This window comes from Triturus cristatus, chromosome 5_1, assembly GCF_964204655.1.
Source record: "Triturus cristatus chromosome 5_1, aTriCri1.1, whole genome shotgun sequence".
Classification (NCBI taxonomy): domain Eukaryota; kingdom Metazoa; phylum Chordata; class Amphibia; order Caudata; family Salamandridae; genus Triturus; species Triturus cristatus.
The window spans coordinates 655269069-655341157 of record NC_140587.1 but is presented as its reverse complement, the minus strand read 5'-3'; the positions used below and the strand labels follow the sequence as shown (position 1 = coordinate 655341157).

Genomic DNA, 72089 nt, shown 5'->3' with positions numbered 1-72089 from the left:
ACCTGAATGTGCCGAAGAGTCTGTGTTAATATTCAAATCCTCTAGGATTTGGGTGGTAGTTAGACTAACCTCAGTGGGTATGGAGTCATGTAGGTGTTGTTGATTGGTATTGGTATCAACATTAGTGTCGCTTACTTGACCAAGTTCCAACATAGTAATCAGAGTATCAATATCTCCAACATCCATGTTATTGCTACTTATGGGAGTCTCCCTGATGCATTTACTAGGGTGGTCTAATCTCTTGAGTTTATGCCATTTTTTCAATTTTAGCTTCCTAGAGAATTTGAATAAATCAATCCTAGTGCCTGTATAATCAAATTGCTTAGAAGGGCAAAAAGAGAGTCCCAAACTTAAAGTGAGTTTTTCAGTCTCAGATAGAGGTCTCTTGGAGAGATTTATAATAGTTTTATTCACCATCTCTAGATCCATTAGTACTTCTTCTTTGGGCGTGATCTTCTGCTTCCCATTGCGCCCCTTGCCCTGCCTCTTCCTCCATCGTTGGAATATCCTGATTCTTCTATTCCTTCGTTTGCGTTTCCTCTGCCGCGGCCTCGGCCCTGTCCCCGGCCCCTCTGACGTCGTGTTGTCAACATTGGAGTGTTCTGTATAGTCCTCTGGCTTCGCCGGATGTGCTGATACTCCTCTAAAAAATTGATTTGACGAGCGGGTTGATTTGTAGGAATGTTGGTATCCACCGAGACATCAGATTCAGTGTCACTGGTCAGCGAAGTGGTGGGTGCTTGTATTTCACACAGATTATCAGTGGTTGTCAGTTTGGTTGGTTCCGAATTATATAAATGGTCATATTTACGACTGAAAGTTAAGATCCTGCCACACTCGTAGTTGCGGTCGAGTTTCCTCTCCTTTCGAGCTTTAATGTCCTCTTCGTATTTCCTAAGGCGTTCCTTTATAGTGTTCATTGTAGACTCAAGCTTGCCTGCTTCCATTGTTCTATTCAATTCCGCCAGAATATCCTGTATTTCCTTCATGATGTTATCCCTGTCAATCCATGCATATTTAACAAGGATTTCCAACATCCTTTTTGAGCTTAGTGCAGAATTCTTTGACCATTCGGATAACATCTCAGGGTTCGGGGTTTCGTAAGTGGGGGTGGTAAAAATTCGTAGACCTCTCGGTACCATGTCCTGGCCTATATAGTTCTGTAGGGAAATTGCTTCCCACCACTTAGATATTTCGAGTCTTTTAAGCTTTTCTAATTTGCGCAATTTGTCATCCGCTGGCTGCTTGGTTACTGGTATTGTTCCTGTGGCAGCTTTAGGGTGCCTTTTAGCGAACATAGCCTGTGCAGCTGCCCTCCTTTCTTCCTCTTCCTCCATGTCTCTTACACACCCCTATAGTGAATGTCCGTGTTACCAGAACTTGCACTTGCTTGGTTACCCCTGCTGGAATAGCAGGTTCCTCTTGCCCCGTGCGCACTTAACGACTGTCAAAACCATTTCAATAGGGTGGGTTGGCAGACGGATGTATTCAGAGTATCTTTGATGTTGTCCGTTATGCGCACAGCCCAATACTCCCAGACGGCAAATCAGCTCGATGTGCGGTCACCCACACGCCCCCGCTGCTTCCCAGGGAAATGGGAGGGAGCCCCCACACAGGGAAACCCACCCTCGACCCTAAGGGGCAGACAGGATAGGCCACGGGGCTTACCTTCAACCGAAGCTGTTGTCCATGTCTTAGAACAGCGCTGCAACTCGGGCCGGTCACAATTGTAACATGTCCAAAGTCGCTCCTTCTGGACTGCTTAACCCGAGAGAGGTGGCGCAAATGTCGGCGGAGCACGCTGGCTCGTAATGTCCCCACAAACAACCAATGGTGCGCTCTCAGTAACCAAGAAAGCAAAGTCCGGGATAGTGCCAAAGAGAGGTGTTTATTCCTCACAACGCGTTTCAACTCATTGCAGAGTCTTGTTCACGTAAGGAAACAACCATGAGTGAGTAATGGATAAAGTTTTTCCGGGGTAAACAGTAACAAAGGACAACAACATAGGTTACATTGATCAAGTGGTCAAATCGGCAGACATATTGTAATGGCACCAAAATAAAGGATTGTAATGCTGTTACATATGAATAAAGGTGTATATATATATGTGTATATATATGTGTATATATATGTGTATGTATGTATGTATATATATGTGTGTATATATATATATATATGTGTGTATATATATATATATATATATATATATATATATATATATATATATATATATATATATATATATTGAAACAGGCCAGAAAGGTGAAAATAAATATATGTATATAGAAAAATAAGTTTAGTTAAAAAACAAAAACCTCGCAAAAAAGTTGTTAGAACTCATTCGATATAAATATGAGTAGTATGGCAACCCCTATTTACAATTTGTAACAAAAGATGACGAACAAACACGTAATTCGGCAAGAGAGGTCAAAATAGGCGCCGTAATCGTATCTGATCAGACCCTCAAAACGCAGCGCCATCTTTACGTATTGGAAATATATGCAAGGCATTTGTTTTTAAGAAAAAAATTATATATGACAGGACCATCGTCTTAAAAGAAAAACATGAGATCAAAAAGGCCAAAAGTGTATGTGTTAAATAGCAATATATATATTGCCAATACAAGTCGAAAAAGAAGCGGGATATTTGATTATACAAAAAAGAGTATCATATGTCGATCAAAGGACCGAGACCTATAAGAAAGTACTATTTGTTAAAGCAGACATAGGTCCCAATTGAAACTTATAGAAGGAATTATAAATAGCCACACCTAATAATAGTGCCATTTTGAAAAAGCTAATAGACGTTACAAAGACATGTATTCGAATAAAGATATGGCAATAAAACGACCAAAGTCTATATGACATTTTAAACTCATCCATATATATATATGAGTCTTAATGGAACATCACCGCACATACATGGTATTCCTAATTCGATTCAAATAATCACAGGTGTACATAACTCTATAGAACGTGAAACCTCTATAGAAAATAATGCATTTCACTATCAGTGTTATGTCCGGACCGAATAGACTGCAAGCGACATATCCATTTCGCTTCTGCCCTTCTGAGATATAGTTCCCTATTTCCACCCCTTCTGTTAGTCGGGATATGCTCAATAGCATGAAACCAAAATGTGTCATCACCTGGGTGCATGCGTTCATAGTGTTCCGTAATGGGGTATCTTGAATCTCTGCCCCGAATAGCCCTCCGATGCTCCTGAATACGGAGTTTTAGAGGGCGAACAGTACTTCCCACGTAGATTAAATCACATGGGCAACCCAAAATATACACTATGTGCAGTATTGCAATTGCAGAAATGATTGACAAAATACCTGTGGTTGGTATTGTAGGAAAAGGACACGGTTCTATTCCTACCCATGGGGCAGATATTGCACGTCCCACATGTAAAAAAGCCTTTAGGTTTGGAAGGTAACCACGTTTCACCACTAGATGTTGACGTTGTATAGCTGGGGCATAAGTAGTTCCGTATTGACATACCCTTTCTATACGTAATAGAGGGTCAACTGCCCAGATGTTCCTTTTATCCAGGGATGGCTGTAAGTAGGTGCCAATTTTTTCGAAAAACTTTGAAAATCCTATCACTATGCATTGTATATTGTGTGATGAACCTAACACCAGAATTCCGTTTACTTTTACTGGGTCTGACACATAGTGTGGCATTTCTATCAGTTTGGTTAATCCTAGCCTCTGCCTTGTTCAAGTTCTTAATATCATAACCTCGCTTGAGGAACCTCTGTTTATTCTCAATAACGTTAGCATGGAAGATCTCTGTATCACTGCAATTTCTTCTCACGCGAGTCAGTTCCCCAAAGAGTATATTGTTAATAACTGACCTTGCGTGAGCGCTTGTTGCGTGCAGCAAAGAATTGCAGGATGTAGTTTTACGGTACAGTTTACTCTGAATAGTCCCATTTTGGATATAAAATGTTATATCCAAGAAATCAATGGTTTCCCTATGATAAGACATAGTGAGCTTGATAAACATATTCTCATTAAGGTAAAGATGGTATTGTTCAAGTTGCTCAACTGATCCCGACCACAAGCATATCACATCATCGATGTACCTCCCCCAGTACACAATATACTGCGTCCAAGGGGAGGCACATCTGGTCCAGGCATGCTCCCTCTCATACCATCCCATAAAGAGACAGGCATAAGAGGGAGCAAACCTGGAACCCATCGCGGTCCCGTTGATTTGCTGGAACCAATGGTCGTTCGAGAGAAAAAAGTTAATCAATAAAATCAGATCAATCATTTGCAAAATCATCTCGTTCTGTGCATAGAGTTCTGCCCCTTCTCTATCCAAGAAAGACTGTACCGCCATAATGCCATATTTTCTGTCAATGCAGGTGTATAGACTTTCCACATCAAATGTGACGAAAAAGAGATCTTCCGACCATTCAAAATCATGAAGTTTTACCAAAATATCTTTGGTGTCCCTAACATATGAGGGCAAACCAAGAACATATTTCTGCAACTTCAGATCAACGTACTCAGCCAGTTTTTCAGTGGGTGAGCCGACCCTAGATATTATGGGTCTGCCAGGTGGAAACCGCCCCCCCTTATGTATTTTGGGCAGAATATAAATACATAGATAGGCGGGACAGTCAACCCATAAGTACCTATATTCCTCTTCCGTGATTAAACAAGAGTCCTTCCATTCATACAGCATAGCATTGATTTTAAGTGTCACGTCAGGAATTGGATTTCCCCTTGTCTGCTTATAGCTTTTATTATCACTTAATTGTCGATCTATTTCTTTAAGATAATCACAGTGGTTCATGATGACAACGCTACCGCCTTTATCGGCTTCGCGTATAACGATGTCCTGGTCATCCCTGAGCCGCTGTAATGCCTGACGTTCCGAATAAGAGATTCATTTTTGGGCAGACACCATATTTGTTAGGGATTTCCAATTTGTAGAGATCTTCTACCACCTTATTGTGAAATACATCGATATTCTGATGGTACCCGCCCGCAGGGATGAATTTGGATTTAGGATGTACAGAGCTAGTAACTGGAACATCTTGTGTATTATCCAATTCTGTTAGGAGATTGGACATGTCTGAACTCTCCTCAGTAATAGATAACAAACAATGGATATTATGCACATCAGCAACAGAGTGCATGCCCTCACTCTTGGTGTTTGCAGAACTTATCTGCCTAGAGGGCTGATTAGAAAAATCTTTGAGCTTCAAAATTCTTGTAAATTTAAAAAGATCAACATGTACATTAGAAAAATCCCCACCTTGAGTGGGGCAAAAATTAAGGCCTTTACAAAGTAATTTCGTTTCCTCAACATCCAGTATTTTATTCGAAAGGTTGACAATTTTCAAATCAGAGGTATTTGTATTCACAGTACAGGGATTAGTGATAAAACAGATGTCGTCAATTGGATTCTTTGGGGTCTGGGTATCTACAGTCTCTTGGGTCTGGTTGAGACTTCCACTTTTTCTACCGATCCCTTGTTTGCCCCTCTTGCCTTTGCGACCTCCCCTCCTGGTTTTAACTGATCTATTATTTTTTTTGTAAACGACTCGATATCCTTAGTTTTGCAAGTTCCTTTTGGAAAGATGAAGCCCCATCTCCTAAAGGGATTTCCTGATTTAAATTTGAAGATGTTGTACTACTCATAGAAGAGACTGAGAGGTTACTCACAGACCGACCATCATCCGTGTCCTCTTTCTCTTCCCTATTTCTTTTCTTATCTTCTGTCACTGATAAATGATCAAATTTTTGGGCGAACGTAAAAATGTGCCCATCCCTGTAATCACGATCATCCCTTTTTATTTTACTCAACTTCTTATCCTTAATGTATGCTTGGTGACTATCCATTACTTGTTTTAAGATTGCATAATTTTTTTCAATGAGCTCTTTTTCCTCTAATTCACTGATTTCTTTTTCAACTTTCTCAATTTCCTCCTGTAGTTTTTCCCCTTTTTCCATTGAATGCCTCACTAAGATCTCCATCATAACACGTGAGGCTCCTTCTAAATTCCCTTCCCATTCTTTTAGTAAGTTCTCACTAAGATCTTCGAAAGTGGGAAAGATAAGAATCCTCAGGCCCCTGGGAACCTTACCATTCTCCATATATTGTTTGAGGGTGACACCATCCCACCATCTACTCAATTCATGTTTTCTCAGTCTCTCAAATCTTAGAAATAATGTTTTCAGGCTTAAGTATCTGTTCATTTATTAATATTGCCAGTTGTTGCCAACAACATGCTCAATAATATGCTGTAAAATTAGGTACTGACCAGCTGCTTCTATCTTGGAAGGGTCATATATTTCATTGCTCTCCTTGGTTTCTTATAGCCCCAAAGAAAGCTGGTTCCTATTGATTCCAATTTGCCTAACCAGACCTCAGTAAACTCCACAGGGATAGATCAAAATAGTTAAAGAATTTTAGGTAAAATAGGCATTTTTAATACATAACACCTTCCATACAAAGAAAGATGTAAGTGATCAATTCTACAAAGATCCAGTTTAATCTTATGTTAATGTTAACTGGTATTTGTATAGCCCGTAATCACCGGCAGGTCTCTTAGCGCGCTAGCGAGAATGTCCAAAAGCTGCTAGCGGTGCCGGAGCAGTGAAGGAGCAGGGAGCTAAGCTGTGTCCAAGGCTTCTCTGAACAGAACAATTTTTATCTGCTTCCTAAAGCGAATGAGTGTGGATACCTTACGTAGACATTCAGGTAATTGATTCCATAATTGTGGAATCAAGACAGAGAAAGCTCTACCCCCTTTAAATACGGTATTGTAGCGTGGAAGGGCCAGGTGGCAGGCCTTGGAGGACCGAAAGGTACGGCCTGGGACATAGTTCTCAAGGTGTTTTTTAATGTAGGCCGGGGCTTGGCCATAGATTGCTTTGTGAGCAATACAGAGGCCCTTAAAATTTGCTCTCTGCCTGATGGGGAGCCAGTACAACTTACACAGCAGCGGAGTGGCGTGGGACCTTCTTGGAAGCCTGAAAATCAATCTGGCCGCGTCATTTGCTACCATCTGTAATTTATTAATACGTTTCTGGGGGAGGCCAATATATTGCCGTAGTCTAAGCTCCAGACAATAGTAGCTGACACAATCATCTGCAACGAGGTAGTTGAGAGGAGGGGGCAAGTTTCCGTAGCTGCCTCATAAGGCCTGTACATGTGCCGACCACTGTGGTGACATGCCTGGCCATGGTAAGCTCAGAATCCTCTTTTATGCCCAGGCTTTTCACCACCAGCACTGGTAAGGGAGTGGCACCTTGTTCCTGGGGTCAAAAACAGTCACTCCAAGGATATTCAACATGGGGAACATGTTTAGCTCCACCAGTTGATCTAGACTGAGTTATTGTAACGCCCAAATACGACACCTCCAGGGCCACCCTAGAATCTATATTATCGTTTTGGCCAGTAAATGATATCTAAGTTTTCGCCTCATTTAAATTATATCAAGACTATTTTCCTTATTGTTTTTCTAGCCCATGGGTACTCTCAAACTTTCTCTCGGGGGCCAAATTTACAGCGTGGTGTGTGGACGAGGGCTGCACTGGCGGGGGTGGGGCTGGGGCTAGAGAATAAAAAAATAAAATCACTACCTTTTCAAAAAACATTACTAGACAATGCTGTATTTCCAAATATGATGTAACTACAAGGAGCACAGTTTGATAAATGTTTTCATCAGACAATAACAATCTTAAGAGGGATTGCATTAACCCTGGGCATAGTTCGCGTAGTAGCGCTACGCGAACTGCACGTAGCAGTACGCGAACTGCACGTAGCAGTACGCGAACTGCGTAGTACGCTGTTCGCGATATTTGCACAGTGCCGGATGCTTGTCCACACTATGCAATCATTGCAAACGGCATCTTGCACAGTGCTAGCAGTCGTTTTCTGCCGCTCGAGTAGATTTTTACTTGAGAGGCCGCTTTCTCAATGCGGACTGGTAGTTTCTCATCGCGAGCGGTCGTGAGCATACGCGACCACTCGCAATGAGAAACCTGACCTCCCCGCATTGAGAATCTCGTCGGGAGGTTTATTTTCCACGCTCGCGATCGGCAATTTGATGTTGCTGATCGCAACGAGGAAAAAGTCTCGCTGGGATGACATTTTGCTCGCTCGCCGTCGCCAACTTGACTTTGAGGACTGCGAGCAAGCTAAAAATGCCAGCTACGCTACACGATTTTGCACTGTGCTATGTGCAATACGCGTAGCGCAAAGTAGCACAAACTATGCAAACTTCGCAAGCGTAGCGTAGTTGTCTGCCCAGGGTTAGATTGCATGGCCATTTGCAATATCCGGATATTCAGCGTATGCCCATTGCAGCACAGGCTTCAGAGTCCAAAAAATAGACAAACACTACAAACTTATTTTACATTTCATGTCACCAATTCGTTTTCTGTAAACTGGTACCAAGTCTGAAACGGCAAGCCTTAAGAGCTGATTCAGATGTATGTCTGTAAGCTTATTTCTGAATTTGCTCCTAAACAGTCCCATTGTGGAAAATGAACTTTCGCACACATATGTTGACCCAAACATTCAAATTACCTTCTGGGCCACTGTAAAAAGAAGAGGAAACTTGTCAGAAGGCACAATTTTCCAGAATTCTTCTGGTGCTTGCCCCAAAAAAGATGCTTCAAGGGCTGGATTGTGCTGCATGTGAATCAGCTCTTTTTCTGCATGAGTCCTTTCCATGCCAATATGGGTAACGACGTCAAGATTTCGTGCACTCACCATCCAGGGGTTTCAACCAGCCTGAAGAGAGGGGTGAAGGCTCTGAATTGAGAAAATCGGCGTTTGATCTCCCCAGAAATTTCTTCAAGACATGCACCAAGGTCTAGCTTTGGCAGAATTTCTGGTGCTTCTGGAAACCTCTGCATCACAGCCAACAGTTTTAGGAAGTTGGTAAAGTCACTATTGTCCAGTTGTTATTTGAATAGCACAAGCTTACTTTAAAAAGCAAAAATACCATTCATCATGGAGCACACAAGCTGTTGTTTACCTTGCAGAGTCAAATTGAAAGAATTAGAATGTGTGAAAAGATTAGAAACAAAATGGAGCATAATAAGCTATTTCACATCCATTAGTTCTGGGAATGATTGACCTCTACTGTTTACAAAGAGTTCAATTTTAGGAAGGAATGCGATGAACCGCTCCAGAACCTTCCCTTTGTCTAGCCAACGCATGTCAGTGCGCATCAAGAGGTGTGTATGTTCTGCTTCATATTCCTGAAGCATTGCTTTCAAAAGTCTATGGTTCAGAGCTTTGGCACGGATAAAATTAACAATTTTCACTGCAACTTTTAGGACATCATTCAGTTCTCCATGCTTTAATTTTGCACACAATACTTCTTGATGAATAATGCAGTGGTAGTCTATCACAGTCTGTCCTAGGAGCTTTTGTTAAGCATAGATACAAAGCCTCTGTTATGGTCTTAACATGGCAGGAGCCCCATCTGTTGTGATGCTGACCAGAGTGTTCAGTGGTATGGGATTTGTTTCAAAGTAGTTGCACATGCTGTCCAGTATATCTTCTGCTCTTGTGTGCCCTTGTAGTGGTACAAGGCACAGGAGCTCTTCCTTGGAATGAAGAGATTGGTCAAAATACCTCACCCAAACTAATAACTGGGCCACATCACCTATGTCTGTAAACTCATCCATGGCAATGCTGAAGAACGGTGACTGGCTGCTTTGATCACCTGCTCCTGGACTTTTTGACCCTTTGCCTATATTCTGCGTGCACACGTGGAATCTGATAGCTATAATGCACCGATTTCCTTTAAAATGCTGGCTTTAATAATGTAGTTATCAAATAACATTTTGGCTGCTGAAAGGAAACATTTCTTAACCAGCTCTGCATCTGTGAATAGTTTCTTATGTTAGGCAGGCAAGTAGCATATTTTGAAAGACGCCTCTGTAACAGCCTCAGATTCCTTCATCTGGCAAAGGAAGATCTTCGGTTGGGAAGCTGGGAAAGAGCTTGCTTCAACAATGCCACTTTTGCAGAATGCAGTTTTGAGTTCAGCGGGAAGTTCTCAGTGTATCCAGTGTGTCACGTTTTGTAGTGCTGTTCCAGGTTATACCTCTTAAGAACATTTACTTTTTCTTTGCAAAGCAAACGAGTGGCTTTTTCTTTTGGGCATTCGACAAACAAGTACTCCTTCTTCCCATGCTGCCTGGAATGTCCTGTGTTCTCTCTGTGTTGATCTGGGATTTTTGCAAGGCTTGGAAACTGGACTGTAGGCCATTGTGGAGCTGTCCAGCTCATTTGTTACTGTGCACTAAGTAACAAGGACCAGGAATCTGATTTTCCACCTGACGACCGATGGACCGATGGACCGACACCGCGTCGCGACCGATGGACCGATGGACCGACACCGCGTCGCGACCGATGGACCGACACCGCGTCGCGACCGATGGACCGACACCGCGTCGCGACCGATGGACCGACACCGCGTCGCGACCGATGGACCGACACCGCGTCGCGACCGATGGACCGACACCGCGTCGCGACCGATGGACCGACACCGCGTCGCGACCGATGGACCGACACCGCGTCGCGACCGATGGACCGACACCGCGTCGCGACCGATGGACCGACACCGCGTCTCGCGACCGATGGACCGACACCGCGTCTCGCGACCGATGGACCGACACCGCGTCTCGCGACCGATGGACCGACACCGCGTCTCGCGACCGATGGACCGACACCGCGTCTCGCGACCGATGGACCGACACCGCGTCTCGCGACCGATGGACCGACACCGCGTCTCGCGACCGATGGACCGACACCAAAGTAATGTTTTGTTTAAACATACAAAGTAATGGGTAAAACTGCAAATGAGAAACAGGAGGCTTTCCTAAAGCCAGTGGATTATGCAGGAAATGTGTCACTCAATAGGCATGCACACACATACACACATTCACCTGTAGGTTTCTTAGTGCTAAATAACAGATGTTTATTGCTACCCAATTCATTTTATCTACCTCAGATGAATGAAAGGCAGGCCCGCCGGGATTTAAACCTGTGATCGTGAGGTAGAACACAGGCCTCTGCAGTGGAAGCATTAGTTCACTGAGCCACCAGACCCGGCATACACACAGTACAAGGGTACCGAGTTTGAGTAAGTAAATCAAATTAAACCAAATCAAATCTAGCCGCTTTCTCCGTATTGGAAATACAGCAATTGCAGAACATATTAGAATTAGAACAACTGTGACAGTTGAGTCTTCAAAATTGGGCAGTGAGGTATAAGCTGTGCATGGTTGTGTGATAATGTAATTATAGCTACAAATTCTTCAGACAGTGCTCAAAGGAAAATGAATACGACTACCTTGCGTTGTCACTCAATGTGAAAATACATCGACATTTATATAATTAAATACAAAATCAATTTCCTGAGCCACAATCATGTTGTGCATGACAGTAATTAATTCACACAGTAGTTATCTTTAAGTGTTCCTCCTTGGTTTTTATTCCATATCTTAAATATTTGATTGCGCTTCAGTTCTTAATCAATGCTACCGGCAGTCACAGTTTTTGCCGACACGTGTTTTGTCTATTGGTAATAACTACAGACTTAGTCAGGGCTACAACAAACAAATGTATATCCTGATTACATTATATTACATCTACTATAAACCACCTAGATTGTGGGTGAGACTACCAAACACTCAGTGCACTGTTTAAACCATGCAAGGCAAAACCATCTTAGTGCACTGTGCAGTGTAGCAGGCTATTAAGAAAAGACAGAGTAATTGTATTCAAGAAAAATATAAAGGAAAAGAAAACAAAGGAAAAACGCAGGAAAGATAAAGACACATGAAATGTTAAAGTGAGCGTTAAAGCAGAAAAAAGAGGGAGAAGAGACCTTTGTAAAAGCCCCTAATGAAATCACCCATGCTGACTTCAAGGTACACAGGAAAAATAAATCAATGCAACTCGTGCACATCTCCATTGTGCATATCACACCGTTGTTAGACTCACCATGGACTAAGAATCTACAAGTGGTATAATCAGTATCCACTATGAACAACCGTCTTAGTGCATCTAAATAACAAGAATATCCATGTATAGAAGGACTCCAATCTAAATATAATTGTTCCAAAACCCATCACCTAAATCATTGCAAACATGAATAACAGGCACTCACCAGTTATGGCACTTCCTGCATGAGGTAAGTGAGAGTTCAACTTGGATCAATCTTCACAACAGCAATAAATATTCTAAAACTACATGTAGGACAACATCACCATGGTATATCACCCCCGATCTATTCATAAGCCAATGTGATCTCCTCCTACTAACCGGTAAAACATCAAGGGAGTATATATCCCATATACTGGCAATAATAATATTAATTCCATCTTTCCCAGTGAGTCTCCAAATAACCTATTTACATGGCAAAAGTATATGCGCAACACACTATCAAAAGTAGAAATCATCAGTTAAATTAAAAAGCGTTAAACTACTAACGGATTGAGTAGGTAGATAATTGCCATGCATGTTACACTTAGGATTACTCGCCCCTATACATATGTCACAAATACCTTTTACAAACAAATATTTGCACATTTACTTTTATCCCAAGTAAAATAAAAAAAAAGAAAAATCAAAGTAACAATATGAGACCTTGATATAACTCTTTACTTCAATTTCGAACAGCGCGACGGAGAGTACTTCTGATCCTATTTTGCCGTCTAGCATCAGCGCCATCTTAAAGTTGCTATTTATACAATTTCCATATGAACAACATAGAAGACGTCCTTCTTTCAGCCAAAATAACCATTGTTGCAGGGATTCTGCTTATGCACAGAACTATGCACAGAAAACCAGGACCTCAGTGAATTGTGGTGTACCAAAAACTCACCTCAGAACCCAGAACCCCTTATCCGACCAGCATCAGTGTCCCATTCGTTATCCAAGTTTTATCTCGGCGGTCCCAATGTATAGACAACCCAGAACAAGCGACTTAGTGTATTCTCAGGAATGGTGGGAATCAGAAATACCTGTTCGTAATTATTCTCATATCAGACCACAACAGAATAAACAGAGACACAGTAACGTTTAAAGAGTTTATTTTATAAACCTCGTGTCCTAAGATGCAGTACTTTGGCTAACATAAGCAGACAAATGATTAAAATCAAACCCATCAGCATAGTTACAATACCATAGAAAATGAAAGGAGAAATCATAATAAAATGACAGTGGATAACAGCCACCTTCCTTTCGCTAGTAAACTAATATTATTATTATTAGACTAATAGAGGGTCTCTAGGCTTGAATGGGGAACCCCATACCGTAAAGATCAGCTTATTGGAATCACATCACAGGATCAGCTAGACTCTGCTCCTGGGAAAGCTCTTCTTCAGAATGTGTCTAAAACATGCAGCCTGCAATATTAAAAGCACTCGACTTTCAGGTATTTGCAGCTGCGTGCGTGTTATGGCTAAATAGTGGGCAGATCAACTTGAACCCAACAACATGCACCGTCTAGCGACCCAGACTGTTTCTTTACACAATGTTCAGACCAAGGTCGCAGCTCACTGTTAGGGATGTGAACAACAGACAGTTCTCATGTGAAGCAAAGGCGAGCAAGCATTTCTTAATTAATAACATGTAACTACAGTGTCGTGTGCAAAAGCAGCCAGATGGCTTTCTAACATCTAACGAGGTTGTGCTAACTTAGCATTGTACGTATATACACCGTCTCCACCTACGCAGGCGCCATCTTAAGAGAGTGAACACTGCGATAGATTGTAAGCAGTCCGCATATTAATCAGAAATTCATATACACACTGAAAGGCAACAATATTAAATATTTGTTAACACTAATCCTCTTTATTTAGGTGATTCATGCCTCTAATTATTAATTACTAAACTTTTTATAGAGAAATGGGATCTAGGTAAAATACCCCAACAAGGGGAAAAGCGAATATCTTATGAAAGCAAACTGCTCCGTATTTCAGAAAATATAGTAACACACCACACAACCTACTTGTTCTAATACCCAAAATGCTAAAAATAATATTTAGGGCTAGCAAAGAGAGATCACTACCGGTTCCTCCAAAGAATCAAACCCCTGTCTATCGGGCAGCACACCCTGCGTTCAGTCCGTTGAGCTAAACTAACCATGCTGTGCATGGTTGTTTCTAAGGTCTATAACCTGATATTCATAAAAACATTCTGCCCATATCTAATATCCATGCAACAATCCATTTAGATTAGTCAAATTTAACCTAATAAAATTTAAAATTGTATGGCGCCAATCAAGTCAAAGTGCAAGGGGATGACAAGTCATTATATAATCTTATAGCATCACTTATTAAAGGAACGCTCACTCACCGCAAAACTCCTTGTAGACCTGTGACAGCTGTAACAGATCTATTAGCGGACCATTCTGCACAAATTTAGGGAAAGTCAGCTATCATAGTAGAAAAACATATGGAAGGAGCTAATCAGGACAGCGCTGTTTGGTGTGGAGCATCTGTCAAACTATAGGAATCTGAAAGGCTCAGATACAATGATCCAGCCTGTAGGGAGGGGGATAGATGAGGGGTAGAGGAGGGGCCAGGTTTCAGGTGGGGGTTAGTAGAGGAGGTGGGGGGATGGTGCCCTCCCAACCTCGTAGGTCAGTGTTGAGTGTAAGTGGAGCAGTGGTCGAAGTAGAGGGAAAAAAGTAGGTGAACTGTGGACGGAGAATAAACTGAGGATTGAGTCAGGTGTGACCAGAAAGAGCAAAACATCCCAATTTTTTGTATTTGTTTGGCATTTCATTGCCCAGTTACAGCTTATTATGTTATTTAATTCAACCAATGGATACACGTGTTTATTTAAGGTTTAATATTAGTTATTGACATTAAAATACATTCACAAAGTGGAATATGTTTCCAGTCGCAGAACTGTTCCAAATACGCTTAAAATTAGAATCAAAAGCCATTTGTCTCCATGGCATGCAGTTTGTCATCAGCACTTCTCATCGGTTTTTCCACAAGAACAGTTCAAACATGAATGGGAAAATAGCCTACTTTGCAAATGTTTTCCACAGAATTATGGCTCTGCCATATTTGACACAATACATCATCTGCTGCTTAATCTGACAATTTTAACAAAACATTGTTTATAGCTCAACTTAGCCCTCTGTCAGATGACATCTCTGCTTAAAACAGGTGGAAAATATATTGCCAAACTACTGCTTGCTCTGTTAAATTCCCCTTAACAACTGGATGCCAAGATATCCATTCCCTTAACAACTGGACGCCAAGATATCCGGTCATAAGAACTGGACACACTAATTTAGCATTGACACTACTTCAATAATAGTAATAATAATAAACTACATGGTACAACTGAAATGCATTAAAAACTAGGAAATCAGATATCAGTCAAGGTTTCTTAAATTTCAAATATGAAATCATATGGCAGCTATGTGTAGATGTGGGTATATTTCATTTAAAATAACAACCTTCAGCACTGCCTTGCCAACTTGAGACCTACTGGGTTTGTCCTTGCTCATTTACACTTGTAAACCATTTTCAAACATCCAAAATGGTGTTCTCATTTTCTTTCCCAATTTTGTGTTTATCAATAATGTGTACTTTTGGTAATTCTTTTTTCCCCAGTTTCTAACCTGCTGCAAAGCCTAACACCTCTTCACTTCCATACACATAGTTATACAATAATTGAATTAAAGACTTCCAAACCACACCCTGTCTGTGGTTCTGCTAATTCACAAAGCATATATGCATGGCTGAGTATGCGGTCGTAAAATTACAGTTCACTTGAATAAAAGATGTAAAATATGACCTATAAACACAGAATCATTTCCATTGCCTTTGAATAGGATGCATGTGCAAAGGGTTATAATTAAACATTGCAGCTTTTTGTGCCATGCAATTATTATACAGTTAATTAAAAAGCTGCAAATGGATAAACATGGCAGACATACAGAGAGAGGGGGTGGTGGGACATTGTGAGACAGGTGGGGAGAAAGAGGAAGAGAGATGATGAGTCTTGAGCCAGAGAAGGGGCAGGGTGAAAGAGTTACACATGGGGAAAGTAAGAAAGAGACAGATGAATCCTTGCATCCTTGCATTGTTCCGGTGCTTACCTCTGGGTGTGAAGATCAACCTGTGGCAGGGCGATAGAAATCAAGCTGGTCGTGGGGATAGAGGCAGATGTGGTAATGGAGCTGCTGCTGCCAAATCCAAACAGCGAAGAAAGGGATGTGGGCAAAGTTTAAGTGCAAGCTGCGTCCCTGGATGAGGCTGCTGGGTTCCAAGAAGAGGCTTCTGCGTCCCCGCAGAGAGGAGAGTATGTCCTCAGGCAGTGAAGAGGCTCCGGTGGAGAGGAGAGGCCATCCTGAGGCAGTGAAGAGGCTCCCAGGCGAGAAGAGGCTGCCGCGTCCCGGCGGAGCGGATGTCCTCGGGTAGTAAAGAGACTCCGGCGGAGAGGTCATCCTGAGGCAGTGAAGAGGCTCCGGGGCGAGATGAGGCTGCGGGCAGAGAGAGGACGTCATCGGCACCACGGACACAGGAAGCTTCCTAAAAGGCCTTTTAAAAGTCTGCTGTGAAAGCTCTTACAGCTAACTTTTTTAAAGAGCCTGTGCTTCCCGCCGATGCCATGCGTGACGTCACAGAGGCAGGCAAAATCAGAGGCCAACAGTAAACAGAGAAGATGGCCGCAGGAGCATATGTAGGGAATACGTATTCGCTACGTATGATCCTGCGGCCATCTTCTGTGTTTACTCATAGGAAATGCAAGGCAAGGTCCGTGGCCCGCCAATGAAGGCCTGACGGGCCGCTGGCAGCACTGAGTACCCGTGTTCTAGCCCATCAATCGCTGAAACTGCAGTACTGGGTCTGTTGTAACTACAGCTACATCATCTGCATAAGCAAAAAACTTATATTCAATTTGTTTGTGAACTTCAGATTTAATAACGATGTTTCTCTTGAGCATGGCTAAAAATGGATCTAGGAGTCTTATAAAGGGATCGAACTGTCATAACAAAACTTTTCTCAAACCCTTTCCATTCCAACTCAGCCTATAGAAAATCCCATGGCACCCGGTCAAATGCCTTCTTGGCGTCTAATACAATCAATCCTAGAAATGTTTTTTGTACTCGGCTAGATCAAATAATGTTATCATTCTCCTAATATGATCTATTGTTCCTTGGCCATGGATTGAACCCATGCTTTTGATGTGAGACTAGGGGAGAAATTACTTTCCGCAGTCTATTTGTTATGTTAACACTTTTTCACATAAATTTACCCATCGCAGTTAAGCAGCGAAATAGGTCTATAGGACCCTGGTAAAAAAAGACTTGTGTTTTTTTTTTTTTTAAAGACAATGGGCCATATGTAGGAAACACTTTTGCGATCGCAAACACGGCGAATCGCAAGAATCTGGGTGTTTGCGAACGCAAAACTGACTTCCCCTATGCATGAGAGGTGTCCGTAGCATAAAGTAGCGAATCGCTAATTTAGTGATTAGCAATTTAGCGTAAAGCTGATTCTGCGAATATTTTAGCGTAATCGCAGTCTGCGTCACAGTATTTGCGGAAATCGCAATTATCGACATCGCAAATTGCGAATTCGCTAAATCAGATTTTAAAAAAATTTGCAAATAGCGATCCATCAATAATCGCAGTTTAGCACTTCTCAATTACCACCAACTCTGAGCAGGTGGTAACCAAGTGCAACCTATTTAAACAGGCCCACAATGCCACAGGGACTTCCCACCATGGCTGGGCTGTACGTGATAGCCAGGAGGCTGCGAATCAGGGATGCCATGCAGAGGAGGAGACGCCAGGAAAGGATCTACGGAGCACGCATCACCCTCTTCCAACTGACCGATAAGGAGATCCATGTGAGCTACAGGCTGCACCCACACAGCATCCTGGATTTAATAGAGGAGCTGACACCCATACTTCAACACCCCACACGCAGGGCACACTCCATTCCCACCCATGTTCAGGTGCTGTGCTCACTGCACCTCCTGGCATCAGGGAGTTTTCAGGGGGTCATTGCCACAGCAGGAGGTGTCTCGCAAAGTGCACTGTCGCGCATCCTCCACGCTTTCCTGGATGCAATGGTACAGAGGCTGCATCACCACATACAATTTCCAAGCACACCACAGGCACTAGATCAGACCAAGCGGGATTTCTACCAAATTGCCCAATTCCCCCATGTCATTGGCTGCGTAGATGGGACCCATGTCACAATCTCTCCCCCATCACATAATGAGTATGTATTTCGCAACAGAAAGTCATATCATTCCCTGAACATCCAGGTAGTGTGCAATGCCCAACATATAATCACTGATATTGTGGCCAAATACCCTGGAAGCACACACGACTCATTTATGTTTAGCCACTGTGCATTACATCGAAGACTCACAAATGGTGATTTTGGAGAGGGATACCTGCTAGGTAAATGCATGCCAAACACACACAGAGGCAGTAGAGTGATGCAGTGGCAGGACACTATTGAACCTGAATTTGCTTATGCCCCGCAGGTGACAGTGCGTATGCTGTACGAGACTACATCCTCACACCGTACCTGAATCCAGCAACTGCAGGTGAGAGGAGGTACAACAGCGCACACAGAGCCACACGCTGTGCCATTGAGAGGACCTTTGGAATCCTAAAGAGCCGTTTTTGATGCCTCCATGAGAGTGGAGGAGCGCTACAGTACAGCCCTGACACATGTTGCAAAATTGTGGTTGCCTGTGCAATGCTACACAACATCGCTACCAAAAAAGGAACCCCAGTGGACCTGACAGACTCTGAATCCTCAGATGAGGATGGACCAGCACCACATCGCGGTCCGGCAGGTGGCGATGGTGCTGCTGCCGGACGCATGAGACGAGATGAGATCACACAAAACTACTTCTAAGTGAGTAATGAGGACACGATGCGACTGATTGGTTTCTTACAGGGATGTTTATTTCCTTATCTTCAGGAATGAAGGTATCTTACATTGTGACTTTATAGTCCCTGCATGCACATGTTTGTGTCACAGTGCAATAACTACCATCAGCCACTGAGTCATCATGGACTGTGTTGCGTCACACATGTCCATTAGTCCCTTGTGTCCTTTCACATCCTCCGTGCACGGCCTGTTGAGCCTCGCTGTGCCTGCGCAGTGCCCTCCCTGGAGTCATCATCCACTCTGCCCTGGCGTGCACTCCGGCATCTGTCCTGTGGAATTGGGGGAGTGATGCTGCTCCTACTTGATTGTTCATCAGTGTCCATGGCACCAAGTGTGCCAATGCCACCTGTGGCAGTTGCACGCATCTGGTCCACCGCATGTGTAACTTGCACCAGGACACTGCCAATGTCCTGGCAACAGTGGGCCATCTCGCGCTGCATGCTGACACATCTTCAGGCCAGCAGGGATGTGGCGGTTAACTGGCGGTTCACTGCCCTGGTGTATAGGTCTAGCCGTGTGTGGAGGCGATGTCTCTCCCGGCACCGGGCTGCCCTGTCCCTCGCAATCTCCCTGCACAGGCCCTCCAATGCACCAGTCATGGCCATTACACCTGCGCGCAACTCGGTCATGTTGTGGTTATGTGCAGCCAGTTGCCGTTGGATTGACCGTATCCCCTTTACTTGCAGGCGCTGTTGCTTGAGCATGCTGCCCTCGAGGCCCGAGAACACCGTGTCCTCTTCACCAGGAGCAGTGCTGGTGGACGGGCGTGCCCTGCGTCTCATCCGTCTCCCTACTCTGGAGTGTTCAGGGGACTGTGGTTGGTGCTGTTCTGCACGCTACCTGTGCACTGGCTGTTGCTCCTCTGCTGTGTCTGGTGCCTGTGCCTCCAACAGTGGTAGTGGTGGTACAATATTGCGGCGCCTGCATGGTGCTGTGCCTGCAGTTCTGGCTTCGCCCTGCTACTCCTGGCCTGCCTCGTCCTCCATCTCAGCTGTTGCCTCGCATTCAGCCTCACTATCCTGTGTTGGTTGTGGTGCTGTGTATTGAATGGCAAAAATTAGTTCTGTGTCCTGTGTGGCATTTGTAATGCATTAGTTTTACACAATAAATTCACATGGGTACTATCTGCATGATGGAGTCCTCCCTATTCCACCTGGCTGAGTCTCACTGGCAAAGTTATCTGTGCGTGTGACTACGTCTCCCATAATGCATTTTTGGGTGTGCTGTGTGACATGTACTGGAGTTGCAGTCAGGTTGCCTTTTGGGGGTTGTGGGTGGGTTGAGGATGTATCAGGGGGTTTTAGCATGCATCTTACCTTGTCTGGTGTCTGTGTGTTTGGAGCTGTCCAGGTCAGCCACTCCACTCACACTCTCAGGCTGCAGTGTGCCCTCCACCAGCTCCTCCAGGGGCGTTGGTTCTGTTGCAGTGGAAGGCCCCCCACCGTTTTTTTTGGCTTCTGCAAGTCTTGTGGCCACCCTCTCCTTTGACCTCTGCCGCATGTCATACCACCTTTTTCGTAGGTCCACGACACTGCGGTGTGTGACACCAATGGCATTAACTTTCTCTTGGATGTCACTCCATATCTTGCGCTTTCTGGCCTCTGGAACTCGGAGGGAACTTTTCCCAAAAAGGAGATCATGGCTGGTGACAACCTCCTGTGTGAGGACCTCCAGCTCCCTGTCACTGAATTTGTTTCCTCTTCCTTGCTGGTTCATCATGCTGCTTCTCAGGCCCCTGGGACTCCATTTGGCTTGTTTCCAAAAGCTGAGCAAAACTGTTCTCCTCTCCACACAGGCTCTCACACAGCCTCTCACACAGCTACTGGCTCAATCACAGCTGCTGGCAATCTGGTGCAGCATGGGCAGTCACACTTCCTGGGTGTGATGTCATCATTCTGCACCTGAATTGCAGATTCCCGTTTTTGCGATTCCTTATTTGCGATTTTGCAATTAAGGAATCGCTATTTGGGTAATCGCAATATTATTCTGCGAATTTTTGGGCATCGCTAAATAGCGAAAAATACCTACGTCAGAATTTGCGATTCCGAAATTGCGATTCGCGAAAAAACGCAATATGAGAATCGCTAATTCGGTTCTACCTACATATGGCCCAATATTCGCTGCTTCCCAGGATGGGGGAATCTGTCCCCACTGCACCTGTTGAAATGTAAGGAACATTTCTTGGGATAGCTCAGAGAAAAAAATCTTTAAAAACTTCACTGGCAGTGTATCTGGTCCAGCAGCCCTTCCTACAGCCAATGAAGTTAGTTTCTCTAATCTATTCTATCCTGATCAGATAGTCAATAATAAGTTGATCCACTATGCTTATACACGCTAATCCTTGAAGGAAACCCTCCTAGCCATCATTGGGAAGTTCAACCTCCCCCACATACAAATCTTTGTAAAATTCTTCAAAACCTCTAAGGATCGTAGTTGGGGTGTCGACTACTTTCCCCTTTGAATCTTCAATAGCAATTATCCCTCTTTTGGCCTCTTTTTGCTAAATCCGTTTGGCTAAGATTTTCCACGAGGACTCGCCATATTCATAGTATTCCAATTTATATGAGTGGTACTTCATAGTTACCTCTTTAGTGAAATATTGATTTCTTTTAGTTTTCAGAATAATTATCCTATTTAGAGCCCCATGAGTCTACTGGCCTTCAGTCAGTCCCCGAGCTAACTCCTCTCCAATGCCCTAAGCTCCCTATATAGACTCCAAACCTCTGCCAGTTTCAATTTCTGCGAATGTAGACCAAAGCTCAGGGTTTCCCCCCCTCACTCCTGCTTTTAAAGTGTACCAAACCATAGCGGAGGTCTGTTTATTGTTAAGAATTGAGTTAGCTCAAGTTTCATTTGATCCACGACTAATGGCTCTAAAAGGAGCTCTCTGTTGAATGTATACGTCCCATGAGGCCTAAGAAACCCCACTATAGAGATTGCAAGCACCAATAGATTGTGATCTGAAAATATTTGCAGGAAGCATATCTATTTTATCTCCTTGTACATGAGTAGAGGTGATAAAGAAATAATCTAATCTGACTTGTTTACTATGTGGATGCGAATAAAATGTGAAACCATGGTCTGGTGCTTTATATTTATCCCATAGATCTATTAAAGCATGATCTAAGTTCATAAGGCTTTAAAACCATTGGTTTCCTTCCTGAATATCTCTGCTCCCCGGTTAATTCATTATTAATACCCAAATGAACATTTAAATCCCCGCAAAATATCAAAGATGTAGGCCATGAGGCAAGCTCAAGATTCATCAAATCAATGATACTCGTTTAATCGATATTTGCGCCATACACTGTACATAATGTAAAGCGGGCAGAGTCCACACAACATTCCATAACTACCCATCGACCCACTTTATCCACTAAAATGCGCCCAGAAGTACCGATAGACTCCTTAGCAAATACAGCAACCCCTTGAGATGTTACACTCTGTGTGCAAGCTAAGAATGTCAGCCCTAATTGATTAAGAAGTTTCCATCTTCCCCAAGATACATTAGTTTCCTGTATGCACACTGCATCCACTTGCATTGATCTCAGACCCAATTCCACTCTGCTTCTTTTATTTTTGTCATTTAAACCACATATATTTATTGAACAGATTTGTAGATTGTCTTCTCATTTTTATTGTATTGTTGGGTTCATCCCAGGTAAGCTTATATCTTTATATCTTAACATTTGATTCACGCTTGCAGATCCTACTTTATTAACCCATTTTAAAATAATTTTATAATAAAGAACACAAAAACAAAAACCTCATATACCATATAGTCCCATCCCATTACCCTTTGCTTATCAGTTTGTCTTTGAATTATGGAACCAAAATATCACTTGTTGCCTTGCTTGCCTCTTTTACAGTTATGGCTTGTTACCTTTTCACCCACCTCACATGCCTCCTTCCCCCCTCTTCTCCCTCCCTGCCCATCCCTCCACCACCTTCTCATCGCAGACCCCCTCACCCCGCCAACCCAAAAAGGCAATAGTACCAAGGTGGTTCTTTGTGATGGATCATGATCCTTCAAACCAGACCCCCTTCCAACTTATTTCTATTATCATTCCTAGATTAGAAACAATTACTTATTTTTTTCTTTCCTTTCCCAGTGAACCAAAGAGGGGGAAAAAAGAACAACCCAACCCCCTCCCCCTTAGTTAATGTATTTCTGGTCCCCCCATCTCCTTTGCCTGTATTTCAGAAAGAAAGAAATGAGCTCTATCTTTAATAATCACTTTTAGTTTTAAAAAATTTAGTAGTAAAGCCCCTTTATTTTGAAATAGAGGTATCAGTTGCCACAATTGCCATTTTATTTCCACTGTGATATGACAATCTGGTCTAAAAAAAACTCATATTTTATTTCCCAGACCATTTCCGATCCAGGTGTGCCAAAACATAAATTGCTTCTGGGAGAAGATTATTCGGGTTGATAAAAATTACTCAGGGTTTTGCACTTTCCTGATCAGACTGCATACTCTGTTTAAGCAGAATTCGATGCCCTCTTTGCACATCCGCATTCTAATCCCACTGCGACAGTTCTAGAAATGCTTCCTTAAAATGTTCCACAATAAATTTACAAGCACCCCCCACTCTCCCTTCAACCCTTCTGGGATTCCTAATGCTCTTAAATTGTCCCGCCGTAATCTATTTTCCAGATCGGCCAGCTTCCATTGGATGTCATTTCATCCTCCAGTGTAGAAATTCTGTTTGTCTGCTTCAACCATCCTCTCTGTGAGCTCACAGAATGATTCAGCCACCCGCCAAATGGCAGTCTGCATTTTATGAAAAGCAGTTTGTGTCTTCTGACTCTCTGTTCTAGTTTCGTCTCGATGTTCCATAATGCTTTGATATATGGTTATTTTGAGAGGGGCAAGATGGGGGCTGTGTAGAACGTCCCAGTATGGTGGATTTTTCCTCTCGTAAGCAATGATGTCTTTGAAGCAAGTCCCTGGATGTGAAGCTTGAGCTGCACCACCTGAGCAGGTGAGGGTTAGAGCTCTGGGCTTTGGTAATTGCGACAAGTGCAGCCTAGTGACAACTATTTGAAAGGAGTTATAGACAAAAACAGAAACCAGTTAGACAATACTGCATTACAGTATCTGGGACATATAATTGAGATACTTGTTGTAATATTACAAGAAGAGCTGTATGCGGTGAGAACATTTAAGTAGTAATATCATGACACTCACTAATACGTTCGTATGGAATTGTGAATCAATATAGTTGGAAAAAATGGTGTACACAACGAGTCTTTTTAAACGCACTATATATTTTTTTGCAGCCTTGAAAGTCATCATAAAATAGTTTTATTTCAAATCAGCTGGTTCAAGAAAAACAAACCCATTGAAAAATGGGAAACACGTTTACTATTACGAAGAACTTATGACAGGTATTTGAGAATACTACAAATTAAAAGAGCTTAGTTTTCAATAACAGTGTTAGCCATTAATATATATTTATTTAAATCTTACAGAAAATGTATTTAATTTCTGTGGATCGATATTACGTTATCCACAGATCAAAGATCTTTTTGACTGACACATAAATGGATAAAGATTAATAGTGAGTATTTTATACATTCTGTTCTATTAAATAATAGGAACTCATATAAACAGCAAAATTATTTGAACATTTTCCTACTTAAATCTCCCTACAGTATTGGATGTAAATAAGAGATTCCAAAACGCAACTAAAAGAACAGTTATATCAGCATATCCTCTCTTGTTATATTAAGTAAGCAGTGTATATTGAACCTTCATCCTTTACTCGAAAATTGCACTGGGAGTCTGCAGTTCGCACTAATTCTTACTTTCAGTCTATATCACTCTACTTAGGTTCTTGGGAGTCTTTGAACACTTTTCATTCTTATTTTTATTCACTTAATTTGTGGATCAACCATCAAACTCTTACTTTGTCCCTTCTATTCTTAAATTAGTCACCTTTATTATTACTTCTTATTGTCATTGTCACATGGTAAAGGTGATGGTCAATCAAATTTATGTAACATCAAAAAAACTGGAGTGTAACTAATGAAATTACATTTTTAGGTCATCGTGTGGCTTTTTCCTGATGAAGACTCAGTTTACGTCGAAACGCGTGTCGAAGATATTTAAAAAAAAAAAAAAAACATTTTCCTTTCTGCCACAGTTTAGATGTTGTATTAGTAACAGGTTTTAGTCTGTTGATGTATAATTGTTATAATTCACTGAATTAAGGTATAAATATGAGAACATGACATGTAACAGAGTATTCTTGTGTAATGTTTTTTTTTTTTAACATTTTTTATTAAAATTGCAGTTTTTAACTTTTTTCAAATACTGTCTTATTGGGTTTTGTTATATATTGGTTGTTACACTCAGTTTTGCATTTTCTGCATTAGAAAAGCATATAGATCAATAGATCTGTGACAAACATAATAAATTGCCTAGGGATATACAATACACTTGACTAGTGCCCTGTCCTAGAAATTGCCGTATTAATTCGCCAGGGGGTCCTTGTTGTTTCTCACTATACACGCTCCTTCAGACCAGTCCCAGTATGGTGGAATTTTCCTCTCGTAAGCAATGCTGTCCTTGAAGCAAGTCCCTGGATGTGAAGCTTGAGCTGCACCACCTGAGCAGGTGAGGGTTAGAGCTCTGGCTTTGGTAATTGCGACAAGTGCAGCAGCTCTAGTCAACAGCTGTGAAGGGTGTGCCTCGGACCTCCGTGGAAGTGGTCCAGCTAGAGCCGGGTGCGGCTTTCGGCTGTACTGGTGTGTATCTCTTGTCTGCGACTATCGTGCCTTCATTCTTGCTTCATTGGAGTGCCGCCCGGCCTATTTCTCACAACCGATATCTGCCACACTACACTCTAGGGCTGTACGAGCCCCTCAGGCTGGGCTGGATAGGGTTATAGTGCACATTGAGTCGAAGAGTGCTTACTTATAGCACTGTTTGTCAACTAGAATAGAGGATACAGGAAGGTTCGATACTTCTGGGGCTTGCTGCGGGCTTCCTTCTGCTGAGGATACCGTGCTGGGTAGTGTTAAGCGCTGGACACCGCTTGAACCGCTGACATTTTAACATGCCTCCAAAGACTCCGAAAAGCTTCAAATCTCTAGGTGGCACTACAACTCAGATGGTTTCGATGGCAGAAACAGGACTTTGACGCTCAATCCTTATGCATGCAAAATAGGCCGATGATAGCCTAGATACTTCTCTGACCCCCGGCGGGGGTAAAGAATTTGTTGACCGCAGCAATGTTTGTACCTAAGGCTTTGGTAAAACCCTTTCCAAACTGGAGAAAACCAGGCCCAGAATATCGATGCGATTTCAAGAGCGGGGCGCTGAACTACATGTGAATATTTATCAAGTCAATGAGAATGTTTTGAAAGGAAGAAAAGAAGACCTGGTTATCACTGAAAATGTAGCCCCTCGGCACAAACTCGCCTGGTTGACGGAGATGGTGCAGGAGAAGTGGTGCATTGTGTATTGGCGAGTAAGCAGGGGACGTTACTATGCAAGTAGAGCCTCAAGGGGAAAGGGTGGCTCTGAATATCAATGAGAGAGATGCTGGGAGCTCAAAACCGGGTATTATAGATCTATGTCTCAAAGCAAGAGCAGATACGGACTCGGGAGATAATTTTCTTTCTCTATCGGACCACTTGGAATGGTCAAATGAGTAAGACCTTTATGGAATGGGACATGGTTCTAGGCGGAACCCATTGGAGTGGGTGGACTGATTCAGGCAGCCCATTGGGGAAACAAACCTCTAAGGAGCTATCTATACAGAGGATATAGGTACAGGTACTGTCAGGGGAAAAAAAGAAGAAATAATTCAGCCAGAAGGACTTATTCAAGGGCAGGAAGGATTGCTTTGGGATTACTCCTCCACTCCCACTTTTGAAAGGACTGCCCTGGGAGGGCCCAAGATGAGTAACACAGAGCATGCCACCCAAGATGAGATCTTTTATGAACATATAAACATGTATTGCTAAAAACACAAGGCACAAAATAACCACAAACATGAACCTTTTGTCAGAATAACAAAAGCATAATTGGCAGATGTACATTACCTGCATGAATGCAGCAGTAACAAATAACCACTAAACTAAATGTTTTATAATGTTACACTTACTAATGTACAGTTATGCAGAATGTTTCCTGCAGCACTGAAGCTCCCAATTTGAGCAATTACTGCCACTTTAAGAGAGAGATAGTGTCACTTGCTATTTGTTGTCCAAACTAAGCATACAATTTTTTGTTTGGTCAATGAAAGGCTTTTCTCCAAGGCCCTTTATACATTGCTCAAACTTTCAACTCTCTTATGCCAACTCTAAACGATGTATCTGATTTGCAGGAATCTATCAACAAGGCATATAAACAGACATGGATGAACAGAACTATAAAATAGATTCCAACGGAGTGTGGAGAGACAGCACCAAGAGAGTGTTTGGGCCAAAATTCACCCTCCCTAATCTTGATTGATTCTACAAGTTTCACCCACGTGAGCAGAGATGGCATGATTTATGCTGCAAACACCCTTTGGTTGATCCATTTATCCCTACTATTGCCCTTTAGTATGGGCATCTTCCAATTGTGAAGAGAATTCAAATCCTCCTCCATGAGGCCCCTTCATTCACATTCAGAGGGACTTTTACAGAAATGTCCAAATGTAGCTATGCATACTTCTTTCTTTTAGTTTGCCTTTTCTGGCTTGATCAATGCATACACCTGTGCTCATGCTAACACAATTACAATTATCAAAAGGATAATCTGAGATTTTATTCCAAGATTTGGTGTGCTCCTTTGGATATTGAGTGATGAGAGTACCCACTTTGTGTCACCGTATTTCAAGAACTATGCAAAACTTTAGGAATTAAACACTTCCTCTATGCATATCACAAAAGTGTTATGGACAGGCAGAGCTTTCACCTTTCCTCAAAGGTTGAAGCTTCAACTTCCCCCTGAAAATAACAAACAAATAGCTAAGGTTTGTGCTGAGCCAGATCTCAAGTGGCCTGGCACCCTTCCCTTGGCAGCCTGATCAATCAGAGCGATCCTTGGCTAAAAGAGTAAACCAAGCGCCTATGAAGTATTGGAGAGCCAATGCAGCTTCCTTCAAAGCCTCCAGTTTCTCCAACTTTGCTTTCTTGAAACTTAAATGATGATGATCCCCCCTCCAACAACATACTGTCTCTGCAGCGTGCATTCGTGGGTACATACTGCCTTACCTGCCCTTCTCAATGAAACTTACCACGATCTGCAACAAGGAGAGTGGGTTAACCTGTGGGTCCCTGAGCAGGTGTCTTCCCTGTAGCCCATTGGCATGGTCTATTTCAATTTTTACAAACACAGCTGTGAAGTGCTGTGGAGTACCACCGTGGGTGCATGCCAACCTTCGCAAGAGGAACACTGAACCTTGAAGCTCCAACAAAAGCTGCCTCAATGCTTGTGACCAGGTTGCTCCTACACATCTTGTTCCTGCTTCAACACAGTGCTGTCTTTCATCAGCATAAGGAGGAGTTCCCACCGCCACCATCTACCTTTTTTGCAAGATTCAGCCCCTCCCCATGCCCACAAGTACATCCTCTTGCCAAAGTACCTAAAAGTCTCTCAGCTACTTCATTCCAGGATAAGTGTGATTGATTTTCTTTGTTGTGAGTCCTGTTGTCTGGCTTGCGGTGTGGTTCTGCTTGCTGTGTGGTTCTGCTTAGAGGGGCAGGGTGGCGGGTGTGTAGCGATCAATGATACCCTCCTTTGAGATTGACAATCTGGGCATGCCCATGGTCCCAGTTTCTTTTGATAAAGCAATGTCTTTATTTGTACTTGCATGAACTATATTCAAGTCGGTTTATGGTTAATTTGAATGTATTAATCATGATGTCTTACAAAGTAAACAGGACAAGGACCATGATTGCTTTGAGTTTTTTTTTTATTACAATTTTTTATTAAATCATTATCAATTGGTCATGGCAAATAAGACAGCAAAGTAAGCCATTCACATTCTGAGACACCTCAACAAAAGAAGCTAAACACCAGTCCCTCGGGCCACACTACCCTAGCCTAAGGAAAAAGAGGAAGAAAAAGAGAAAAAAGAAGCAAAGCAGTTGGTTTACAGAAGCAGTAATGGAAAAAAGGAGAAAGAAAATCATACGGGAGAAAAAGTCAAATAAGCATTAAGCAGGGAGAGCCGGATAATATGCAAAGATCAGTTACCAGAAGTGTTCACCCTATCCAGCTAGTAATTGGCCCCCACATTTTCCTCCCCATTTCTCATCTCCTACACCCTTTCAGCCTATATACAGCCGATTCCATGTTATATGTAACTAACAGCCTAGCCCGCCAATTTATGAATGTAGGAGGATCAGGGCTAATCCACTGTGAGGTGATACATGTTCTTGCAATGACCATTGCAATGAATACCAATCCGATCTCAGAGCTAGTCCGGGTCTTACTGCCTTGACTCCCTTCTTTCCCCAAAATGATTAAATCAGATGTTATTGATATTGGCGTGGCGAGGATCTGTTTCAGGAAAAATTCAATGTCTTGTAGGTATTTGGCAAGATTGTGACAAGAAAAAAACATGTGGATCGTATTGGCAGCCCATGCCCCACACCTACTGCATGAATTACCCCGTGGGCCAACCCATTTAGAAACCTTCCCTGGGGTATAGTATAAATCAAAAGCCGACATAAAGTGTTGAGTCCTCAGGCTGCGAGTTATTAGAATCTGGTTGGCTAATTCCAAAGACCCCTCTAAGTCAATATCATCCTTACCAAACTTCCTCGCCCATCTGTCATTCTGGATACTCAAATCATCAGGCAGACCAGCCAGCAACGTTTGGTATATTTTCCCAATCCGGGATATATTCCCTATTATGTCGACCAAGGGTATTTTTCCCAAATTTACGCCTGCTTGTAACAAAGTTTTACCCAAGAAACTCCTAATCTGCAAAAACGTAGTGTCTCGTAGAGATCCCAAACTTCTCTTGTAAGTTAGAAAATGAAGCAATTTGACCATTGCAACAGACATCCCCCAGAGCATTGATTCCTAAATCACCCCAGCTGGAAGTAATTTGATCTTGGAAAATTGGCGGTAGAAGCCCATACGCCGAAAAAAGGGTATAAAAATGAATGTTCAAGATACCGAGCCTCCGTCGTATCTTTTTCCAGATAGAATAAGCTGATTGAATAATTTTAAATTTGGTCTTTTTATAATAGGTCGGCTCCAAAATTTTAACTGAGCATTGTCCAACATCCTCGCCAAGTGCTACTTCATAGATAGTTGGTCTAACAGCTTGGGAAACTTCTGCCTTGGCCCCGGCCAGCAATATCCCCATATGTTGTAGTAGTGCTGCCCAATGATATAGGAGAAGGCTGGGTAGTCCCCATCCCCCCCTGAGTCTTGGTAAGATCATCCATTTGAGTGCCCTTCTTGATCTGCGGTACCCCCACAAAAATCTAACACATGCCCTTTCTGCTCTGGTGATGCAAAATGCCAGAAAGGGAATGGTCCGAAACAAATATAAAAATTTAGGAAAGATCATCATTTTGATGACATTGCACCGTCCGTGCATTGATAGATGTAAATGGTCTAATATCTCAAGTGTCTTATTGATATTCCTTATTACTGGCAAGATATTTAGCTCCGGTATGTGCTCCACTGATGCCATAATCTTAACTCCCAGAGAAGTTGCTACAGAAACAGTTGAAATATCTTCAGGGAGCGAGGTATCCGAGTGTAAAATCTGGGTTTTGTCGATATTTAGTTTATATCCCGAGACGGAGACGAATTGCTCCGCTGATTGATTTACTGCCGGAAGAGCCAATCTTATGTCGGTCGTAAAAACAGCAATGTCATCCGCATATGCTAATGATTTATATGCAACACCGTTGACCATGACAGCTTTGATCTGCATATTTGCATCCAATTTGTTGAGAAAAGGATCAATATGTACTGAGAATAATAGCGGGGAGCAGGGGCAACCCTGCCGAGTTCCTCTGCTTATGGCAAATGTTTTAGATTCTTGTCCGGATAGACGGATACGGGCCTCAGGAAGTACGTAAAGTGCCTGTACTGCTTGAATAAAGTCCTTAGATAGACCCTTTGCATGCAACGCCGACCAGAGAAACCCCCAGGAGACCCTGTCGAATGCTTTCTCTACGTCCAACAGGATCATTCTAAGGGGTGTCTTCATGGCCTGAGCCCAATCGAACAAGCTTATGGCGCGCCTAACGTAGTCCGACGTATCTCGACCCGGGATAAACCCATGTTGGTGGATGGTAACCAAAGGGTAATAACCTTGCCCAACCTTAGGGTAATGATTTTAGAATTAATCTTGCTATCAGCACAGATCAAAGATATAGGTCTGTATGATGGACTGAGCTCAGGTTTATCTTTAAAAAAAAAAAAAAAACTACTATGGTGGTTTTCCGCCAAGAATCTGGAATCTGGCCCTTCTCGGCAAGTTGGAATAAAGATTCAAACTCGCTTCGACGAGCTGGACGAAATGTTCGGTAAAATTCTAAAGGTAACGCATCGGGACCAACAGCTTTGCCGGCCGCCAAAGAGGTTATAGCAAGCTCGACCTCTTTCCCCCGTAATCAAGGCAGACAGCATCACACTTTGTTCCGGGGTGACCTTCTGAGTTTCATACTCCCGAAAGAATTCCTCCACAGATGTCGCTGCTACATCCCTATCAGCGGTATAAAGATCCTGATCAAAATCCTGAAAGACCTTCAGAACCTTTAAGGGCGAGTCCTGAATCCGACCCGATTGATCCTTAATCCGGCAAATTCTATTAGAAACTCCCCTTTGTTGTATATGTTTAGCCAGCAATCTACCAGTGTTTTCCCCAAATTCGTATATGTCAGCCCGGTGCTTTGCAAATTTGATAGCCAGTTCATACCCATAATGTTGATGTATTCTGGCTCTTATAACCTCAATTTGCCACTGACACTCATCTATTTTTTGCGGGTCCCCAATTACCCGCAGAAGCTCTTCCTCGGCCTTCCGAAGCTGTTCCACCCAACCATTGATCTTCCTCTCCTTTACCATCCTCTGTCGGTAAAGAGAGAAGCTAAGGGTCTCACCCTGAAATGACGCTTTAAAAGCATCCTAGACTATTGCTTCAGATGCAGAGTCCTTGTTTCTACTGAAACTCTGTAATCCATTTAGCCATATGCAAACAGTATGACTATCTAACCGTAACTTCCTGTAGAACGTCCAAGTCGTGGGAAGTTGTAGGGAGCCACTCAATGGAAATTCGATTACTAATGGTTTGTGATCTATTATCCTCTGAAAAAGCTAGATATTAACCTTTTCAACAGTTTGATTGGATACAAAGAATAGTCCAGACGGACAAATTTGTGATGAGGTGCTGAAAAATAAGTGTACCCCGGCTCCGCCTGCCTATGTCTATACCAAGTATCAACCAGTCCGTGTCCCCTAAGAAGTCTCTGTAGTGCCCTAAAAGTCTTGCTCTTTCTTCCCTGATATGGAGAGTTACTAAGAAGATTAAAGCTGCTGTTCAGATGGATATTAAAATCGCCACAAAGGACTACAGGAGAGGACCATAAAGCCAGTTCTATATTCAGAAAATTCAGGACTTCTGGATCATCCAGATTTAACCCATACAAACAACAAATGGTAATCAAGATGCCCTTCACTACTGCTTCCAGTATTACCCATCGTCCTAGAATGTCCTCCTTGGTTTGTTTATTAATTAATATACCGTGCCTGGCCAAGATAGCTACCCCCGTGTGGTCGTATCTTGGCGAGAGCTTGCAAGGAGATCAAGCCCCAGATCCTTTAACCACCTGTGATTATTCCAGGGGATATGAGTTTCTTGCGGCACAATACATCTATCTGAATATACCTAATAAGCTTGGCAAGCATGCCTCTTTTTTTCCTATCATTATGGCCACAGCTATTTCACGAGCAAATTCAAGTTTTACTTTTCCTATCCATCATCCTTATGAAATGCAAGTATTTTAGAGTATTTCACACAATAATACAAAATAATTTTCCAGAGGGAATTCCTCAACAGTGTGCTTATAAAGCTTTCCTATCTCAATGCTGACAATTGCCATGACTGTGCATATAAGTTAATGAATGTACACCCCCGCCCACACCCCCAAACCCCACTCCACTTCTACCAGCCCTCTCTCTCCCACCCAACCTCCCACCACATAAAGCATGGGGACCAACAGTCCCTGGTGAGCCTGAGCTAAACCTCCCCCCCCCCCCCCCTTCCACTAAGCTAAGCCCCCCTCCTGAGAGTGTGTGCCATGCTATAAATAGAAACAGAAAAAGAAAAAGACCATATCTAAGTAATTAAACAAACAAGGCAAAAGAGGCCGTCCCCAGGGTTAAAACAAAATGGACTGCTTAATCATCCCTAAACAGGTCGAATATAGAGCACATTCAAATCACAGATCCCTAGGATGACTACAGTGAAGACATAACATTTTTTGCTTGAATTTCACACAGAAAATAACGTGTTTGCCCCTGAGAAACCACCCTCAATTTAGTAGTGCAGGCGGCAAAATGTCTGTAAGCAAAATAAAGTCTGCATGCTACTATTCGCAACCCCAATAAAAGGCTACAAAGGATGGTAACCTGTGAGGAAGAGCAGATCCCTTTCCCTGTGTTTGCATTACCCAATGACATTTTTTTTTTCTAAAGTAGCACCAGTACCTTTAAGCAATAAGAAATGCTCAAAAAATAGAATTTCCTTTGAAAAGAGATTGGGGAGAGCAGGCAGTGATCCTCTTGTTGTCGCCTGACATAATTCTCAAGGGGGAAATGGACCCTAGATCATTTAGTACCTTTTTGAGGTGTCAGTAACTGGTCAATGTTTTAAAAATATTTGTGTGTAGGTAAGCTGAAATATGTTAATGTTTTCTCCCTACAATAAGATTAAAACATGAAGTGTTGAGCAACCACCCCTGAGTTTTGTTTCCATCGACCTGTTTCGGTGCTTGCAGATTTACCCTACGGGGTGAGGGGCCTTCCTAAAGACTATAGGTATCCCAAATTAAAATATTGTAAAACATTTTCTGGTTCATGGGGCATTTGATGTAGGTGCAGTCCATATAGACTTTGTGTTTTTTATAAAATGAGGCAGCAGCAACAGAAACACCCCTTCTTCATAGAACAGGTACACCTTAAACAGGAACAGTGCAAGTTTTCCTCTTTGAGAAGACAGATACAGCTAGCATAGCAGCAAAGCAAACTTTATTCATCTCAGGACCGGTACACATCAGGCAGTAGCAAAGCCAACGTCCCTTGTTCACAGCACAGGTGCAGCATGGCAATAAAAAACGTAGCTTCTCTCACTGACCGAATACAGCAAGTGCAAACTTTCATTCCTTACAAAACATACCCACCAGGGGAGACTAGTACACACATGCATTGTTCACAGAACAAGTACGTTTAAGGCATTATCGGTATATAGGTCTCAGGGAGGTCTATGGAACAGGTGCTTAACTTAATGAGAAGAATATATAGGGGAATGACTTTATGAATATGCAAGATCTGACACCATTCTTACTTGGGTATTATTCTGTCACCAACCTGATGGTTCTGAAGCTGTTACTATAATAGCTACAGTTTGAACAGAATGATGAGTCAATACAAATTTATACAGTAATACTTCGGTGATCAATACATTCTTTCACAGGTTTTTTGTTGTGTGTTGAAGATTCTTTATTTTTTTATATTTTCACAATTTGGTACAGCCAACGCTTTTTGCCCTAGAGAGGGCTTCTTCAGGGCAAATTTTATAGTAAGCACTGTTCAAGTATTCTCCATCAGAAACATCAGCAACAAATTGCATCAATATCATCCCTTTTAAATTGTACATCACTTCTTGTACTCTGGTAGCCTTAGTAAAGTTGGGTAAGAAAGTGATCTGTGGTATTTTCCTATTTGCCTCTGGCACTTCAAGTCTGAAATTCATTCCCAGCAAACAACGGCACCATCGGCTGCCAAAAGGACCGCTCTGCGAGACCTGGCAAGATTACAAAAAAAAGCCTGCTAAAGCAGGGTACTAAAAGCAGAAGAGGTACGCCCCACCTGCTAACTGCAGAGTGCTACGGGCATCAAAAGCAGAACCAGTAGACCCCGCCCGCAAACAGCAGACTGCTACGGGCAAAGAATAAGAAAGCCTGTGTGTCCCGGCCCCACCTGCTCAAGCAGAGCACCTACGTCCTGAAGACCCAACAGCCCTGCTAAGCAGGACCCCATGGGGAGTCAAAACACTCCACACCTAACCGCGAGTGTGAAAAGCAAATACAAGCCCAGCTTGCTAAAGCAGAGCAAAGCGAATAAAGACAGAAGGTAAAATATAAACACTTACAGCAGCCAGCAGACTAACATTAGACTAGGGCACCTCTGTTCCAGAAAAAAAAAAACAGGAAGTGATTCATTCGTTCCTCCCTTTTGTGGTGGGTAATAGATGCCATCTTGGGGGAGCTTTTTGAGTTTCAGCTAGGGAATTGGTTCTGCCCGAAGGTAGAAGTATCATGCGTGAGGACTGCATCCAGGAAGACGGACGAGGAGGTAATGTGCTCAGAGCCATTCAAAAAATTGTTTTTGCTTCGATTACAGTGTCTTTACCAGTTCCAGGCTGAACGGCTAATCAATGTAGAGAGCTCAGTAGTTGGCATACTTCTGAAGAGGACGGATGCTTGAAAACAGGGGATCAACCTGTTGGTCATTTGATAGCATTTTGGATATCTGTAGATAAAATTGCCTGGTCCATGCTGTGTTATGGGACACAAAATTCCTTCAGATTGGAGTACATCGATAGGAGGAGAACCTTACAGGAACTGTACATTTTACTGCTTATCAAGACTGCATTCGTCCTGAAGAAGTCCCAAGAGGACAAAATGCATTGGCTTTTCTAGATTGGCTACAACTGAATGTATTTCCTGTGTGAAGCATGAATCAATAAAGTTTGGATTACTTATTCCCTCAAGACTCTCCTTTAATCTTGCATCAAAGATTACTTTGTATCAATATTGTCCCTCATCTTGTGAATATAGTATTAACTGAACATGTTAAGAGTGCTGGGTTATTTTTTTTCCATTATTGTGAATGAGGATTTTTTTTCTTGATAGAGGAATTGAGAAGGTGGCTGATCCCTCCATACTCGTGCAGACGCTATGGCAGTGAATCATTTGATTTAGGGAGTATTACGATTTAGGGGAAATGGGTTGGTGTGATTTGCCCCAGCCATCAGATTTGTAAATAATTTGACCTGCTTATCGAAGCCTCACCTTCAATGAGTGTACTGTTTCTTCGTAGAGTTGTTTCACCATCATGAAATGCCTTCTGAGCTGCAGTTTCAAACCAGAAAAATATATATTAGTAAAGTACTAGCTCTCTGTTCTAGCATACATCTCTGGTATTTCTTTATAACTACAAATACAACATAACTTTAAAACAAAAACAATTTTGTTAATCATTTCGAAATGAGAAATGTCCTGCTTGAGAAGAGGACATGTTATAAATCACTACATTTTAATGCTGTCTTCAGCTTATAAAGTAGTTTGAACATGCAACAACATTCACATGGGAAAAAACAAGATCCTGAAGGCTAACATGGCCAGCACACCCTCAGTCACTTTTTGCTGGTAATGCACTGGAAGAGTTTGAGGCTTTAACCTACCTGGGTACGGTCATAGACAATCAGGGCTGCATAGACACCTCTGTCAAGGCAAGAATCTGCAAAGCAAGTGCTTTCTTCATTCAGCTAAAGAAGATCTGAGCTCCAAATGCCTAACACTGAAAACTGAGATCAGGATTTTTAACACTAATGTAAAATCGGTCTTTATGTATGGAGCAAAAACTTGGAGGACAACAGTGACCACCTGCAACAATGCCCAGACCATCATCAACACCTGCTTGAGGAAAGTCCTCCAAATCCATTGACCAAACACAATCAGAAACAAAGACCTATAGCAGCAGACTTTCCAGCTCCCTGCTCAAGAAGAAATCACGAAAAGATACGAACTGGATAGGTCACTCCCTGTGCACAGGCCCACATCAAACACCACCAGACAAGGCCTGACCTGGAAAAATAATAGAGGAAGGCCAAGAAACACCTGACACGGAGTCCTCGAGGCTGACCGTAAGGAAATGGGTTACATCTGAAGTCCGATTTAAAGAAAAGCCCAGGACAGAGATGGCTGGTGGGTCCTGGTTGATTGCCTATATCATAGGCGGGGTAGTAGGCATAAGTAAGTAATTATATCTCATCTAAGTGTGACCAGCTATGATTTTGAAATATGGTGGTGTATCAGCTTGTGTCCTGATAATCAGCAATGTCTTAGACAAACCCTGCCAAAGCTCATATGTACTGCTTGACTTTGAGTCCTCGATCTGAGAGCATCTTACTTGTAGTATACCTGTGATGTCACTGTCAGCAACCTATTCCTGCAAACTAAAAAAAAAAAGATAAGACTAAAGGAAATTGAGCTTAGATTTCATGTACTCCATTACAACCAATGTAATAACTGAGAACTAAACAATTTCAGGAAGTCGGAAATTAAGTCTCTGAAAGAAAGTATTAGTAATACGACAATTTTTGATTGTTTGTGGAATATCAACAAGAAGACGTTTATATCGACAACAACTAAGGACCTGATTTAGAGTTTGGCAGTTGTTTTTTTGCCATGGTGAGATTGATCGTCCACCAAGTTGGTGGTTAAGAAGCCACTTAATTAAGGCTTTGGCTAATGGACCACCATGGTGGAAAAAGTCCTTCGTCCATCCTTCGGACCTCCTTCAGCGCTGGTATAGCGGCCCTCTATCTACCATAAATAGATGTATCTGCTGTCAGATTGGGACAGAGGGACCCCCACTACAAAGGACAGCAATGGCCCACAGTTTATGATGGGACAACCATTTGTCAGTGTTGAAGGACACGTCCGCCATACAGGTGTCGAAAGTCAGCTAATCATCAACACTTGCAGCTCAAGCTACAGACAAGGCTACTGAAACAACACAGACTGTATGCCACTCACAACACTCAGCTGCTCCCGAGCTCCTGTTTTTAACCTTATCACACTATATCTGGCAGTAGCCAGCCCAGATTCTCAGAAAATAAGCTGTGAAACGGAATGAAATAATTAGGATTGAGCCTGTTCCAGTGTTTGGGCCCTTCATCGATTAATCTGATTCATCAACCACTCTCATGGTCCTCCAATGGACATTGCTCCGTGCCGAGAGGGGTCAGATAAAGGGGGTTTAACCAGCAGTCCAATGAGGACCAGAGCCATCCAGTGAGGACCAGGAATTGGATAGCTGTACTACAAACATATAATCAAATTCATGTATATGACTCTTAAACCTGTACTCTACACATATAATATTAGGACCGGTAGACCAAATCTCCCAAAAAAAAAAAAAATGTATTCCGGCTAATGTCACATAAACCAGTACCTCAATAAAAGCAGAACTATATCAGTACTCAATATCTAGAGTTCTCTGTAATACGATCGCTTTCAGTCATTAATAAATCAATTTAAATGCACAATCACATAGGAATAAACAATGGCAAGACAGTTTGATTTAGTTCATTTCTTTATCAAATTTGAGTAAATAGGTACCTTAATACTAATGTAAATTGCAAAGGTAAATAATAAGAAGATAAAGTAGGATTTGCCTTAAAATACCAAATTTCGAGAGTTCAGGAAGGGGCATGAATTAAGCCATGTCAAAGCAGTCTTGAGTGAAGAGACCTCCAATATACACACAGCGAATGCGTCAGTCCAAAGTCCGCAGGGCATGTCTGGATAGCTCGGCAAGGAAGGTCCGCAAGAACGAGGGTTCTCCCAAGGAAAAATAGAGAGCCCCCCCCTTTTCATCAAATCAATGTATATTATAATAAGGGGTCTCAGTTTTATTGTATTTTTTTTTACTTTTCCTTCTGTATTTAATTCATATTTATTTTTGGGCCATTTCATCTGTATCTATCCATATTTATTTTGTGTTTTGCGCATAAATGAAGTTGGTAAAAGTATACATTTGCTCATTTATTTAACTGATGGACGTGCACTCATACTTTGACTGTCTGTTATATTTTAGATATTTAAACTTCCAAATATTACATAACTTAACTCCTCTTGTAAATATTAGCACTGTACCACAAATGTATGTTGACTTATGCCGTTATTTAAAGAAATTTCATCCTGTTTTTTAAATCCATGCTGTGCATCTTCTAAGCTGTTGGGCTATAATTCATGAAAAACAACACAGAGGTTCACTTAAAGAGGCACGGTTTTCTGTATTTATCCACATTTAAAAATAAATGCAGAAAGAAAACACATTGTTTTCTGTCTGTATTTAACTGTAAAATAGGGAGCCTTCATTATCCGTAAGTTCCAGGGTGACATCTCATTGGTCACTTCATTTGGTCAGACCACTCAATGCATTGGTCAGTTCATATAGGATGATTGTCATGAGGCATAAAGAAAACAAATGTATGAGAATATAAGCATTGCAGAATATATAAGTTGTCATATCATCTGGTAGAGGTGTACTCTTTGTCGAGACAAAAACTTTATGCTGTAAATAAAAACCATTCAAAGTCAACAACCATTAAAAAAGATTCATGAAAAGAATACAGATTTATAAATGAATTAATTCATAAAAATATTAAGACCATATAAAAACATACAGTAAAGGTGGCTAGCAGAAAATAAGATACCCTATTTACTAAAGAGCTTTTTCCTAAGACTAAGGGCACCAAAAAGGAATGCCCCTGGGATCACCTTCACCCACTTCACCCTTTGAGCCTGGTCCTTGGTACTAAGCAAACTATTGGACAGACCCTTTTTTATTTTCCCATCAACATTAGTTAAAGCCCAGACCAGATTCAACTCTATAGGATTATGGTCGCTGAAATTATTCCATGTTATTCTCAGGGATTTAACTATAAATTTACACATTTTGCTCTCCCTCAGCCTTGCAAATGAAATAGGTTTATCTTGAGGATCCGTTTGAAGAAAGCTGTAGGTGGCATTTGATAATGAGGAGCTGACCCTAAGGAGCTACAGCCCAACAGACAATTTATATTTATTTTTATTACACGTGGGTCATTATCCATATCTACCATTAGTAGAAAGGGTGCCCGTTAAAGATTTTTAAGATGAATAATAGAACCCCATTGAAAAGCTCAGCATGTGGAGTTTGTACCATGAGAAATGTATGTGTGGCTGAGGGGGTTTTATACATCACCAAGTTTCCTGTTTACAAAAGTGCATTATGTGAAAGGGTTTTATGTACAATGTAATAACACTGAAATGTGAGCCAACAGTAGTTCTCATTTTTACACTGTTGATTTTAGAATGTAGAGTTTTTAATTAAGGAATCACAAACTTTTGGTTTTTAAGACATGTATGGAATGCATATTTGCTATGGATGCTGGAGATGTTAAGATTGCACTAATTCTAAAAATGGTTTTTTGTGCCTTATAAAATGTTTTTCTGATGGAGTTGAAGGTGTGGGAGAAATCAATTACAGTTCCTGAAGAAGGTGGTTGGACCAGGCATACCCACCGAAATGAGTTGATGCCAAGTTATTAAAGCACTAAATCGACACAGCTTTGGTTGAACAAAGACTTTTTTCACCAGAGTAGTTTGACCAATGATCGTTTTGTTCAAGTAGTGCAGTGAAATGACAACAACTAATGCCTAGGATATTCTCCCCTTTTTTAATATTATGAAAAATAGATATACAAGCTCATGGAATGATAGATTTGTGATTTTGTTCTCAGAACATTCCGGGAGGGATCTTTTGAACTTTATATTGGACTATTTGTTGTCTCTATTTTGATTGTCACATTGAATGCACTATTTGTAATTTTGATATATTTTTTTACTGTTTTTTTATGAAAGAAAAATGTGTATATTGAATATAGTTAGAACTCTCGGTGATATTAGTTGCATGTGGTATGAATGGTGTATGATCAGCCATTGGGCTTTGTTGACAATATCCAAAGGGAATATGTTGAATTTTGACTTGTGGTTTAACTAAGGTGGCCAATGGAGCTGATAAAATAATAAAATTAATAATGAGCAACCCCTGCCAGTAAAGGTAGGAATCACTTTGCCATCCCCTGTTGGTTCCAAGCAATGCAAATTGCTGGCTGCCAAGACTTCCTCCAGCAGAACACCTTGTTCTGAAGTTGTCACTGGGATTATATCTAGAGGCCCTTTCGCCAAGACACATCCTTGCTGATATAGATGACTTTGTGTCAAATAGCCTGGCAAGCGAGTGGGAACTCCTGAAATAAAATATAGCTGCAATTTATTTGTAATACTGGGACATTTTCTCATTTAGACAAAGTCGAGCAAGAATGAAAAATATGCGTGAGTAGGCAGGACTACAATTGAATTTAGGCTAATGTAAGCTAGAATATAAAGTATTTAAATACAGATTTAATTTGAAAAATGACATTAAAGGGTAAATTGCAGCTTATTTACACTTAAAAAGCAGTTTAATTTAATTGTAAATAGCATGTGTAACTATAACGTACTTCTGCATTTTCAAAGTACCAATGTATAAATGTATTTCAAATTCTTAATAAATATTTTAATTTCAGGCAAGTTACATCAGTACATATATGAAGATCATTCTTGGAAAGTCTCAGAACATTAGCTTGTCATGCATAGGTGCAGCACCATTTTATCTTTTCTCACTTGGTGCATATTTTAGCATAAGCAAAAGATGGGATTAGTAATGGAAAGTCTCAATTATCACCTACATATCATCTATATGCTACATTAATTTTTGGGTATTCTATGTACATCCTTATTGAAGAGCATGGTTAAGCAAATCACAGTAACCCAAGAATTATCACTTTCACATTTCTATTACACTTTTAAATAAATAACCTATGTTTCTCAAATTAATATTATCATCTAACCGACTTTCTTCTGCATGCTTTTATGATGCAGTAACTAATATTTCTCAGAGTTTCATGTTTCATCGAACGTGTAACTTTTGCACGTTTATTGTGGTTCCATCAAAAGGTATCAATCTGTTTGTGTCAAGTATAAGTTTAGCAGTCTTTCCACTCCTCAAGCCCCAGTTGTTTAGAGCACTGGTGAGGACAAAAACCATGAGCCAGGAAAGAGAAATGTGAGCTAAAATCATTGCTAAGGTCAATGCTGTCTCCAGTAACAGACTCTCACAGGAGAACATCCTCAAGCAGTGGAATGACTTGTGAAGGGGAGTCTATTCTCTTGCTTCCAGGGCACACAAAGATGCCCTGGCGCCTTGTGGGGTGTCTCCCAGGCCCCTCATCCTTATGACTTAGGACTAAAGGGTATCTATGCTCCACATTAAAAGTATTTTGGGAATTCTAGGTGCAGCGAACCCTAATCAGTACAAATACTATGAGACTTATTTAGAATTTGCCGGATGTGGGAAATCTGCCAGAAAGCAATGCTTGTTCTGTTTGCTGTATTTAGAGTGCATAGACTCTAATTAAGACTGAAGAGATATCCACTCCTTTTTGATGAATGTTCCACATCCACCAAATACAAACTAAGGCCCTAAGTCTCTAACTAATAAATTCACCCTCTCACCACTTGTGACCCATGTTCCCAAACCCAACTGTCGCCACATGTATGCAACCCAATATCAGCTGCAACGTGTGCCTTTCACTTCTGAATCACAATCCTTCCCTCACTTTGTGAAACCATGCTCCTTAACATGACTCCCATTGGGAACCCATTACAAAATATGTGCTCTCAGATTTTGGCCACAAGCAACATACGTCAAATAACTTATCCCACCATAATGGGTCAGCACTCCTGTCGCAATCGGATAACACATACTAACCCTCAGGAGGTACTACAATGCCATCTGAAAAACAGCCACTGGTACACTACTATGGTACATATGCTGCTCATCCATAACAATGACTAGATAGGGGCTGGAAAAGTGCAAGTTGTCCTGTGCATTCAATGGAAACCTCACATCCATCGCCCCCTCTTCAATGAAGGGGAAATATAGGGCAGTAGACATAAGTCCCTCCAGGACACTGCAAAGTTGCCTGCCGCTGTGACTCACCAGCATCCCTACATTCCTCTGGTGAATACTGACTGTAAGTGTAAGGCACACAGTGGGGTGCTGCTGCCCAGAGAATGGATGACCGTGTTTAAAAATATGGTCACTGATACTTTGAATACCTCCATAGTAGTGCCACACCTGTACTGTGTATCTTGTCAATTCCACTTTTATGACAAAGGGGGTGGGTTAGTTAAGTGAAAGGCATCCAGAAAACCTAGATTTCTCACCCTCACACCTGCATAATAACTAGCTGTATTTTTTTAAGTCAGTGTAGGGATGTGTTTTATATTGTCATGAAGTATTTGTCTTAACTGAAAGACCAGCACTGGCCTGAACAATCATTTGATTGGATTCTTGTGTGTGTTGAGATCAGACGTACGCCAACACTAAACTCCCTGAGAAGCCTTTGACTGCACACTAATGCTACCACTTAGTCATGTGCTGGGGGATTGTACTTTGTTCCCATTTGCTTATGCATATTAGGATGGCCCCCATATGACGGAGGCAAACAACCCTAGCTTACATGGTTGAGGCAGAGTAGCACAGGCCTGTCCTGTGGATCACAAAATGGGATTTCACAATGGGTAACACAACAAACTGTGAGGTACATCAGATGTTTTATTTTCAAATTCACCTTTATTGACAGTACAACAAATGTTAACATGCAAACTTACAAGCTGCACACAAAAAATACAAATGTAGGAAATGGTGAAAATGTTTACTTGTCATGGCCAAAATCAGAGTCGTTAAACATAAATACAGGAATTCTTGTGGCTAAGAGATTGGCTGCATAAAGCCATACATGGAAGGTACCTAATGAATAATCCACCATACACGTAACATTACAAAGTGCACACTTACCTCATCAAAGGCAAGAAGCACAATAGGCCACCACCACCATGCTACCATCATTCTGTTCAAGTACAAATCAATCTCATGTGCCAAAGCAATACACCACATCCAAGCCCCCTCAAATGACACATATGATAGAAGAATAAAACACAGTATCAGATGAATAAACCAATTAGAAGTATTACCTCTAGACTCTGGTTGAGTTACTCCAAATTCCCTTTTGAAAGTAGTAAGAAAATGAGCTAGATATCAAGGTCATCATTTAGACTTGCAAGGAACATGTAGCTCTAATAAAAGGTTTCGGAAAGTTAATATATACATCCACCACACTACACAGACTATATGTCCTTTGACAAACAAGTGATGACAAAATGGAGTGCGTTCAGTAACAAGAGGTCACCCTGTTCCAATTGCTCCCTCAAGATATCTTATGTATATTAAGGTCTCTGACCCTACAAACATCAATAAATCATCAATGTCCAATTGCATACAATAGCAACATATTATATAACAAATACTTTGACATAAAATTAAACATTGTCTACTTGTTTCCTTTTCTAAATGACACAGAAAGAATACAATAATCTATATACGTGGTTCTACGCAGATGCCAAGCCTTCAGTAGAAGTAGCCATATTTCTGCCAATGGGGACGACTTTACTAATCCACCTGGCCTATCACATGTGGTTGACCTGTTCCTTAGACCTCTCTCTGAGGGCAATAAATCATGCACATACAGCAGTGTCCAGCCTTGGATATAAAAATCAGTTCCCAGAATAACTTTCGCCGATGGCCCAAGAACTGTTGCCAACCTTCCCCTGTCTCCAGTTACAACAACAACCACAGCCACAACATCTGATGTGTAGCCAGGACTGTCAAATGGTGTGATCACTCAGTCATGGTCATATGGTAGTCTTGAACGGGCTGAGGCAGAACCAGCTGTATGGAGAAAAGTTGAGGGTGCTGGCACAAATGTGACATGCATCACAGGATGGGGGCTGCTATGCGGCAGGAGGATCAGCTGGGCCACATTATTGACCTCCTAAGCATCCATTAGGCATGCCTGAGGACCCACACTGAAGTCCAAAAATAACTGAATCAAATATTTTCAAGTATGTTTAGAGATAAAGGTTATTTGAGGAAATCTAAACCTTGATAAAGTGTATTGGCTCTTTCTGCACTCTGTATTGGAATTCCATAATTTAGGTACCTCTTTTACTAACATGGTCTTGGCGTATGCAAATCCCAAAGCAAACATCAGAATTAATTGTCCTACCTCCTCATTCTTTGATCTCCATCAAGAAATGAGACAAGGGTGTCCCTTGCTTTTCTTACTTATTATTGACCAATTGCTCAGGTTCCTGAATACAGATCCAAGAATCAAAGGCCTTCAATTTGGGCATTATATATTTAAAACTGCTGCAAATGCAGACTATATCTTTATTCTTTCTGAATATGCTGAATCCGCAAATCCGGTTATAATTGGCATCATCCAGGACTTCTCGACTGTCTCTGGTTATATTTGAATAAAGATAAAACCAAAGTCTTCCCCTTAAATACTCTGTCTCTCTCATCAAATCTATGTGATTGTGGCCTTAATCACTTTAAATATTTAGGAATTTGGTTATGTAGGTATCTTGCAGATACAGTACTCTTCAGTGAATCGCATACTATTGCCTAAGTGAAAGATATCATTACTAGCTGGTCTCCCAAGTTTATTTCTTGGTGAGGTAGACTTCAAACACTTAAAATGATGATCACTCTGTCAATTTCTTATCTGCCATGTTTCCTTTAAAGCTCTCTCCCTGTTTCTTCCCAGAACTAGATAAATTTACTTCCAAGTTTCTTTGGAACGATAAAAGAGCAATGATCTCATATAAATCTCTCTGGAAATCTGTGTTATTGGGGAAGGGGTGCAACATCCTGAATTGGAGCCTTTATCAAACTGCTTTCCTAGCATCTCAAGGGGCTGCTTGTTTTCTTCCAGACTCTCTTAATACTCCTGCTTTGGATACATATTGAACATGAATTTTGCTCTCCTTTCAGCTTACCTTCCTTTGTCTCTATGTCAAAGTTAGTTACATTGCATTCCCAACAAATTCTTTCTGATATTGCAGGTGCGCTGAAAATCTTGGATAAATGACTCACAGATTGCTTTATTAATTCTAGGGAAGCGTCATTATGGTTTAATCCAAAGCTCAACACTGATCTTGATCCTAGGATTGAAAGTGTGTGGCCCTCCAAGGGTATTAAGATCATTCATGACCTCTATGACACTAACGGCGATCTGCTCCCTTTTTCAGTCCTTGCGAGGAAACACGGTCTCACTAACCTGGATTTCTATAGTTTCCTGGAGATAAAGGTTAAATTATCTAAGTTTCATTTTTTAATTTTTTTCTCTAATCGCAATTTTAACCTTATGGCATTGGTTGGGACATATGCCTGCCAAAGTTTATAAATTTCTATCTGACCCTCCCTCTCCACAACCATCAATTGTTAATACCAAGTGGGCCAAACACTTTTGATAAGGAAGTTTATGATCATATTTCATCTGATACCAGGCATCTGATTGGTAAACTCTCGCTGTGTAACAAAATTGCTCTGCCTCTTATTCAGCCAAAGTTCATCACTAGGCATTTATTGCATTAGACAATTGTTTGATTGTACAATTGAAAGTTTTGAGATAATGACAGATGCTGAAGCTGTGATTTAGAGCCAGGCACACTTGTTCTTTGGGTGTACCTTGTTAGCTTATTTTGAGCTTCTGTTCAGTCGCTCTTATCAGCTATGTTAAACATTCCCATAGGCCTCGCCTTCTCCATGGTAATGTTGAGTCCTTGGGTCTCCACATCTCCTCTGTCCTTAGACAATACCGATATGTCAATTCTGGATTTACTCTTAACCATTGCCATTAAAGTCATACTTACATAGTGGCAATTGTTCCAATATATATGCAGACAACCCACTATTTATCCTCACCATTCTTCCTCATCCTTTCTCCCCCCCCCCTTCTTTACCTTCCCCTATTCCTTTTGTTTTGGTAACTTTTGTTATGGTAACTTTTGTTATATAGGCAATACAAGGCTACTCTTTTCTTCATGGATATTATTTCTGCCTAACAATCAGTTTAATCTAGGCTATAACTCCTCCCTGTTTTGTTTGATTGTATACCTTATTAGCTATATTACAGTCATGACCATACTTTTATCTTTTTATGCCTATATTTTTCTTGTTGTTCACTGTATATCAACTAATATATGAGATGCATTACTATGTCATTGTAACTCATATTTATTGATGTTGACTGTATTGCTCTTCTAGCTGAGTGTATACCTCCTTCTCTCAAACTAATAAAATACTTTGAACACAAAAAAATTGATTCAGTTATTGTCTTTTGAAAAACAGTTTTTCAATAATTTTTTCAATAATTTTTACATTTGTTCACATTTGTAATATATTTTGTATTGATTTAATATATATTTCAGCTCCAAACACCTTACACTAAGCACTCGTGGGGGTGGGCCCACGCAGTCAATGAAAGCACCCTTCTTCGATGTTGCCCAACCTGCTGGAAGTGGGTATTTTTAAATTAACCATGTGATTTCATTGGCAGTGAAAACAGACAACTGCATAGTTGTAACAGAGGCGCCATCTTGGCATGTTTGCATCGTATTGCTTGTATAGCATTGTCCTACCTTGTATACTCTCTCATGCATAGCCCTACATTAAGATAGCGTGTTTAGGTTATCATTATAAAGCTGTATATCGGCTGTGTCTCTCTAAGTTTTCCAATGCTAATCATAATAGATAAATTCATTATTTACAAAATTAATCAATATCTGACTGTGTATCAGCTTTAGTGTATCAGCTTTAGTCACAGTTTTTCGCATTTCTTTCACATTTAAAATTTCAAAATGTCACAAAGATTCATTACCATTATTCATGTTAATCACACTCGATAAGTTCATTGTAAATGAAATTCAACACAATTCACCAATATCTGGCAGTTTATCGGCTTTGGTCACACTTATACATCTTTATATTACCAAAGTTTCAAAAATTGCCATAAGGATTCATTAACGTTACTCATATTAATCCTAAAGGATTCATTCATTGCTAGAAAAGTTCAACAAAATTCATCGATACCAATGCAGAATCTCCTAAGGATTCTTCCACATTAATCAACCAAATGAACAGCTAGTTCCTCCCCGCTGTTCATACCATTGGGGGCCTTGGTTTGCAAGTCAATAATATACCTTGACTCTAATCTATGAAGTTTGGTAATGCGATCACCTCCCCTAAAGTTAGCTGGAACATGATCATAATATTGTAACAGATCCCTATTGCACTGGTGATTACTTGCGAAATGTCTTGCCACTGGATATGTAATGTCATTTTTAGTTATTGCTTTCATGTGTTTCAAAATGAAGATCTTGGTAGGATGGATCGTACTTCCTATATATTTTAATCCGCACGGACACATTAGGCTGTAGATTGAATAGGCTGGATTGCACATGAGGAATTTGGTAATGGCTTTTTCTTGTTTGCAGCCTGGTATTTCATAAGTTAGTATCTTTTTACTGTTGGCGCATACCTTGCATTTGCCACACGGAAAAAGCCTTTCATTTCTTTGAGGGCCTGTTTTCTGCACTTTTTTCTCCATGTGGCAATGCACTAGTATATCTTTTAATCTTGCTTTCTTGAAAGTGACCAAGGGAATATTTGGTTTATCTGAGCCTATAATTACTTCAGTTATTATGATATGCCAATTTCTGCGTAGTATGTCCCTTAACTTATTGGCTTCATCTGAAAAAGTCGTTACCAATCTAAATTTGCCCTCATCTTTGTTCTTGTCTACCTTTTGATTTCTCCAACAGTAGCTGTTTTCTTGGGATAATTTCAACTCTTTTTAGAGTCACATTTAGCGGTTCTCTATTGTAACCCCGCGCAATAAATCTTTCTGAACTTTCTTTTGCTGCCATTTTAAAATCAGTCTCTGGTACTATTTCGCTTCAACCTTTGAAACTCTTCATAAGGTATACTTTGAATTAGGTTGACAGGATGACTGCTTGTGGTGTGTAGCGTGGAATTGCCAGCTGTTGGTTTTCTGTACAAGGATGTGCTTAATTCGCCTTCTACTACAGTGACCCGAAGATCTAAAAATTTCTCTGATGTGGATCTTACCTCACCTGTGAACTGTAAGTTCACTTTGTTAATATTGAGGTGCTTGATAAAATCTTTTACTGAATCTACTGATCCATCCCAATTTAGAAGTCAGTCATCAATGTACCTATGCCAAGATACCTTTTTCATCCATTCAGCATTGTTGAAGACCATGCCATCTGCTTCTCCCACCAGCTCACGAATAAATTTGCGTAGCTGGGGGTGAAGCAGGTGCCCATAGCTGTGCCAGACATTTGCCTGTAATCTTCCTGAAATAGAAAAATGTTGTTAGTCAAACAGAAATCAATGAAGTTTAAAAGCATGAGATTGTGTTCAGCAAATTTTTAGAGGTCGCTTGTTCAAAAAAGATTTCACTGCATTGAGACCATCCTGGTGGTCTATGCATGCATATAAACTCGCAATGTCTAATGCTATCAGTTTATACCTTGGGTCCCAATTTATTTTTTCTAGATTACTTAAGTCCTATGAGTCTTTGATGTAAGATGTTTAGTCAGTTACAAATTGGAATAAAAAATGATCTATAAATGTCGATGGTCAGTTAGGCTTCCTTGAGAAGACACAATGGATCTTCCCGGTAGATGAACTTGATCCTTATGGATTTTAGGTATATGATATAAAGTGGGAGTTGATGGATTTAAACATCAAAGGAAAAGATATTCTTCTGTTTCCAACTTTGCTTTATCATACTTCTTTCTTATTAGAGAATGATACCTTGTTATACTTTCGTTGTAATTTGCCTTAGTAGTTTTTCATAGCATTTCTTGTCTGCCAATTGTCGTAATGCTTCCGCACAGTACTTCTCCCTTGTTTGCAAAGGAATGTTCCCTCCCGTGTCTGAGGGATTGCAAACTATCGATGAATCGTTTTGTAGAATTCTCAAAGCTTGTTGTTGCTCTTTGAAGATGTTGTAATTTTTTTCGTTTATTTCTTTTGGCTCTTAGATGTAATAGATCTTTATTCACTGTTTCCGGAAAAATGTCTATTGCATCGACATGCATTTGGGGTAGGAATTGTGATGTTGATTTAAATGAACTAACGTCATTAACTTGCTCAATTCATAGACTCGTCGCTCACTGTGCTATATCCCAAATGGTAACTGTCATCCTCTTTTTCTGTGCGTAATGCCTTCATGGATTTCCAGAGCTCCTAGATCCTCTACTGATAAGGCATCTGTTGCTGCAGATGTAGTTTGTGGCCTTTTAGGTTTCATGAATGTTGTTTTGAATTTGAAATATTTGTGTAATTTCAGTTTCCTCGTGAAACTGAATAGATCAATACAAGTTTGGGTGTACTCCAACTTGTTGGATGGGCAAAAAGTTAATCCCAATCTTAACAATGACTCTTCTATAGATAACTTTCTTGGTATAAGATTGATGATTGTTAAATTCTTTGTTTCCATCTGTTCACCCTCTGGCTGCATGTTACACGTGGGGACATATTCCCTCTTCTGGCACCAACCGCCCCATCTGATTTTGCGGTGGTGCTTTCTGGTGGTTTGCTTTTGCCCCCCCTCGGCCAAGTCTGGCAGATTAAGCGGATTTCCTCCTGTAAAGGGGTCTTTTGATATTGTCCTCCTGATGCACTTAGATTTTCCTCTTCTGAAGATTCGTATGGCGTCACCTCTGACTCAGATGTTTCTACTCGCTCAATTGTAGGTGTCGACTTTTTCATTGTTAACTCCTTCTGAGACCATAATTTTTTTAGCAAAGGTTAGCATGATACCTTTAATCGCGTTCAAATTTCTCTCCTTTCCTCTGCTTTATTTTGAGCTTGTATTTCACCAATCTTTTTCTCATTTGTTCCTTCAGCTCTTCCTGTTTTTGTTTTATCCTCTTCTTTGGCTATGTCATTCTCCACCTCTTCTATTTCTTTTAGTGCTTTATCGCGGTCACTCCACGCAGACATGACTAGAATGATTAACATGCCTTTGCTTGATTCGGCTGTATGGGTAGCCCATTCTTCCAATAAGAGCGGGTCTTGATTTTCATATGCTGGTATAGTATATATTCGCAGCCCTCTCGGCACTCAATTGACATCAATGTAGCTTTGAAGGGAGTTTGCTTCCCACCATTTCCTCATTTCACGCTCGTTCAATCTTTCTAACTTTGTGAATCTTGATGTTATGTTTGTGACATTCATGGAATCTTTTACATTTTGTGATTGTCCTGTGACTGATTTCTTTTTAAATGTATCAGATGCAGCTTTGCAGCGTGCCAACTCAATAAACATGATGTTGCCTTTTGAATAGCTTGTATTCGTTGTTGCTGTGTTGCCGCCCCCTCGCCTACCTCTTAATATTACTTTTCTTGCAGTGAATCAATGCACCGCGTACCGACAAGATGCATCGGTGCTCCTGCGCGTCCTCCGACCCGACCTGCTGGTTGTCGACTTTTAATGCCATTGGTCTCTGTGGTGGTGCCTCCGAATTTAGACTTCAGCTCCAAACACCTTTCACCGAGCACTCCTGGACGGGTGCTTGTATCGTGGAGGTGTGCTAATGCAGTCAATGAAAGCACCCTTCTCTTATTTTAAGGGAAACCGCACTCGTGTGGGTAATTTGCAAAACTATCATCCTCACAGCATACCAACAAAGCGTTTCGGCTTACGACTTCTTCGGTGTTGCTGGAAGCGGGTATTTTTAAATTAACCATGTGATTTCATTGACAGTGAAAATAGACAACTGTATAGTTGTAACAGAGGCGCCATCTTGGCTTCTTGTTTACATTGTATAGCATTGTCCTACTTTGTAAACTGTCTCATGCATAGCCCTACATTAAGATAGTTGTTATTATAAAGCCGTATTTCAGCGTGTCTCTAAGTTTTCCAATGTTAATAATAATAGATAAATTAATTATCAACAAAATTTATTGATATAAATCCAAACAGCCCCTACTCCACATGTAAGAGAGCACGCACACAAGGGCTGCTGGATTAAGGCTTTTTTATTTCAAATGGCCTCCTCCGACCCAGCGACTGGAGAGACACGTTTCGGTTGACACAGCAGCCTTTCTCAGTCGGGTGAGCGCCATTTTCATTTAAACATTTATACCATGTCCCACTCATAGACATAGAAAAAATTCATTGTCCCACGTTGTAAAGTAACAAGCAACATATAAAAAACATGGAAATACATTCACGTGCAATACATCAGGTATGGCTAGTGGACCTTACTGTAGCTGAAAAAATGAAAATGTATAGTGCATTAAAATATACCCATTAAATGCATATTGCATCATCAAACCACTAAACCATGCATACAATAGATACAAAATAGACTAATACACAAGGAATATATCTCCTTTGTGTGTTTGAACATGTAATACTGTTATGTCATATTTTTAAAAACAAGGGTTTTGTGTAAACCCTTGATTGGCATGGAAACACCTCAGGGCTAAGCCCATGACACTTGCTTGCAATTATAATGAGAAGCAATACTGTTTGGTGCCGAGTTGAATTTAGACAAACAGACGCTCTTAGCATATTGGATCAATAAAGCATCAGGCTAACTAACAAACTGTAAGGCTGAAAAAACATAGTGTGTGCTATGGAACTCTAATGCCAACCTAAAAGTTGCGTCTTGAAACAAGCGGGGACAACTAGTCCCATAATGCCCCATCAAAACAACATACACATCACTACAAGGCACCCGAAGACCATTGTTGTATTCCGCTTTAGGTGTCCGTATATAGGTTTTCCTGAAACATGTCCTTGTATAGGCATAATTCGCCCTTATACAGGCATAGGATCCCAGTCCTTATTTAGGCATTAGCCATGCTATCCAAGTACAATCATGGTCACCTACATCCGTCCACCCCAACGTCGCAACGAGTTCCTAGAAACCAGACCCTTAAGCTCTGGGAGTTCCCCTAGCACAGGATTATTGATTTCTCCAAGAACTCATTTATTATGCATGAACCACTATTCCTTAAGGGTTCATTCCTGACGTCTTCCTCTGCCCGACTTTGTCAATGCTAACATTCCAAGGCACCTACCAGGTATAAATATACCTTCCCTTGCCCAAGCAAGTAGCAGGAGACCTCGACTTTAGAGGAGCCAGTGTCTCGGCCTGACGCACTGACAAGACTCTTTCATCCCTGCTTGCAGAGAATCCAGCTTCCAGTGTGCTGACTCCCTTCGCGGGGTGTTAGAGTTCGAGACCCGGAAAGAAATTCCCACCTCTCATTCTCAAGGTATGGAGTTGACTAGAACCTAGAGGGACTCTTGGCATACCCGACTATAGCATACAGCACCTACTTCTTACATTGTACTACACTTAGGTTAGGTACACTGGGGTAGGACTAGTTAGAGAAGCATCTCATGAGTACTCGCATTTTTAGCTTATGTTATTTATGTATATGAATATATGTGTCATAGCTAAAAGATAATGCTAGCACAGTATTATTTCTTTCTACTGCTTACGCTGTACATAATATATCTCGCATACTGTCTTGTGATTGTAACAGCTCATATCTCTTACACAAGAATTAAGACTGTTCAATAAATCCTTTTTATTGAAACACCCGTCTATTCATTCTGTGTAACTCTGAAGAAACTAAGCATGCACAATTAGCTGAGTGAAACTGTTATCTGTTGTTTACACGATTCTGAGTGTGTTCCGATTCTAAAGGGAAACAAAGTTGTCATTTTTCTGCGGTTGCCAGAAACTATTCCCTTCTTGTTTACAAGGAGTTTCTAGTGGTCTCTGAGTTAGCTGGTGCAAGTGAATTAAGTTTAATATACTCGATGGGGGCATACTGACCTCAGTCCTACGCCAAATCTATAGGGTATATTATTCCAATGCGCAGAGCCTTTTAGGGAAATAGGAACTACAATACATGGCGCCCAACGTTTGGTAAGGCACTAATTTAACGCTAGATACTGAGTAACTCAGTCGTGCTTTTCTCAGAAATCCTTACATACTCCATAAGACGTCTGCAGTGGGTAGGGTTAAGTATCCACCAAAGCTGAGTAGGGCAGAAATCCTATATATTAGCTGTTTGGTTTGTTCAACATTGAAGGATACAGTGTTCCAAAATATTGTGCACCTTATCTTTGTTTCCTTGAAACTTGTTCTACATTTTTCAAAAACAGTGACCCAAGGGGATAATGCTGAGACTGATCCAGTCTTAACAACTTTTAATTTTACAGGTTTAAATGAAACCGATGAGGGTGTCATAAACATCCCTCCAAACGTAAGAAGAGCCATCACTCTAAAACTTATAAAACATGGCCTAACACCACGTTTTCGTGATAGAGGCACATGAATCCTTTCAGACAGAGGTATTCTATTCATGGATTGTATTCCAGAATCAAATCCAGTAACAAAAGTATTTCACTTCTTTAAAGAAGATGAACCACCTGAGGAATATATTCCTTTCGAGGATATTGAAATTCCACACGCATACCAGGAGCATAATCTCTGGTTTAAAGACACCCTAAAACATCACAAAAATATTACCAGGCTCGGTCCACTAGGTAGACCAGGAGCAACATGACCGATTCTAGCAGGCTACACACCTCATCCTGACATCGAAGAGATGTCAGACGAGGAATTACTTACTCAACTACAAGAGTTAATACAAATTTACAGACAATTAGTCCAATATATCAAGTGGACTTTCACAGTCCAACCACCAATAACCATTCCAAATCTAACCCCTCAACAAGGGTATACACTAAAAATTACTCCACAGACTTTACACGCAGTCATGGCTAAAATGCCCACAAAAGGTGAACAAATTCCATTCTGGATAGCTAAAAAAATTACTCAAATTGAAGCAGTATTTCCTAATACTAGCCCTTATGAGAAACACAATATTCTAACAATCTGTTTACCAATGGGGATCACACCATAACTGGAAGACTGCCCCACTTGGGGCACAGTCTTTGCTGCCATCTATACTAAAACACATGGTGTTCTGTCAATTGCAGTAATACCAGATGTCCTGAAACAAATTCAAAACTAATACGGGGCAGATCCTGCTCTGAATTTAGGTATAAAATTACTGTCAAACTTCAACCAGGTCTCAACCATAATATTATCTAATATTAAAGGGGAGGAGGCATCAGTGGCGATCCGCCAACGCTTAACAGAATTTGATGTAACAGAACATTAACATGAACAACCCAGAATAATAGAAAAATCTTATGCTGAATTAGAGAGTTTGGGTGGAAAACCTTTGAAGCCAAAACTGTCTGAAGGTCCTGAGAAGTACTCGATCAATCAAAATCCTACATCTTCTAAAAAGAAGTGGGACACTAATAAACAAAATTCAAAAGAGAAACGTTCTCAATCCCGAGGTAGGTCTCCTCAAAAGGAGTCTTCAAAGTAGGTATAACCTCAAGAATAGGGATACTTTAAGAAAACCTGACAGGTATCAAGATACTGATACACGTTTCTCTCGTACCTTTCAGATATTGTCACAGACTTCAGAAAGACGAGGATGGTCATATCACAAAGAACGCGTAAAGTCCAAAGACGATCAACACGTTCAGAAAAATAAATCAAAACCTCAATTCACAAAAAAGAAGGTAGCAGCTCTGAAGATCAGACATGCTGAGAATACTGAGAACACAGCTCAAGAACGGAGAATGGGCTCAGACATTGCTGGACAGTGCAGCAGAAGTAACAATAGCTCACCAGAACCTGAAGGAACTTCTGGAGATAGTGGACTTGAATGAGTACATCACATTAGAGACTGTAGACACCAGGGTTAGTACTCCACAAAAGTTATATGAAACACTCCACATGGAGGGAGACAATAACAAGAAAAGTGAAAGCACTCTTTTGGGAGAAACTTTCAAGGGGTTATGATATACTTCTAGCAGAAAAGGACTGGCCACCAACATTTTTCAGGGAGTGCACACATGGCGAGGACATCATTATGCCAACCATATTCCAATTCACCTAAAATATAACTAAGCCATGAAATGGGCAGTAGCTCAGGCCCCAGCATTATACAAAATTATCATGTAGGATGGGATGAGGACTCGCCTCACCACAAGATACAGCTAAAAAAATCAACCTACTGAACAAAGGCAGTACCCAATCCAGCAAGAAGCTAAAAAACAGGTCATGGAGATCTTAGATCAACTTGAATACAAAGGGATGATTGAAACATGCACCTCCTCAATGAACAATCCTTTGTTTCCTGTATCCAAACCAGTCAATACATATCATCTAGTTTTGGATTACAGACACTTGAACAATTGTTACAAAACATTTGCAGTGCAAAATGCACATAGTACAGCATTAATTAATAACATTGTGCGTAAAAAATATAAAGCCACATTGGACATTTCAAATGGTTCATTTTGTCAAAACATAGCACCTGAAAGCAGGTACTTAACAGCTTTCTCAATAATGGGGACCAAACGTCAATTTTGTAGACTCCCTAAGGGTTCAAAAATAGCCCAGGGTTATTCTCAGCAAAGGTAACAGAGTTACTACAAATGTATGATAATGAGGCATTGTCATATGTCGATGACATCTATCTGAAAGACAATGACCTAGATAGGCACTTGAACAGGCTGAATACCATTATACTGGGCTTCGCCTCTGAGGGCTATAAATTCAACTTTAAAAAATCCAGAGTTGCCCATCTCAATGTCCTTTTCCTAGGACATGAGCTTTCAAGTGAAGGCAAGAGCCTGGCAGCTAACTTTTTAGAAAAGTGTGCACTGCTCCAACCTCCAAAAAGGCTGAAAACTTTACAATCCATCTTGGGTTTCTTAAATTTTGGAAGAACTTACATTCTAAATTACGCAGAAAGAGTTAAATCTCTCTACGAATTAATCAAACCTGATTTTTCAACAAAACATTGGACACAGGAACACACAGACATCCTGCGTTCACTCCAAGCTAACATCTTAGCAACAAATCATTTACAAACCTGCGTAAATAAACGCAATTTAGTCATCCGAATAATTTTGGGTCAATGCGGGTTCACCTATTTAACATTTAATGAAGGTGAAAAAATACCAATACCATACAAATCACATTTGTATACAGAAGCAGAAACGTGCTTCACTTCAACAGAAAAAATTCTGACAGCAATTCAAACTGCTGTAGCAAAAGAAAGAGCACTAGCTCAGGGGATACGCATTATTGTCATGACTCCAGTACCAGCCTTGGAGGCGGTTACAAAAGCGAGCATTCTGAATGCAAAAGCTTTGCATCTTAGATGGATACAATGGGTTAATTATCTTGCTGCAACAGATGTTGAATATGTTTTTATCCTGATTAAAAACACAATCGTTCCTGCAATATGAATATAAATGTCCTCTGCCTACTGAAATTCTGCCTCTCGATCAGTACAAATTTATACTGACTGATCAGCACAACCTGCTACAGGGAGTAAGCAAGCTTACAGTGCAGCGTGCGCAATCGGTAAAGGTCGCATGCGCGATGGTAAATTCCGACCAATGGTCACTAAAACTCAATCTCTAGGAGATTGTACAGCTGGCACTTGAAAATACAGATCGCGAATTCCCCACACTTATAGTGTGCGATTCCTTTTACTGTGTCCAGTCATATAATGAATATTTACAGAATTGGCTTCAAAACGGATTCAAAGATGCAAAAGGTAGCACAATAAAGCATAAAACGCTTTGGGAACAAGTAGTTCAGTTGAGAAATGAACTACCAAAAGCTCACGTGAGACACGCTGAGTCATCAACCTGATGGCGTTCACATTGCAGGGAATTCATTGGCTGATGAAGCCGCAAAGGGGGCAGTACAAATAGCTTCCGTAGCTGCGATCACTCGTTCAAAAATGAAAATAGACAGTGAGATATTGTTGGCTGTCAATGCTTTAAGCAAAGGCAGTGGTGCAGCGTTACCAAAGATATTTCCACTCAAGTACTCTTATGTAATTGATGCGAACAATGTTACTTTGGCTCAAATCCCTGCAGTGGGGGATAGGGTAATTCCAAACATGGAACATAGAGCAGCTTTGATTTGTGAAGCACTTCTTGGGGGGGGTTGTCACTTCAGGGGATCTCTAAGACAACTTTAACATTAAGAGATGTACTGGTGGCCTGGAATGAATACACTAATTCACATCTTCATCAATGACTGCAGAGACTGCAATAGACAGCGTGATGCAGAATGCCATCAGACACCAGACTATGAAGTAGCCTGCCCAGTACAGACTAGGGGTGGGCGGAATTTGCGGAATTAACCTTCGCAAATTATCGCGAGAATGTTTAAAATTATCGCAAACAAGCAGAAATATCGCAAAGATGCGGAAGTTTTTTTCCGGCATGTTCGCGAGATTTTCTGCATGGTTGCGGGTCGCCAACTTACCCATGTGGTTGCTTGCGGGCGCGGCCATCTTGTTTTCAGTTGTTCTCGCGGTGCATGATCGCGAGAAGAAAGACGTGATCGTGCGACGCATGACGTCACTGCGGGCGCGAACTGTCGCGAGACAGCGCAAATGGCTAAAAACAATACAACATCTCATGGAGAACGCGACCGGATCAAGAAAACTTGTCGGCGAACGCAGGGATTCAGGTAAGGCGATCGCGCGCGCATGTATCATTTTACAGCGCGAGCAAGAAACAAATTATCGCCAAGCTGCGGAAACCGGAATTTTTGACATTTTCGCGCTCTCCGCGGAACGCAAAAATGTCAAATTATCGCAATTTCCGCGAACGGAACGAAATTTTTGCCCAGGCCTAGTACAGACACCATTGTTAGACAGCATTAGACTATCTACGCGCAGGCGTCTGCAATCCCACAAACACTAAGTCAAGGTTGCTATGGATGTGGCTTCAGAGCTCGACTGTCGCTCAAACTGTTATAAAAGATTTGCGAGTCTTTTATTAGCACATACGCAATTGGCACACAACATTCTGACCAGGGCCCTGCATTTAGCTCTCGGGCTTACAATGAAACCATGGCCAGTTTGGGCGTAGCATTGCGGTACTCCTCTCAGTTTCATTCTGAGGGAAATTCTGTTGTGGAAAGGGAAAACCGGGACACAAAGCAGTCTATAACAGCTAGAGTATTCGGTTCGGGTGATGGGTGGGTCAAACATCTTTATGGGGTCCAACGCTAATTAAATAATTTGCTAAGAAGTTCTCTAGGGGGGGTCACTCCATATGAGGTCCTATTTGGGAAAAGAATGTCAATCAATCAAAGTCATTTATAAAGCGCACTACTCACCCGGAGGGTCTCAAGGCGCTTGGGGGTGGGGGGGGGGTGCCGCTACTGCTCGAACAGCCAGGTCTTGAGCTTCTTCCTGAAGGAGAGGTGGTCTTGGGTCAGGCGCAGGTCGGTCGGGAGGGAGTTCCAGGACTTGGCGGCCAGGTAGGAGAAGGACCTTCCTCCTGTTGTCGCTCTTCGGATGCGGGGGACGGCGGCGAGGGCGTGGCTGGTTGATCGGAGATGGCGTTTGGGGGCGTAGAAGTTGAGGCGGTTGTTGAGGTAGCTCGGGCCTTGGTCGTGTAGGGCTTTGTGTGCGTGGGTGAGGAGACGGAAGGTGATTCTCTTGTTGACGGGGAGCCAGTGTAGGTCTCTCAGATGTCCAGAGATGTGGCTGCTTCGGGGGATGTCGAGGATGAGTCTGGCTGAGGCGTTCTGTATCCGCTGGAGTCTCTTCTGGAGCTTGGCGGTGGTTCCGGCGTAGAGGGCGTTGCCGTAGTCCAGTCGGCTGGTGACAAGGGCCTGGGTGACCGTCTTCCTGGTCTCGGTGGGGATCCACCGGAAGATCTTCCGTAGCATGCGCAGGATGTTGAAGCAGGACGAGGAGACGGCGTTGACTTGTCTGGTCATGGAGAGGGAGGAGTCCAGGATGAAGCCCAGGTTTCGTGCGTGGTCTGTCGGTTTGGGCGGGGTGCCCAGGGCGGGGGGCCACCAGGAGTCGTCCCAGGCGGAGGGCGAGGAGCCCAGGATGAGGACTTCCGTCTTGTCTGAGTTCTGTTTCAGGCGGCTGGTCATCATCCACTCGGCTACGTCTTTCATCCCTTCGTGGAGGTTGGCTCTGGCGGCTGCGGGGTCGTTGGTCAGGGAGAGGATCAGCTGGGTGTCGTCCGCGTAGGAGATGATGTTGAGGTTGTGTTGGCATGCGATGGCCGCAAGGGGGCTCATGTAGACGTTGAAGAGGGTGGGGCTCGGTGATGATCCTTGGGGGACGCCGCCAATGACTTTGGTGGCCTCTGACTTGTACGGTGGTAGGCGGACTCTCTGTGTTCTTCCGTCGAGGAAGGAGATGATCCATTCCAGTGCCTTCTCCTGGATTCCGACGTTGCTGAGGCGCTGCGCTAGGGTGCGGTGGCAGACAGTGTCGAATGCCGCGGAGAGGTCTAGGAGGATGAGGGCCGCTGTTTCTCCGTTGTCCAGCAGGGCTCGGATGTCATCGGTGGCAGCGATGAGGGCGGTTTCGGTGCTGTGGTTGGCTCGGAAGCCAGACTGTGAGGGGTCGAGGGATCCATTCGTCTCGAGGAAGGCGGCCAGCTGCTTGGTGACGGTCTTCTCGATGACTTTGGCTGGAAACGGGAGGAGCGAGATGGGGCGGTAATTCTTGAGTTCGGTGGGGTCTGCTGTTGGTTTCTTTAGTAGAGCGCTGAGTTCGGCGTGCTTCCAGCTCTCAGGGAAGGTGGCGGCGTCGAAGGAGGTGTTGATGATGTCCCGCAGGTGGGGTGCGATGACAGCGTCGGCCTTGTTGAATACGTGGTGAGGGCAGGGGTCGGTCGGAGATCCGGAGTGGATAGAGTTCATCGTGCGGATGGTGTCTTCTGTGTTGATCGGGGTCCAGGCGCTGAGGGTGGTGGTGGGGGCGTTGTTGCGGTCGTGGGGGGCGTTGTTTGTGGGATGAAGCTGTTGTGTATGTCCGCAATCTTGTTGTGGAAGTAGGAGGCGAGGGAGTTGCAGAGGTCTTGCTACGGGGTGATGTCGTTGTTTCCGGCGTTGGGGTTGGAGAGCTCTTTCACGATGTTGAAGAGTTCCTTGCAGTTGTGTGCGTTGTTATCCAGCCGGTCCTTGAATGCAGTTTTCTTGGTGGCGTGGATCAGTTGATGGTGCTTCCGGGTGGCGAGCTTGAGGTTGGTCATGTTATCCGGTGTTGGCTCCCTTCTCCAGGCTTTTTCGAGGGCTCGGCAGTTCTTCTTGGAGCTCTTGAGTTCGTCGGTGAACCAAGGGGCCTTCTTGCTGCCGGGTCTGCTGGGCGGGGTCCTCAGTGGGGCGAGTTCGTCCGCGCAGGTGCTGATCCACTTCGTGAGGTTGTCGGTGGCCTGGCTAGGGTTCGCTGAGCTGGCTGGAGGGTGCTGGCTCAGGGTAGCGGCGAACTGGTCGGCTGTGATCTTGTTCCAGCTTCTTCGAGCATCCTGTCGCTGGTGGTGGTGGATCGTGGTTCTTCTGAAGGTGAAGTGGACGCAGCTGTGGTTCGTCCAGTGGAGTCCAGTGGCGTGGCTGAAGGCGATGTCTTTGCTGGCTGAGAAGACGCATCGAGTGTGTGTCCAGCGAGGTGGGTGGGGGTGGACACCAGCTGCTTGAGTCCGAGGTTGTCAAGCAGGGTGGTGGTGTTGCGGTCGTTGTTGTTCTCCAAGTGGAAGTTGATGTCCCCCAGGAGGATGTAGTCAGCGGAGAGGAGGGCGTGTGGGCTGATGAAGTCGGCGATGTCTTCGCTGAATGGTGTGCGTGGTCCCGGGGGTCGGTAGATCAGGGTGCCTCTGAGGGTGGTCTTGGGGTCGGTGTGGATCTGGAAGTGTAGGTGTTCGGCAGTAGTCAGGGTGTCGTCGGTGTTGGTCGTGATGCGGATGGTGTTCTTGTGGACGATGGCGATTCCTCCTCCAGTCTGGTTGTCGCGATCCCTCCGGGTGATCTTGTATCCCTCTGGGATGGCGATGGCGATGTCGGGCGCTGAGGAGTCGTTCATCCAGGTTTCCGTGAGGAAGGCAACGTCTGGAGATGTGGTGTCGAGGAGGTTCCAGAGTTCGATGGCGTGTCTGTGGACGGAGCGGGTGTTGAGCAGGATGCACTTGAGGTGGTTGCTGCTGGTGTTCGGCTTGGCGGGCGCTGGTGTGGGGCAGGTCCGGATGCAGGTGAACTTTCAGGTGAGGCAGCTGAAGGGTCCGTGGGTGCGTCTCGGGGTGGCTTGGTGGCATCCCGGGGTTTGGCCGGTGTTGAGTGCGTTGAGGGTGGCGGCGTCGTACGTCTGGCGGGTGGGCTGGGGTCCTCGGGGGCCAGGGGTTCGGGCGCTGGGCGCGGGCCAGGCACGGACGGGCGCAGACGGGCTTATCTTTGGCGCACCTTCGGCGCACAATCGGCGCGCCCGCTGCACGTATGCACGGTCGCCATTTATGGCGAAGTGGGAGGGAGGGCGGAGCAGCTGGGAGGTGGGAGCGGGGAGGGCACAGAAGGTAAGGGGGTGTGGCCGCACGCAGGCGGCGGGAAGCGGGGAGCGGGAAGCGGGTGGGGGGGCACAGAGCGGCGCTAAAACAATGCAGGCACAGAAAAAATAGGATAAACAATCAGGGCACAGAACAGAGGGCAAAACAATACAGGCAGCACAGAGTGGAGAAAACACACACCAAATGTGACGGCGGGGGGCGGGGTCGACGGGGCGTGCTCAGCGAGGCTGAGGACAGTAGCGAGGGGAGCACACGCTACAGCTGGTTGCCGTGCGGCGCGGGGGTGTCCTGAGGTCAGGTCACACTCACCTGCGCTGCACGGTCGCCTTTTATGGCCAAGTGGGAGGGAGGGCGGAGCAGCTGGGAGGTGGGAGCGGGGAGGGCACAGAAGGTAAGGGGGCGTGGCCGCACACAGGCGGCGGGGAGCGGGAAGCGGGTGGGGGGGCACAGAGTGGCGCTAAAACAATGCAGGCACAGAAAAAATAGGATAAACAATCAGGGCACAGAACAGAGGGCAAAACGATACAGGCAGCACAGAGTGGAGAAAGCACACACCAAATGTGACGGCGGGGGGGCAGGGTCGACAGGGCGTGCTCAGCAAGGCTGAGGACAGTAGCGAGGGGACGCACACGCTACAGCTGGTGGCCGTGCGGTGCGGGGGTGTCCTGAGGTCAGGTCACACTCACCTGCACTGCACGGTCGCCTTTTATGGCCAAGTGGGAGGGAGGGCGGAGGAGGTGGGAGCGGGGAGGGCACAGAAGGTAAGGGGGCGTGGCAGCACGCAGGCGGCGGGAAGCGGGTGGGGGCACAGAGAGCGGCGCTAAAACAATGCAGGCACAGAAAAAATAGGATAAACAATCAGGGCACAGAACAGAGGGCAAAACGATACAGGCAGCACAGAGTGGAGAAAGCACACACACCAAATGTGACGGCGGGGGGCGGGGTCGACGGGGCGTGCTCAGCGAGGCTGAGGACAGTAGCGAGGGGACGCACACGCTACAGCTGGTGGCCGTGCGGCGCGGGGGTGTCCTGAGGTCAGGTTCCTGATCTCGAATGTAAAGGCACAGTGGTGGAAAATAAACCCTTTGATATCAAAGATCGTTTGGCTGTTTTACAGGATCTAAATGAACTAAGATCGAAACAAAGCAACGTATTCCTGAAGCCAACCACCACTGGGGAAAAACCGGCAGTCCCAGCAAGGCCTGTTTGGATCCCAAAAGTTGGGGATCTAGTCCGAGAGAAGATTGCGTACAAGAAGGAATTTGGACCTTCTTACAGACAACCAGTACCTGTCCTAGCCATACACGGAACAAGAACAGTACATCTGCCGCTCCTTGCTGAAAAAAAGGAGAAAAGATTTGTGTCAATTGACCTCATCAAACCACACTTTCTGGCCGATACTAAATAGTAGGCCTCATGGACTCCTACCTAGTAGCAGACGCACTCATCTCGCTACTATCCAAGAGGTTCTGACTAAAAGACTCCTAACCATCAAGAATTCAGCAGTACGAAATGAAGGACTAAGCAACAATGCTATGGAACTCATCCCTCTTGAATCTCAAGTAACAGTTCATCCAGATACACCTGTCTACACCAACGTAACACATGATCAACTGGTTACAGTGATTTTGACTAATCCTGATGCAATTCCCACAATTGACCGAACTGCTTCTGGCTACCACATTATCTTTGATATGTTTTCTGAGGATCCAAGTGAGCCTGAAACAACGCCAGCCCTAAAAACTTTCAAACAACAAGTACAAGAATCTTTTTGTTTTCTGAAAGACACTTATCTGGTTTCACCATGGATTGAACTATGGATTATTTCTGGAATATTTTTCTTTTTGCTTTGGCTAGCTTTGATAATGACTCTTAGCGTGCTTATGAATGACAGATACATTTGTATGGACACTTAAAGTAAAAATGTGAATTTCCTTTTAAAGCCACACAAGTCTTCTCATCGTGAAGCTCCTCACCCATGCCTACAAAGCACTCCTCAGCAGCCGACTAGCATACCTCAAGGAACAACTCACATTCTACACCCCGAACTGCCAGCTTCGCTTCGCTGACCTCGCCATTGCCACCATCCCATGCATCTGCCGAACGACCACCGGTGGCAGATCATTCTCCCACCTCGCTGCCAAGACATGGAACAACCTCCCCATCCACCTGCGACAGACCCAGGACCTGCTGACTTTCAGGAGACTTCTTAAGACCTGGCTGTTCGATCAGTAGCTGCTTCATCGCCCCCCAGCGCCTTGAGACCCTCACAGGTGAGTAGTGCGCTCTATAAATGCATGATTGATTGATTGAAGCAACAGACTTGTCAGCAGTGAACATCACAGCCATTCCTATACATGATGGTATAGTTTGGGACAAAACCGATTTCAACATATTCGGCCCGACGGAACTTCTGAAGATTCCACAGTTATTTAAAATGTCATTAAGGGACTTTATTACCTCCAGTACCTTTTCTGATTATTGGGACTTTGAGACTGTCAATAACATGATGTCTGATCTAGAAAGGTCTGCTGCGTTCTCGAACAATGAAAACTTAGAGGGTTCATCAGACTACAACCACTATGGTCATTGTTTCTTGCATAGATCTGCAACACCTAGAAATGTATTTGTTTAACCAATGGGAACATTGTCCTACACCACCAAAGGTAGTTCAAAAACGTTTGCAAATAAGTTTCCATATTTTTCAGGTACAATATATCTGATCCAGAAACATTTTTCTATAGAAATGTGAACACAACAGGACAGAAAAATATGTTAACTAATAACAAACAGATTTATTCTGCAGCCTTTGTTGCCCAACTGTCTAGACAAGGATTTGACTTTTGGAAAGACACAATCGACACACAATCCGTCTGGGGTTCTAAAGATTGGCAAGTGCAGGGGATAGAAGCTTTGTTTAGAGCCTGTATCATCCCCCAGCAAATAATGTTTTTGAATGACACTATGCAACAAACGTCTTGCCTTGGATTAGCCAAGATCAAAGACATGAACACACCTTCTGTACCAACACCTGCAAGCAATGACACTACACAGGGAGCGGTTACAGTAGACACAATATTACAAACCATCAGATCCTGATTGGGAAAAATGGTTGTTCTGGCCCACAGACACAAACATCTGTCAAGAAAGATTCCTGAATAGAATACAGGGTTTTACTATCTATAGGCCAGACCCATGTTATGTTCAACAAAAGCATTTGGGAGTAGTAACAACATACAGTGTAGGAAAATTGTGCCTTGATTGGTTACAAAAATCTACACTCAAGGATGTGAAACAACACTTATCTTTACTTAAAGAAGAAGCAGACCTTAGGGATTTCTTGCTAGGACCAAGAAAACCGCATCAAAAATGTTTCATATATGCCGGCATTTATGCTGCTTATCATGAAATATGGAAGGTTTCACAGGCAGAGGCCGCAGAAAGAATCCGTGAGCTTGATCGTAAAAACTTAGAGAAATCTTTGTGGTCGACAATGGGTTAACAACTTTGTCATTCAGAATATATTCACTGGACAACATTGTATACTCTGCTATTGACATACTGGAACAAGGCCATTCTCAGTTATGTTCTATAATGTTATTGGGCTGGACGCTGCAATTTTTGCATGCAGGCTATGTGCCTTGGCGTTTTATCAACACGTTGTTTCTGTTTTCAGAATACAATCTCACGGATAAACAGATCGAACTGACACAAAGGGAGCAAAGTATACAGTGCTGAGCATTGAAGAACTGGAAAAATGACCATTTACGGTATCAGAAAAACCAGCCACATAATTGCTTATCCATGGCAAAATAACTCTGCCTGTCAATACTTTTCATTTTCAGTACTGCCTCAAACAAATGCAAGCAGGCAAATATGAAAGGTTGGATAAGGAATACATTAAGACATCCTGGGTTCTACCTTACAAATACAGATGTTGGAGTGGGGATCGTGAAGTGTTTCTAAGCGGTACACACTGTGAGAGTGCACTGAGCGGATCTCTCATATGTCAGGACATTTCTTTACACGGGGCTTGTGATGGTTCTGTGGCAAAGTTGTCCTGCCACCTGCAGGGTACACCAGCTGCTGTGATTAATCCAGAGTTTGGCCACAGGAGTTACCTCATGTTGAATGATCAAAGTTGCTGTGGCATGTTGCCAGGGATCCCATATCTGGTAACGGTTAGCTCCAGGGTTACTTGTTGTATGCAAGTATTGTTCCCCCAAATAGGCCTCTATGGCCTTCATTGAATGTTTCTTTTATACGTTTTGATTCTTTAAGCAGAATGAAAGCCAGGCTTTTGCAACAAACAGTGCCTTTGACGTCGGCCAAAGAAACCTATGATCTACAAATTGCAAGGACTTTGGCTGAGATACAGGCTCTAATTCGTACAAACTGCCCTATACATTTCGTAGAAATAATGGGACGCATCTTAAACATGTCTGATATGAGCGGGATTGTACATGTATTTAAGACCATATGTTCAGGACTGTTAACACCTTTTCAGGCGGTCCTCTGAATCATTCCAAACTTTGTGCATTCTGTGTTTGGTGGTCTGCCGTTAATTCTAGCACTCACTGCAGGAAACCTGTTTCTATTCCTGCTACTACGCTATGGCAAGCCTATCCACTGGCATCACACCCAGCAACTTGGTGAAAGCTCTCCTAGAATGGAAGTGCCGTAAGTACATAGTGCAACTTTTGGGCATACCTCATTTACAGGAACATAATACAACACGGTTTCTGTCATTTAGACCAATCTGGCAAGATTGCATCTTACCTGTTCTACGCTGCCTGCTTTGCGGTTAAGAATGCGTGCTAGACATCTGTCTAACGCTCCCATCAGTCATGCCAACGGATATCGATACTCTGCTAGACCTGATAACGGACCATGCTCTGTGTTGTCCCCAGAGGCGCTAATCCTGATGACGGCATTCGTTGAGATCTCAGATGCTTCCTTCTGCTGCTGAGGTACGAGATGAATCAACAGGCACACAGGTAACAACGGACGCGAACATTGCTGCGGCATCCCATGCTGAGGGTGATGCTTCACATCTCTGTGCAGTTAACCTTCTAAATGAGGTGTTCCAACTGTCACCGACATCGGTAGACTATGTTTTGTCTACAGGAGTAGATGATTTCATGTTTTCTCCAGACCCATACACTGAATTTGATTCGGCTCAGTGTACCAGGGAAGCTATGAATTTGGCCTCCATGTTTTCAAAACAGAACAGAACTTGGAACTCTTCCTAAAATTGACTTTTTTCAAAATTTGAAAATACATGGCAAATCAATCTGCTTACAGTAGAACTATTCATATAGAACGGACTTCTTTGAATACTTCCAGGGACACATGGTCACCTTATTTACCACAATTTCACTTAGTACCATGTTATGAAATGGCTTTTATTTTTTGAATACTTGTTAACCATTTCATCATATGTATATATTTCTATTCATTCCTATTGCATTTATTTCCGATATATGCTTAGAATGAAAAACTGCTTTGGAAATGTACAGTGCCTTTGCATTACATGTTTCAGCAAAAGTTTTTAAACAAACTTCTTTTAGTATGGTTTTACAAATGTTTTTAGCAACATGTGGTACTCCGTTTAATGTTTAGCATTTTATGTTTAGCATTTAATATCGTTCAGTCGAAAGTGGAGTGGGTGTTGTATTCCGCTTTAGGTGTCAGTATATAGGTTTTACTGAAACATGTCCTTATATAAGCACAATTCGCATTGCCCTTATACAGGCATAAGATCCCAGTCCTTATTTAGGCATTAGCCATGCTATCCAAATTCAGGCATGGTCACCTACATCCGTCCACCCCAACCTCACAATGAGTTCCTAGAAGCCAGACCCTTAAGCTCTTGGTAGTTCCCCTAGCACAGGATTATTGATTTCTCCAAGAACTCATTTATTATGCATGAACCGCTATTCCTTAAGGGTTCGTTCCTGACATCTTCCTCTGCCCAACTTTACGTCAATGCAAACATTCCAAGGCACCTACCAGGTATAAATATACCTTCCCTTGCCCAAGCAAGTAGGAGGAGACCTCGAATTTAGAGGAGCCCGTGTCCCGGTCTGGCACACTGACAAGACTGTCATCCCTGCTCGCAGAGAATCCAGCTTTGTGTTCTGACTCCCTTCGTGGGATGTTAGAGTTCGAGACCCGGAAAGAGATTCCCACCTCTCTCATTCCCAAGGTATGGAGTTGACTAGAACCTAGAGGGACTCTTGGCATACCAGACTTGGCATACAGCACCTACTTCTTACATTGTACTACACTTAGGTTAGGTACACTGAGGTAGGACTAGCTAGAGAAGCATCTCATGAGTACTCGCATTTTTAGCTTATGTATATGAATATATTTGTCATAGCTAAAAGATAATGCTAGCGCAGTATTATTTCTTTCTACTGCTTACGCTGTGCAAAATATATCTCGCATACTGTCTTGTGATTGTAACAGCTCATATCTCTTACACGAGAAACAAGACTGTTCAATAAATCCTTTTTATTGAAACACCAGTCTATTCTTTCTCTGTAAATCTGAAAAAACTAAGCATGCACGATTAGGTGAATGAAACTGTTATTTGTTGTTTCCACAATTCTAAGAGTGTTCCAATTCTAAAGGGAAACAAAGTTGTCATTTTTCTGCGGTTGCCAGAAACTATTCCCTTCTTGTTTACAAGGAGTTTCTAGTGGTCTCTGAGTTAGCTGGTGCAAGTTAATTAAGTTTAATATACTCGATAGGGGCATACTGACCTCAGTCCTATGCCAAATCTATAGGGTATATTATTCCAATGCGCAGAGCCTTTTAGTGAAATAGGAACTACACTACACCATAGGCACCAATAGTATGTGTAGCATCCAATCTAACATGAAAAGCAATATTTGGAAGATTATGTTGGCGCTTGGAAGAATCCAAGTTCATGCGAAAGTAAAAGCTCTCAATGGATGCACAGCTTGTCCTCTGAACTCCGGACACAGGCTCCATGTAATTACCGTGTGGGATGAGTTCGTAGTTTAGAACCAAGCCAAATAAGAGTTAATATCAAGAGGTCTCCCCTATTGATGAAGTACACAGTATATAAATATAAACAAGTGCGCAGGCTCAGAGGAGATCATTTTATAAAAATTGATAAGCCAAACAATCCTCACTGTTACTGCCATAGCTTTCACGGTGCCCAGTCACCAGATGTTTGTCGGTCTGCTGAGTGAGGCATATCGAGACAGGCCTCTCTGAGGGGCCGTGCTAGTTTATCCCTTAGGCACTCTGGTGCACCGGGGGAGTCCCACAAAGGAGCAAGAGTAGAAAAATAGCTGAGGCCCATCTGCCGTCTGATATTTGCCCATGTTCTCACCATTGCCTGTAGCACTTTTAGCCTTATCTTTAAAAAAAAAAAATAGGCTCACTTTATTTGAACCGGAAACCATCCTGGGCCAAGCTAGCGCCCTTTAACATCGCTAAGAACATTTACCAAGCACCAGCACCATCCGGGGTCTTTCAGAGCATCCTGGAGTGGTACAGTTCAAAGGCCCAAGCACAGTACTGCAGGTCCGGAAGTGAAAGCCCTCTCTTCTCCCTCCTACGTCTCCGCTTCTTCCAGGAAATGCTGGTTCCTCTATAGGCCCAAATGAATGAATTGATGGCCTGTTGAAGTTTGTCTATAGCTAATTTGTCAAAAAGTAGTGGAATTACATTAAAAAAAAGTAAATTTGGGAAGCACAATCCTATTGACCAGATTTACCCTCCCAAAGATTGGACCCAACTTTTCATAAGCCTCTGACACTTTTGTTACGTTGCCCAAATTAGTCTCTGCAATTTTACTTATGTCATGTACTATTCTGACCCCAAGATACTGCATGTCTCTTTTGGTCTGGTGTTGACATGCCCCCAGATTCCATGATATGACCTCGGTCTCCTCCTCATTTACCTCATATCCTGATATCCTTCCAAAATATTGAGCATGCTTTGTTACCACTGAAATTTGGGCATGTGGTATTGGGTATAGGTATTTTGGCGCCACTAAAAAGAATCACACATTCAATTTCCTATCCTCCATTAATTATAACGGTGCTGCAAGGTGTAGAGAACCACAAACTCCACAAAAGAAAGCGTCAGCTAGCATATATTCAACTTGTTCCCCAGCACACGTAAATTAAAAGCTTTAGGGTATTCACGTTTGTAAAACAAATCATAACAAACAATATGTGACAATAAATTGTAAGTCCAATCTTCTTTCTTTTTCTTTTTATTCAAAAGGCCTTCACAATAGCTCCCAACAGCCAACACGTGTTTCGTTGCATAGGAATGTAGTTCCACGACTTTCTCAAGGCTGTACAAGTAAAAACATACAAAAGGCCAATGTATAGAGTCAAAATTTAAATTAAATAAGTTTCAATCATACAATGTTTAACACAAAAGTAAAAACTTGTGTGTTTAAATAAAAGGTGGACAATTCTCTTCATAGAGTATTTCAAAATTGAAAACTCGTAATATTTAGAGTGATTGTTAATAACAATGCTGATATGTGGGATTTAAAGCTATAACCCAAATATAGATGGAGAGAAACAAAAGATTTGGTCCTTTTATCTCAAAAAACACTCTTGCCGTTAAATTTGCAGCAAGCTGGTGAACGTTCTAATGAGTGCACCCCACCAAAGTGCATTTAAGGTTTTAACACGCATTCCGTGACGTGTACCCGTCTGTTAGAAGTGCCTAGTGTCCAGCTGTTAAGTAAAACATCCATAGATTCACAACATAACATCCTTGCAAGTACTTAAAAGAATACCTATTTTCTATGTGTTTGTAAACTCCTGAAAATAAAGGAAAATGGGAAAGAGGGTAGAAACAAAAGAAGTGTGTCAATTTGAGATAAACTCCGGTTGTATCCTTATTCACAATCGTACCTCAAAATTAAACCCCCGTTACCTACTTAGTCTGTGGTGATAATTCCAGACCACAACGGGTTTCTGTTTCGGCGGTGTCAGTCTGAAACTTTACTTCGTGCTTCTCAAAGACAAGTCACTTCCAAGTATGCTGTAAAAATTATATATACACCTATATGAGTTCCTGAGCTGTGTACAAAACCAACTAAAAAGATGCGAATGACCTCTGAGAAGAGTGTGTAAATTGCAAAGAGGCTAATTAAATCTCGTCACTGTGATCGCACTAGGAATATATTAACATGAACGGAGCAGCGCGCTATTTAAAAATTAACCTTTTGGGGCTAGAGTACTATTCACAAATCTAAATCAATACACAAGGCCCTACTGGTGTGATTTCAAGCCGTAATTATTACTACCTTACCTATGGGCTTTCTCAATTTAAATCCGGACACCGCCATACGAGCGCGAAGCATGCAAACCGAGTACAACAGCATGAATTGTCTCCACACATCCGGCTTCCTATAAAGCCGGAAAAGTTTTCCTCACCGACAACGTCAGAAATCTGGCGTCACCTGACTCCATTAAACATAGAAAAAAGACTTGTGATCTGCTTTTTGTCTTGATACTTAAGTAGTGGGAACACTACCTCAATTATTTTGGAAACGTATCCGTTTGTCACATATCTAAACTTCAGCATTACTCAATGTTATTCCGGGTGCCATCCATTTCACTATTCCCCTATATTAAAGTATCCATCAATGAGAGTAATCCAATTACAATAAACATAGAAAAAAGAC

At 42.4% G+C, this 72089-nt stretch overlaps 1 long non-coding RNA gene and 1 pseudogene across 1 annotated transcript; both read right to left on the bottom strand.

Annotated features, from left to right (window-relative positions):
* Window positions 1–186, bottom strand: part of LOC146831339 (E3 SUMO-protein ligase KIAA1586-like) — a 12757-nt pseudogene extending 12571 nt beyond the window's left edge.
* A 22960-nt stretch (window positions 187–23146) lies between these two features.
* LOC146831338 (uncharacterized) lies at window positions 23147–71445 on the bottom strand. The gene is made up of 3 exons (XR_014961269.1): window positions 71340–71445; window positions 36205–36264; window positions 23147–23979 (listed from the first exon to the last, which is right to left on the bottom strand). It is a non-coding gene; the product is annotated as an uncharacterized LOC146831338 (long non-coding RNA).
* Window positions 71446–72089: the final 644 nt, after the last annotated feature.